Consider the following 72,089-nt stretch of genomic DNA (forward strand, 5'->3'; position numbering starts at 1 on the left):
ACTACAAAGCGAAAAGACAGAACATTTTGTTTCCTTCAGCTTTTTAAAATGCAGCTCTTAATAGCATCCATGTCAACTTGAAAAAAAATCACTCGTACTTACTTGCAGGCAACTTAGTCGTTAGAGTTAGAATGCCAAGGTCCTGGTCTGTGCTGCAGGATGGATGTGGACCCTGCGTGCCCTGGGAGCTCTCCGAGGCTCTCAGCCCAAAGTGGCTCGCTCCTGCTTAAAACTCAGAGAGAGAGAAAAATGTTTTCTTAAAAAAAAAGGATCAAATGGTCACATCTCAAAAAACATTAAGCAGAGTATGATTGTGAAGTCTTTATATCCTGCCTGCTTTTCACAAATCTTCCTCTTCTTCTTTGAGCCCCGTTTTCTTCTTTCTGCAGTCAATTGATGAAAACTTCACTTGAGTCTTTTCAATCCGAATCTGTTTGACTTCTTTCAACAGCATTTCACATTTTGACCAAAAGGTTAGGGATATGTTTTCCTGGAAAAACTTGTGAACTGTCTTGCTGCTTCATTTTTCCCTTTTTTTTTCTTTTGCCTCCCTGGTAGTAGGTTTTAGTGAGTCTTCAAAGAATTTAGTACTAAAGAATACAAGATAAGGCGCTCTCTATCAAAGTTTGAACATCCCTCTATTCATATATTTCTTTCTGACAGGCAACATAACAATCTCTGGATGTTTGCTGTCACCTTCCATATGCTTTGAATTACAAGTCCTCTAAATCATTTGCTTAATCTAAATTATTATCAACAAGAGTGTCTTTTTTGCTCTAAATAGCAACAGTGCATGAAGGCGTGGGGCCTTATAAACATTACTAGGGTCAGCACCCCACATCCACCAGTAGAAGTGAAATAACAGTATATGTTTTACCTTCTCCTTGCAACGCCTGCCTCCCGCATGTCCCCAGGTTGGAGCAGGCTGTGGGAGAGCAGCAGTGCAGGACAAACCCGGGGGAGCTGCAGGGTTCCATAACCATAGCAGACAGAGGCCACATGGGGTAGCCATGTTTTCCAGAATGCTTGTCTGTGACTGACTGATTAGTCACCAAGTCTACTTCTTTGCTCACCTGGTATGAATGGAAGGCTGCATTGACTTCCCATGAGCTGTGGTACAAGTTGCTAAGATGAATTTTAGAGGTAGCGACAAGGTCTTCACTGTGCACTTACCGTGGTCAGGTCCTGCTCCAGGACAGCAGTCCCCAGTGGTTGCCACAGCACATGCAGTAAATGGCAACAGGAAGACCTGCCTTCACTCCGAGCTGCTGTCCTCCCTGCAGCCCACTCTGCCATCCTTCTCACAAACCTTACGGGAAACTTGGTTGTCATGGCTGGCAGAAGTACCAAGCAAGACGCCTCAGTGAAGCAGGGAGAGGCAGAGCAAAGCACGTTAGGAATAGTCATACATACTTACATTAATCTCCATTATCTCATATTGGAAAAACGTGTTTCTGAAATTCTTGTGTCTCACTGCCCATTCAATCCCCTTCAATCTCCCTTCACTATACCAACTTACCCAAGCTCCTCGGCTGGCAACAGGGCCAGGCCACTCATTTTCAGGCTTTCTCGTAGGGTGATGAATGCTCGAGGTGATAACAGTAATTTCACCACAGATTCCTCTTAGACGTGACGCAAGTTGTAACAACCTGTTTCTGGAGCTGAATACATGAGACTTCAGCTTTCCACTTAAAAAGATGCATTGAAGTTGGGGAGAAAGCTTCGAAAAATGACCAGAGAGAGAACAGTAGGCTCAGACAAGATACAGAAAACTAGAACACTTTTTTATTTTGGTCTAAGCAAAGACCAAAGTTCCTAACATGTCTTCACTACATCCCCAGGATGTCACACCAGAGATGATGCCGAGCAGTGCCTGTTTCATTGTCCGGCATCTGTTCCCAGTAGCGGGGAGAGCGTCACCCCTTCCCCAAACTGTCACAGAGATGGAGGGTAGCTCCTGCAGGTGCTCTGAGCCGCAGCCTGGCCAGGCCATTGCGGCACTGGATGGGACCGAACGCTCAGCACAGCCCCTCGCAGAGCCGCAGCACCCACCGCTTCATGGGGCTCTCACTTCTCCAGATGAACTCAACATCCTGTTTAGCACTTCATTTTGTGCATAGCTGATTGGTTTTTCACTGAGGAAATATATAAGCTCTCCCTGTTCAGCATGACACGTGCATAAATATGTACACACATACACACAGGTGCCTGCACACACCCAGAACTCAGTCATTTAAAGCCCTGTGGGTGTCTTCTTTCATGTTTCTACCCTGTGGCTTGAGGAAGCCAGGAAATGTAAAAAGCAGTCAAAATGTTAGAGGAAAAAAAACAGATAGAAATGCCTTTTCCACAGAAGAAGTGGAGTAGCTCCCAGGCTGACTGGCCCAGGCCTGCCAGCTTACTTTGTGCCTTACTTCCTCCTCCTCCTCTGTAGCTTCTCAGGGGTTTCCATACCACAAGCGCCAGCCAGGCACTTTGCTGAATCAGACCCATTGCTGCCAAAGACGCTTTCTCCCCATAAATTTAGACTTTTGCCAGTGCTTATTACAGCTATTAAATTCACTTATTGTAGTATCACACCTCTCTGATTAAGATGTTAATCAGCATTTCCATTGGAAAGCCTTACTCTCAAAGAGTTATAAAACTGCCTGTATAAAGTTGATTACTGCTGAAATCTAGAATCCAGCTTCTTGGCTCGCGGTTATGTTTCTTTCTTGCTTACTTGATCTCTGTTTGCAAAAGCTGATGTAAATTGGTTTGGCAAGTTTGTTTGATTCCAGAGATAAACAATTCCTGACTTAAGAGGCATTTTTTTTCCGGTGCATGGAAAGTGACGGAATGAAATTATCCTAAGTTACCTGCCTACAACATTAAAGAATTACCCTGATTTTTTTTTTTCCTTTTAAATGTTGGTATTTTTTACCTAGGGATGCAACTAAAGAATTTAACCGTTCACATCATTTTTAAACACTGAGTATTTTTGGAGCAGTATACAGTGCTTAACGGTAAGGCAATCACAGGAGGTTAAAGACTTTTAAAATACATACCAGCACCTCAGTGCCAACAACCCATATCACTTCAACGAACTGTGCAGTATGTGTTGGCATGATTTATGTAGCAATTTTAAAAGAATCTGTAGTGTTTGTTTATTACCACAGCATGATTGATGGGTTCCTAACTGCACAGCGACACAATCAGCTGAGCTATTACGGCTGGTAGTTTGATAATTTGTGAGTTACAGCCGTTACAGCGTGTCATTTCAGTCCATTGCCAGAAGTCGTTAGGGTGTCCGTGACCTCAGAGAAACCGCAGTGAGACGAGATCCATTGCCAATGGCGTCACCATCTCTCCTGCATAGTCACACAGGCTATGAGCATTTCTGCCCAGCTTCCTTGGCCCTCCTGCTCTCCTCGGACCCTCCTTGGTACAGCCCAGTAAGAAAAACCACCATTTAGCCCGATGAGTAATTCCTTCAGGTTCTGCTCTCATCCTCACCCTTCCAAATGTTAGAAGGCTGGTACCGATGTGACTCAAACTACAGAGGAAGAAAGGCTGCTCAAGCCCTGTCTTCTAATGGTCACTTGCTTTGCGACAGGCAACTGTTTAGAGAAAGCCACCACATACCCCTAGAAACACCCCCCTCACCAGGAGCCACTGGAAATACCTCAGTTCCTTCCTGGAAAAAATATCCCAGGCTTAAGTTTACATACAATACATTATGCCTAAGTTTTCACTGGAAGAAGGCATTTATTTGCAACGCAAAAAATCGAGCATGAAAGAAATCATATTAATCTTTTATTTTTTTTTTACAAAAATAAACAATTTGAGAAACAAAAGCACATTTTTTTTCCTGACTGTACAAACTACAAAACAGTATGACATTGGTCACTTTAACATTTACTTTATTGCTTTCACTGAAAGCAAATTCTCTAGACACACCATGCCTGTAAAATGCATTTTATATAGAATTAAGGCTAGCATTCATCTGCAATTATTAAGGTCATTTTCTTCATCCACTCTAAGAATTAGCAAGCAGTGCCTTAGGAAACCAAGGATTTGATGATCAAGAATACGAATAACTGCAAGATAGTTATTAAGCTAGCACTGTTCTGCCAGCTGGATTGCTTTGCCAGTCTGTCAAAGATGTGGCTTCCTGAACAATTCAAACTCCATTCAACAAAAGTCTTAAGCACAGGCTTAATTGTAAGCATATGCTTAGGCCTATCCCTATTCAGCAAAGCACTCGGCACTTGGGTAAGTCCCTACCCTTTCAGCGGGACTATTCATATGCTTATGTGATTGGCTAGACCTACAAAATGGCTCTTTTAAATTAAAAATGAAACTTTATGATAACATTGGAAGCAAAAATGAAAATTAGCTACAGTCTTGCAATTCTAAACATAACCAGTCCCTTCCTTTTGACAAATATGCCGGCATTGCATATTTGATAGCTTTAACACAAATGCTGATTGTCTTCAGAAACGTTTGCTATTCAGCTTACAACCTGATATGCTTCAGTTAGTCTGTTGTGATTGTACGTGCCCAAATAAGTATCAGCGCGGAGGATACAGACTTCCCATAGAAATGATCAACTTTCATCCCTGTGCACACATGCACAGGTCAGAAACATTATGCTAACCTTGGTTAGAAAAGCCAGAGCTGCCAGCTGATTTATACCCAAAATTATATCCTAGTAGTGTATCATACTTGTACTTTGCTTTTTTTTTAAAAAAAAAGTCACATTTTCAAAATGTTGTTTTATTGCACATCCATCCTGGTCATGCAGGTTATTTCTTTAAAGTTTTGTTTAGCACTCTATAGATTAGAATGAGTAATAGTGCAATTATCTCTCCGGCCACAGCCACCTTATACCTAACAGCTGCCTATATTTATACACAAACAGCTCTTGTCACTCACGAGTCAGACTGAGCCACTTTAGCTGTCAGTCTGTCACCTTCACATATGTTATCTTGTCAGGATCAGGCACGATGTGATTTGAGGCCATCTTGAAGAAGACAAGCTGTCGACCTGCACCAAGTAGGAAAAGGCAAGAAAATAAAAATGATTAGAAGCGATAAGCAAAAGGTTGCAAACTTTCAAATACTGACATTTCGTATTCTTCTTCAACCTATGCATTCTTCACCCAACCCGAGACTGAACTCTTTCTTAACTTCACCTGGTCTGAAACTGAAAAGCTTTTGTCTAAAATGACATTGATTCTCCCCTGCTGTGAGAGTTATATGCTATAAGACTATGTTTACTCTTATCTAATTATGGTCAAGATACGGCTGCACACAGTAAATGTGTTAGGAAGGAGAGGTCTGAAAATTTTAATATAAATTTCACATGATCTTTAAAAAACGTACTTAAACACTCTCCCACTGACAAAAACAGGCTTGGGTTCAGGGCATTCATTCGATGGTACAGGAGCATCATCATCTTTGCGTGCTTGAATCTTTGCAAAACCGATCAGCGCAATGCATGTGAAACGCGACTTTCTCTGAAATAGCTCCAGCCGATCGCTGCGCAGCTCTGGGTTTTAAACAAGCGGGAACACGGTTGCGACTCCTCACACAAAAAGCCGCAGCAAGCACTCAGCGCCTGGGCAGCGTCAGGCACCTGCCATGCAGACAGCCAAGGCCACCGGGGGCTCAGTTTGGTGAGGTGTCGCTCCGCGGTGCTCGTGGGAGCCGCGGCACGGCTCTTGTATCTCCCCACGCTTACTGCCCGGGCCTGACGCGCATCCCCGCCTCTCGGTGGGTACCCGCCATCCCACGGACCCGCACTCTCGCTGCCTCTCCTTGGAGCAGAGGCCACACAGAGATCTTCCACAGCTACTCAACCTCTGCCTTCCCTCTCGCTGAACTTCAGAAAGCCAAAGGCTCTTTACTCCCAGCCTGCCTCTCTAGGGGGCTCCCATAGCGCTGTTTTCTTCAAAGGTATCACACAGCAAACGGGATGCCTCCACTATGGAGCAAGCCTCCACGCTGCAGATTCCAGGGACTCAAGCGCTTGTGCATCAGGAATGACACAGTATAGGAAATTATAAATAAGACTAGAAATATTGCTGTTATGTCTCATTTGCTTTTAATATTATAACCTGAGACAGGAGCTGCTCTAAACTTCCTATGAATTTCCCGCTGCCATAATAATTACTTTTTTAGTATATTAATTAACTCCAGTAGTCTATCTATAAATAGTCTGACACAATGACCTGGCAGTCACTTGTTAGCCACAGGCAAGGTTAATACAAAATACTTTTTTCTAGGTTCCATGGGAGTCTCTCTTCACACCTCCCAGAAGATCAAGAAATGCAGAAAGCCATAGCACTACAGTGCCTAAAACACTCTGAAACACATGAACTGTCTGAAGTTTCTACTAGTTTGTGATCCTTTCAGGGCCGGGGACCTGTCCTGAGAAATAGGCATGTATATGAGCCCGGCTTTGGGGTATGTTTATGTTGCTCAGCTAAGCACAGCTAAAGCACGCAACTGCACACAGGGTAAATTTTGACTTTAAGGTTAAGGCATGTTGTGATCGCAGACGTACAGACAGAAAGCTGAGCCTCAGAGCCTAAATAATTTGCCACACCAAAGCCTGTGGCAGTGCAACAACTTCCATCAGCCTTCCCAAGGTGCGGCTGGCATCAGCCACCCTTCCTCTCAAGGACAGGAGCCGGAGAGCCAACCTGGCCCTCACAGAAAATGGCAGTCACAGGCAGGGAAACCGCCCTACGTGTGTGGGGACAACACATGGCAGAAAAAAACTCACCCTGACTTCAGTGGGGGTTTTACCTTGGGGGAAGAGTATGAAAGAACATGGATTTGGTGCACTGCACCTTACAGACAGAAACATGTCTTTTTTAATCTGTCCTTCAGGGAGTGCCGTGTGCCCGGGGGAACACTGCCAGCCGAGCCGTCCGTGGCCAGGCGCAGGGGCACGTCCTGGGCACGCAGCAAAGGCTGCAGCACTCGGCTCTTTGAACTCCCCAGCCACTCCAGAGCTGCTGCTACCAGAGATTTTTATCAGAGATGTGTAACATTTTTGTTTCTCATACTGCTCTGGAATTGCCTGAAATAGGCAGGAGTCTGGTGCAGAAGCAGCGAGCCAGGGCCAATTCTCCGCTTGATGTCAATCGGCACCGACTGCCTGCCTGCAGGGGAACCACACTGGGACTGCCAGGCCCGCAGACCTTTTGGAAAACATATTTCTCTTTTCAACGAGTGTATTCTGTCAGACAAGAAAATGAGTTGCGGTAGCAAATGGGATTTTCCCCTGGAAGTTCTACTTCTAATTCTATCTGGTTTTAAACCCTCCCTCCTCGCTGTCCTTTCGCCAAAGCCCTGCTGCTAGAAGCAGAGCGTGCCGCCCACCAGCGGCAGGGCACCTCTGACAGCAGCCAGGAAGTCCCAGCTAGATGCACGGGAGAACCTGTTTGGTTTTGTGTCAAACCACAACAACCACATGGATTGAAAAGATTTATTTCAATCCAGATGTTGGACCCCGTCCTGCACACTTAACTGCAGAAACAGGTCATGGGCTTTTGTTGTTGTTTCTGCTGCTGTGTTTTAAAATAAAATTTCAGACCCCACGGTTTGGAGACCCATGGTGCACATGGCTGCAGCCCTGTAGTGCCAGCTCCTCTGAGTCCACCTGCAGGTTCCTGCTCCCCTGACAACAGGCAAAGTGAAGCCCCACCAAAAATCAAACCACCTCAGCCGGAGCTTCGGAAACTTACAGCTGCTGGTGGTGGGTCCCACAGCCCAGCACAGCACACCCCCCAGACTGTATTAAAACACCTAAAGCAGCCAGTATACCTGACTCGGATGCTGTTTCTGCTCCACAGCATCCGCGACCTACCTGTCCAAGTCGTCTGGTTAGTTAAGACGAAAGCTTTGCACTGGGAGTAGCTGTCACAGATCTCAATGGCTTCGCTGATGTCAAACACGGAGAGGAGGCAGGCCTTATGGTGGTAAGATGGCCAGCATCTGTAGTTCTCATCAGGAATAAAAGCTTCAGGCACCCGCCTGTACTCTGCAAATAACCACAGCAAAGCATTCGTTTTGAAAGCTCTAGCAAACAGCTTGTTTTTAACAGGCAAGGTTTATTCTAACAGCTTAGGAGCAGGATATATGACGGAAAAGGTGACGGGCTAGACTGTACCAGTCCTGGTTTACTCCCAAATGTGTTTATAGCTCTGCACCTTACTTTCCTTTTCCTTTCCTCCTTTCTTCTTCTCAGCTTTTTTTCCAGAAAGCGTCTGTAAATAAACAGTCTGTGCACAAAACCCTTTCCCCTTCCCCACTGCGTAGGCGAGGCTTTGGTTTTATTAGGAGTTTTACAGGAAGAATGTCCCATTGAATAAACAGCATCCACTTGAATGAACTGACTCACTGTCCTACTTCTTCACAGTGAGCGGGATTGTCGGGGTGAGACCCGACCAGGCGTTCCCAGCCCTCCCTCTACCTCAGAAGAGCGTGCTATTTTCCTCTGGCTGCTTTAGAGAAGGAAGAAAAGACAGGCTTTTAATTAAGCAAACTTTTTTTGCTTGCTTGGGTTAGCACAAAAGGGGAGTCGCTTGATGGGCCTCCGAAGAGAAGGGGAAAAAAAAAAAGTAGCGGGAGCATGTCAGCGTGGTCCTCGCCCAGCACCTCCGCGCTGCCCTGCCGATTACTCCTCTCCCTTGGCTGCCGTTCAGTCTCACTTGCCTTTATGAGCTGCCTCTTGTTCTCTGTTCACAGCTCCTCTCACTTTCCCAGCCACTGACGGGGATTTCTCTAATGAGTGCATCAGCAAACCCAACTAATCATTTATAAACATTTCTATTTAGCCTCCAGACGCACAAATTGATGGTTCCCCCGTCTCTCCCCCCCATGTCCTATTCAAAAAATAAATACTTTCTATATTTCTTCTAATTGTATCTATTATAGAAACCAGAGCTGCCTGCCCTGACTCACAGCCTATTCTTAAGTCACTTCAGTTCAGGCATTTTCTGCCTGACATTGCAGATTCAGCCTCCCAGTATTTCAGACAGCACATTGTACGAACACCACCGAGTCAAAGGCAAGTGTGTCTACTACTCCAAACTGCCAGTATTTCAGCTGGGAAGAGAAGTACACATCCACAAGTGCTTGTTCACACCACACAGTCTGATTTTTTTTTTTTAAGCCTGGCTCATTAAAAGCATTGCATGAAACATTCACAAACAAGAAGCAAAATCAGAGTTGATCATGTCCCACTTAAATCAAAAGCAAAAAGGTTTCAATTAATTAAAAAAAATGCAGACTCACACAGACGAAGGAAAAAAAAACAAAATAAAAATGCAGTTTTACATTACAAAAGATCACGTCTCCATCAAAAATATGTATGCTTTTCTTCTGAAGACAAGTCAGAGCATAAATCAAACTGCTACTGGCTGGATAGGTAAAGCCCCTCTTTTTTTTTTAAATTTCTGTATAAACTGTACTGTACAGTGTAACAATTGAATGTAACAGAATAGTATTGTCTTATCTCTGTAGGGTAACTGCCAAGTACCGATTTGTACCTCACAGCCAAGGTCAGTAAAATGGTATGTGCAAATAAAATTAAAAAAAAAAAAAAAAAAAAAAATCAATTCACCATTGTCAGCACCCTACACATCTATCTGTATCAGTGTGCGTGCCACGTTGACCGGATATAAAATGTGACTATTCACAACTTTTTTTTGCACGGCTACAGAAGTGCTGCCTAACACTGCACTGTGCCAAAGCCCACGCCACAGAGGACATTCGCAGAATGACAGCACTTGCTGCAGCAGAAGATGATGAAGCATCTGCCTGGTTCTCCGTGTCAGCAGGGAGCACGCTCCGACCCTTCCATGCTGGGGCTGGGAGCGAGCTGCAGCATCCGTCGGCACGCCATTAGGGCTATAAGCAGAACAGCCCCACATCACATTTTTCTCCATGCAAGGCAGGAGCTCATCTGGAAGACCCTTATTTTGACTTATCGTTCAATTTTTAAACTCTCCTGCGTGCAGATATGACTCTTAATACGCCCATAACACTTACTTTCTTCTCAATACTGTTCACGGTACAGCTGTCAAGGGTTTGGCGCTCAGCTGACGTCAACAGATTTCAAAAGAGCAGCAGTGATTTACGTGACCTGAAGCTCAGTCAGGGGTAGGAGACAAAGTTCTTCCTTTCCATTGGCTTTTTCAAGGTGACTGAGCATGGTAAATCATTTGGGCAGCTTGGACACATTAATCAGCAGAGTTGGGCCAGCAACAACTGCAATGGTGATGGGGAGGTCCTGGCTTGAAGGTGGCAGAGAGGATGGAAACCTCCAAGCTGGCACTTAGGGAGGTCTCACCATGCAGCAGAGCCCTGGGGCTGTTCCTACTTTCCCTGCTGCTCCCCGCCAGTACCTACATAAGGGAAGCCACCACCATCAGCAACAACTCATGGGAACAGGGTAGCGTAACAGGTACACAGCAGTACGACCCACAGGCAAAGATAATTTTCCTTGGCTGGGAAGTCATCAAGCACCAGACGGGTGAAAATGAAGCCACTGGAGTCTAAGTGAGAGCAGAGTCACACGGATGCCACAAAGGCAGCTTCTGGCAGGTCCCCCGAACTGGCACAGACTGCTGAACGCCTGCAGTTTGGGGATCTGAGCCTCCTGCCTACGCTGCCCACGGGGAGAGGAGCGGGATGCAGCGAGGGGGAAACACAGGAAGGCAGCCCCTCTCTACACCTGCATGGCAGGCAGCGGGGACAGCTGCCCAGAAGCACCTTTCCCCAGAAGCATCCTGATGGGAAGGAAGGCAGCCACACAGAGCAGAAAGCGGGACACGCAATGGCCCCATAACCTGGCTCATGCTCCCAAATCAGCCATACGCTCCCACCACCCTGGGAAGCCAGCACAGGATCTTCTCTCAAACCATTACAGTCAGAACTCACCAGAAACTCACTGTAACACCAGCTGAGTGCTAGTCTGAGGAAGCCACATTTTTCTCCAAAACTCACTTTATCTCAAGCAGAGCAAGGTAGCTGCCTTCCCCGTTTGCACAGCAAAGGCAAATATCGCTGGAATCTCTTGTTTACACAGTGACAAATTAGGGAGCTGACCCCTTAGCCCTTATTTATACGCGTTGTGAAGAAACACACTCCGCTGACATGAACTGGAAGGACGCCCCTCCATTGAGAGGTGCCCTGGCAATGACATTAGCCCCAGCTCGCAGGAGAGCTTGGCTTTCCCTGCACCTTTAAATGATCATCTTAGTCACTACAGTGCAGTCACTTGCTCAATTTAGCAAAACTCCACTGGTTTAAAGACAGCTCCAGCTCAGGTTTTTGTCCTGCCAAGACCTGAAACTTGCTTAAATGGAGTCCGTGGAATTTGAAGGCTCACAGCAGTAAATCACATCATAAAAAGGTCAAAGTTCTGGTCGATTTCCAGACTAATGGTGTTTAAAACCAATAAATACTTGCCTAATACTATAAATGCAGCCATAAATTTACACTTTTGCATACATACTCATAGCTTGACACAGAGTACACAAAGTCTATCAAGGTAATGGCAAGGAATAGGTCAAAGAAATGCAAGACGCTCCTATCGCTATCACCACAGAAAAAGAATGCTTTTCTCCACCTACTGATTTTGTGAGGATTGAAGCAAATAAATGTAATACAGTAAGCTTGATCTTCTTGTCACTTATGACAGATTTAGTCCAGCTTAACATACAGGAGCTGATTCGCTGCTCACAGTTATACAAACAAATCCTACTAGGAAACATTTTTCCTGTCCCATAAACATTTTGAAACTTCAAAACAGCTTGCCATGCTGAACCTGGGCAACCCTCAGAATTTTTTTTTGTGATATTTTTAACAGTGTTGAAATATTTTTACAAGTTTGCTCTGGTCAATCAAAACACGGTGTTCTAATCAGGCCAAAATCTTCTTAGAAGTTTCTCACAGCACAAGCCAGCCCCCACAGCAATTTTCCGAACCGGCACCTTCTCATGACAGGTAAGAGAGGCATCTTTAAAAGCAACCTGCAGCATCACTGACCAGGACAAGAGCTGTAAAAGAAAGCCAATGCTTTAAAATCTTGCTGTAAATTTTTTCCATCAGAAATTACCTGGTTGTCCCAAAGCCAACTACAATCTATAAACATATTCATTTTCTCTGTACCAGACTGAATCATATAAATAACTCCACAAGTATATAATAAACTATGTGAAACCGCCTGTGGTTTCCCCTTTTTAGCTTGTTTGAATCACCCTAAATCTGACTTTAATCAGTCCTAATGACCATTTATTTCAGCCACAGCAGTCAGATTGCATTTTTACTACCAGCTACAGCTACTCGTTGGAAATTTGCCCAGTTCTCTTTTCTAGTTATCACCTGCCAATACACCATGGGTCAATGACACAGATGCAGTAATGTTCATCCTTGAGAGCGAAATCATATTGCTCCTTTTTCTCCACTCTCGAGAGGAACACTGGCAGTCGACTCTGGATTTGCTTTTAATTGCTTTGCTTACAAATAAGCAGAAAGAGTCTGATCTTGCCAATCTCAGCAAAAAGTAGTATTGAGCAGTGTTTTGCTCTACAAACAGTCCCCTCCAATTCCCAGGGAGCTTATGGAAAACAGAATCAGATCCTAAATAGACAATAATACACTTACATTCTTAGTACGCTTCATTTTATGCTGAAACTTTCCTCATGCTTCAATACCTCACATTTAAACATGCTTTTGACAATAAGCCTCCCAAAGCCATATGCGCAGTTGCACTACGGAAAGCTATTTTTTGGTAGGTCTGAGTAAATGACATGCTAGGCATATCCCACGTGTCTCTGCTTTCAATCATTTCTGACTAATTCCAACTGTTTGGAAGGACAGACAGGCCTGGAAGGACAGGGGTTTGCCGTCAGACTGGGAGATAGCCCTGCTTCTCTGGCGAATATTTTTGTCCTTTGGCTGTTTCCCGCGCACAGACTGGAAGCGGAGTAAGGCTTGCCTCTTTTTGTACGCTTCTATTGTGCTTACAGCAGAGCCATATTTAAATCGGTACGCAGGCCGTCACCAAAACTCAAATAATTAGGAGAAGAACGACATGTTCCCTTACATCTTATTCTGCTTAACGTGACGCAGCTGGAGCTGTTTTCCTGCCCGCCCCATGTCCCAGGGCCACTCACCAGGCTGCGGAGCTGCTCTGCCCCCACAGCCCCGTCTGCGGGGTACACCGATCCACTGATGGCAACCAGCCCACACTAGTGCCACAGACACCCGCAAGCTGCATCTCGCCCTTGCGCTCATAAAAACAACAATGCTGATGATGGACAAGCCAAAAGTTGTCTAGGGTCACAGGTGCAGGGTATTTAAGATTAAAGACAGGTGCTCACAAGATTTTTAAAAGACACTCTTTAGTGTTTGTTTTTGAAAGGAGCTGAGGACCTAACACACCAGCAGAATGCATTTGCTGTATGCTGCCAAGTTGGACCTAGAGTTTAGCGACAGCAGAATGTTTCAGTCCAGAAAGCCAACTGTATCCCGGGCTGCATCAAAAGTAGTGTGGCCAGCAGGGCGAGAGAGGTGATTCTGCCCCTCTGCTCCACTCTGGTCAGACCCCACCTGGAGTCCTGTATCCAGCTCTGGAGCCCTCAGCACAGGAAAGACATGGACCTGTTGGAGCGGGGCCAGACGATGCCAGGAAGATGATCCGAGGGATGGAGCACCTCTCCTACGAGGAAAGGCTGAGAGAGCTGGGGCTATTCAGTTTGATCTCAGCCTGAAGAAAAGGCTCTGGGGAGACCTTATTGCAGCCTCTCAGTACTTACAGGGGGCCTAGAGGAAAGATGAGGATGGACTTTTTAGCAGGGCCTGATGTGACAGGACAAAGAGTAGTGGTTTTCAACTAAAGGAGGGTAGATTTAGACTGGGTATAAGGAAGAAATTTTTTACAACGAGGGTGGTGAAACACTGGCGCAGGTTGTCCAGAGAAGTGGTAGATCCCCCATCCCTGGGAACATTCAAGGTCAGGTTGGACGGGGCTCTGAGCAACCTGATCTAGTTGAAGATGTCCCTACTTATTGCAGGGGGGTTGGACCAGATGGCCTTTAAATGTCCCTTCCCGCCAAAACTATTCTGATTCTATGACTTTGCTCAGTGAATAGGGCATATAGTTTGCACGCTGGTAGAGATACGTGTCAGCAACAACCATCTGGTCACTACACAGCTATACAGCCCCACCGTATTTCCAGTGCCGTATGGGTGCAAAGGAACCTGCTCCTGCATTCCTCTGCGTGCCAGGATTGCCTGCCTGCTGATGCAAAAGCCCCCTGTGCAAGGCAGGGTGCACAGGGAGACCTTCTGCCAGTGCTTGCAGCCCCAAGCGCCTTTTCCCCTCAGCTGGCCAGCAAGCAGCCTCGGCGTCCCTGGGAAAGAAACTCCAGACGCCCCAGTGACAGATAAAGCTGGAATCTGGGCTGCAGGGAGTGGGCTGCAGTGTGTTCCCGGCCAAGCCCTCAAGCGCCTGCAGAGTACTTCTTGCCTTAGCGTTGTGGCCTGCCGCAGGATATACAAACTGCCTGAAACAATATTCAAGCAACCTTGCAAAATATCTCTCGCACACACACATGTGCACAAACACATCCCTGATTTCAATAATTCTTGGATGGATTTACAATTTCCTAAGCAGGTTGCTATAGTGACCCTGCAGAATATTTTTTCAAAACACTGTTGTACTGTAAATGTTTACATACAGCATAATCCTGCCAAATTGTCTTAAGACAAAAGAAAACATGAAGTGTCTTTGCTTTATGTCCAGCCTTCCAGCTTTTTTAATATTTAGAATGTCCTTTCAACTAAGAGCAGCAGCTAATTATGCCTTTCTGTGGGCTTGCACACCCTCATGCCTAATAATGGGTCATCTATTAGCTTAAATGAATAACAAAGCTATCGGATTTACTAGTGTTAGCTGATTTCACGCATTTCTGAGTAAATTCAGAGTTAACTGAAAGGCTGGGGCTTAGCTCAAGGGCCAAACACCCACTTGGTACAAATGAGTGTCATTTGGTTAAAGTAATAAAAATGTTGATACTGGGGCAGGATTTTACTGACGAACATCAGCAGGGTTTTTTTATAGTTGTCTTAATCTGGATAACTAATGGAATGATTTAATCATTTTTAGATAACATGTCAGAAGTAGTACATGGTTCCTGTTTTAACTCACATTCTTCTGGATTCCAGCAAGAGACCAACAGGCAATGGAATATAAAAGTATTTGTTCATTGTGTCGTTTTAAACACTGTAATGTTCCTATATCAGCATTAACAGTAGTGTGATTTATGATTACAGAACACATACATAGCTATCGAATGTGTCCCACGCCTCTACTCTGTTTCTAAGATACTAAAGCAAAGTCCAGAGCATAATATAATTTACAGCACTATAAAATCTTTTACAACTGAAGCACAGTGAAAGCTTAATATCCAAGACCTCCTGTAATATAACTATGTCATCTTGTTAAACTTTATTTATGGGAACACTAGGGTTGACAAGACCTTTCTTCGTGTCACTTCCCGTCACTTCCCTACTGATTATCAACATCACCTTTCTCACTTCATGGTGTTCATAGGAGGAGGTCTTCCTTTCAAAAACATAGGTTCAGACAGATAACAGACTGTTTCCTCAAAGTTTATGTTCTAGTTACGGCCTTAGATCACTTGCCCAAGATCACGATCTCTTCTTTCCTGGTATGAATTTACAATGCTCTATCCAAGACAGTGGGTAATTCAAAGCATTTAGACCTACGAAATTCTGAAGCACCATTACCTAAGCTTCTGTGGTTTGTTTTCAAAAAAAAAAAAAAAAAAAAAAAAAAAAAACAAAAAAAAAACCACTCAACACCAAAATCTTGCAGTTCTTGGATTTGAAATCTCCAGTTATGCTTCTAAGATTTCAAAAAAGTTCATACACCAGAAAGGCCTTCTTTTGTCACAACCATTTAGATGCCAGAGGAGACTGATATCATTAATTCTTGTCACTTCTACTGTTCGCAAAAATCTTGGGAGCCAAGTCACCTTGTGAGATTTCCATAATCTAGAGCAAAACTGATGCAAACTTGTGCCTGCCCGATCTTGGCACACCAGTGTAGGAATGCAAAGCTCTGATTAACTCCAGTCTGGCCTGAGAACCAAACCATCATCCCTAGTTTTAACTCAACCTAGCACTAAATTGGAAAACACTCTCTTTGAACTTTCATTATGCTGTAAGGCAAGGCAGAAAACGTTTTAAAAAATCCCACAATCTTAAAAATATGTTTTCTTTGCTTTCAGAGTAACATGGTGTCCTCCTAGACCCCAAACAGGAGGAACACATGACCTCAGCTGACATCTTGGGAAAGTATCGCAGTTGTCTCTTTTTACCCGTCTCCTTCTCCACCACCCACCAAGAGTTACACAAAATATCTGACTTGCTGAGCTGTTCAGCTCTGGTTTCGGTGGCCAGGATGCCAGCTCAGCTGGGAACGTCCTGCCAGTGGGAAGAGGTTGATCACCTGGAGGCTGGTCCCTTCCAGCACCACTGTCACCTTCTCCTGCAACTTCACGGTACCTCAGAAGAATTGCCCATTCCATAATCTTTGGATAATTCCTAATTAATAATTTCTAATTCCATAATCTCTGGACTGAGAATATTAAAAAGTAATTGTAGCATGGTATTACTAGTCAAACACTGGTTGAGGAAGGGAAGTGTTCAGAAAAAAAGCGATACGAATGAGTACGTAGGCATATTTTCACCCTCACGATATAACTTCTTCATACTTTGCTGGCAAGGAAAGGGAACCTTAAAATAGAAATAAATTACAACCCCTTTTCTGTTTGGTTAAAGTAGCCTTAGAACAAACAAGAAACAGGCCTGCACATCTTAAAAGGCATGGCAGCTAAGTCTGAAAACACATCTCATCTAAGCATAATTCCCGCTACGATATCGGATTCCTCAGGCTTGCCATTGGTTGAGAACTTTTTTCCTATCAAAGAATTCAGTATTACACTCACAGTCTTTAACGCAGACTAGCCAAATATGTCACACAAAGCATCTATGGATTTTCAACATCTTTGTTCATGCTGTAGAGTGCCTAAGTCCATGAGCAGTGTCCTGAAAATAAAAAAAGGCTACGTGCACAGAAGGGCATTACTAACCGTGAACATGGGTAGCAGATTCTGTGTTACATTATCGAGGGCTCTACAGAATTCAACTAACACAAAAATGTGTAATTATTGCAGTAGCCAAATATACAGGGAGCTCTGCTCCATATTAGTAGAAACCTGCACTGTTACATTTACTACTGCTGTCCTAAGCTTCTCTCCCCGAGATTCTTTATAAATATGACAGCCCTCTAAAATTCAAAACTTCTTGTCCTGATACAGCAGTTAAATCTGGAATCAACCAGCATCACAGAAAAACTTCAGCCCTCCTGGCACTTCTTCAACAAAGGACGTGTTTGTACTATTGATTGTACTGCTGAAAATAATTTTGCTGTGTTGACAGGCATCACTCAGCACAGATTGTGATGAAAAGCTGAAAATTATAAAGTTAAATGAACACCTGCAACAATTTTCCTGCCAATTTTACAACAAAATAAATATTGAATTATTCTGATAAGTGGGTCAAATTCATCCCTGGTGTCATGGCCCTTTGAGGTTAACAGTGCTACGACAGGAATGAATTTGGCTCCTGTGTCTCTTTCACAGACCAAATGCTTCACTGAACTTTTCAAACCCCCTGTGCCAACGTTCATCTTCATTTAGAACCCATCTTTCCCTATTTAATGAGCTTTTGCAACAAAGCTATAATTTTCCTATCAACTTGCAGTCAATTATGTTGACAGTTTGACATGAATATTGTACATACACAAAAATAATTTGCAAACTAGCTATTTCAGTTGTTAGACTTTACAGTCATTTCCATCATACATAATCTTCTTTAACGTATGTAATTCCACAAGCTATCCTTCCGGGAAGAACGTGCATCCCTCCATACCATAGCTGCTTGAATAGCATTTTTCATACCTGTGGTGCTGCAGAGATCTTATGAAAAAGCTACTATTACACAGCTTCGTTTTCATCCTGTCCTTTTTTTTTTCCTTCTCTTTAATTCTATTGCTAGAAGTCAGCTGAGGGACCCCTTATTTTTCTCGTGCAAAGCAAGCAAAAACTTTATTCCTCCAATCTACAAGTGCTTATGTAGCAAGAAATTCCTGCAAGTCCCAGGAAATCCAGGGAAGGTTACAGCATCTTGATTAGATTCCCCCCCAACTCACGTTTGGGCAGGTTCTGATACTCCAACAGCAGAGAAGTGTGTGGATATGATGAAACACATTTTCCACAAATCTGCTGTGGAGAGCAATACTCCTTATCCCTATTACAGCCTGCTCACACCTATGGATGCGCACCTAAGTCATTTAGTGAGAAGGCCTTCAGAAGGCACCCAGGAAGTAAAAAGCAGACAACAGATTATCGTGTGCATGATTTCAAGGGCCACTGATCCTCGTTTTCTGCACATTTGCCCTTTTAAACCTCAAAATAAAGACGAAGTCTCTGATTTTATGTTTTGAGAAAGACCACTTTACCAGCTTTGGGCATCCGGGTCGTGTTCTGTAGGTACTCTCCACTCTTATACAAATTCAAAACTCTCTCTAGCTGAGCAGCCGTCTCATCTATTCCCCAGTGAAGTTCTCCTTTAAAAGCACAGAAAAAGGGTGAGTTAGATGAGGAGCAACCTGCACAGGATGCAAGAGATGTTACATTCGAATAAAGCCCTAACCATCAAAGCCCAGTGGTGCCCCACTCTACAACGGCATTGCGATGTGGACATGAAGCCCGTGACTTACTACAAATCAGGTTTCATACCTGACAGGAGCCAGGCATGTCAAAAGCTGGCTCATCCAGCTGGGAACCCCAGGCCTATGGCCAGAAAATACTGCAGTGAGCTCCCCACAAGGGACAAACTTTAGCCAATATAGGGAACTCCAAAGGCTTTGCTTGTTAATTAGCTATAGCCCAGCATCATCAAAGTCTCTTTTGAATACACACAGCACAAGGTATAAAACCCCTTGCACAGTGCACCAAAAACCCTCAAATCATATTTACAGGCACAAGCAACTACTCTTGTCCCAAAGGCATCACTTTGGTAATTAGTAAAGATCTATGGTAATGTCACTTGCCTGGCTTCTGAGGTATAAAAGGACCACTGCTACCACTGGCAATGGGGAAGTATGCTGGTTTTATCATTAAAATTCCCCTTGCCTGAAATAGGGGTTCCTCCAGATCCCGCAAGGAATTGCATTCTGATGCGGTTCACCCCAGTGCTGAGGTATGAGTAGGAAGCAAATACCTCTGTGAAGCCTAGATAAAACCTCAAAACAGGATTTCTCTGGTCTAAGGGGCCATTCTTGCTTTCTCTGCATGGGGGAAATTTTATCCTCTATAGCAGAACAATCTGATTCTATTGCAGTGAACATAAAAGCAGCATCCCTCCCATCCCAGACATGATAGTCACATTAAGAAAGGAAATACTTGGCTTCACCATGTTTATTGCAATTACCTGTTGCATTGAGTATCTTATCCAGTAATGGTCTCAATGAGGATGGAGCACTGTGTGGAAGAAGATATGTAAAAAAAAACCTGCAATGGAGAAGTAAACCACATTGAAAAATTTTTAAAAGTGTTTACAAATGTCTCGTAACTACTGAAAAACATAAGGAATAAAATTCCTATAGCTCATAAGCCACTGACGTATTCAAGAAATATAATCATGTTCTATAGTCAAACAAATATATAGCTGAGACTATTCACACAGCTGTCTGGCGTACCTAGACCACGCTGTTACACACAAGGCTGCCCTGTAACTATGTGTAAATGTCCCATTAATACAGAAAAGCCCCGTGGACTGTGACTATTTGCAAATCTATATGTACTTTAACAACCTAAAAAGATGCCATCAACCTCAGAAGTCTTGGGTTTGTTGTTTGTTTTTTTTTTTTTCCAAACCTTGAAAGTGCATAAATGAAATTTCTGCTCATTTCAAATAATTGACTATTATTTTCTTTTCTACAGTTTTCTTCTTACTATTATCATTCTTTCAAATGAACTGACAGGACAACGCTGCCTTCTATTGTTTTAATGCCACTGCAATTCAGAATGTCTTCTCTGTTCTCCTCATTTATCTAAATTCAAGATGCATTCACGTAGATATTCATTGATGGATACATATTGCGCATTTGAATATTTTTAATTACAAAATTAAAAAAACAATATGCCTTTAACATCACTTAGTTTTCACATTGTTCCTTTAAATTTCTATTACTCTGCCAATATTATTGCTCACTGCAAACCCAGTGTCATAACAACCTAAGATGGGGATAGACAGTTCAGGATTTGACAATATAAACAGAACTCTCAGACATAAATATTAGATAATGAGCAGAACAGAAAAACAATAGGGAAAATGCCCTGCTTCACATCTAACCTGCAAAGCAAACATTTTTTCATGTACAGAGACCACGTTGTCAAAAAAAAACCCTACAGTGACTCATGCTCAGGACAGAGACTAGCAGATGTCTTACATAAGCACAAATTAAAAATTAAGTTACTGATAACAAAAATCTGTCACAGACACAGGTACTATTGAGCTGACATATTTCACTTAGACAATGAATATTTCCTTGAGATTATAACTCCCTTTTTCATCCCTTACAGAAATAGTATTTATGATTTTCCCAAGTGGGAATATACCCAGGTAGGTTTTCTTAGCAATGAGTATGAAACAGTCAGTACAAATACATACAGAAATCTAAAGAGCAGCAAAACATTTGTAATTAATAATCTGTCTGGTAAATTTTACCTCACTTTTTTTGCTTAGAGATTATCCATAAACAGAGTCCGACTGACTGAATAGTTCTTTGCAAATATTCAGTAGCTGTCATTTATTTTGCTAAGCGCCGGATGGATGCAAGTCACAGAGGTTATTGTTTTTCCATGGCTATAAAAATACACAACTTGTTCTAATGCAAACACCCACATGTGAAATTCTGGTGTGTAGCGACACTGGCGCCTGCACAACTTAATTGCAGGAACATTTGTTATTCATCGATTCCAGGGCCAGTGGCATCCCTTGTGATCTGCATAACACAGATTGTCAGATCCTTTTACGTTTGTTCCTACAGGCTTTTTTTCCTTTCTTTTTTCTTTTTGAGAACTATCTGATCTTAATTTAAGAATCGTCAGTGATGGAGAATTCATCTCAGTCATTGGTTAATAGTTCAAAATATTAATTATCCTTATCTTAAAACTGCCCAGTGCTTTGAAAATTGTTCCTCCTAACATCTGGAGGAAAACCCATAGTGACACATTTATGACAGAAGGTAACCATCTTAAAGTCAAGACGGGCCAGTTCTTGCATAGTAGAGTTTTTTCCAGAATGTTTTCTCTCCTTTAATTATTTACCTCATAAAGAAACCAGCTGGATAGGCTAATAACACTTTCAAGGTTAGGGCCTGCTATATTTTAAGCTTATAAGGGGCTTATGCACTGTTTGACACATTGCTGCTTTTGACTTCTACCTAACAGCACCAGCAACCCTTTCCTGAGAGCTGTCTCTAACCCTACAGCAACAAAGTGCATCCATGAAAACATGAGATTTAGTAGCCTACACCCAATGAACTGAAGATTTAGCCTTCCAAGACAAGTGCACAGGGTTTGTTGCTAACACCCTAGCAGGGGTGGTAGCAGCCTGCTGTAGCATGCATCTGCTGTTGAACAAAAAAACACCATCTTCATCAAATTAAGCAAAAGCATAGGCTGAAAACACTGGGGCACTGTGCGTGTGCTACACACTAGTGCCTGGTTCACAGGCAATATTAAGAACTGTAATAGTAAAGACTGCTTCCTCCAGCGAGACCAGTAACCTGCCGCAAGCCCCACCACACCGCAGACATAGCCCCACTTCGACCGAGATGGATGAGTGCCTATTAAAGGTTTCTTAGCCAGACCAGTAAAACGGTCTCAACCAAAAGCTAGCAAGCTAAGCAGGATCTTTAAGCCAAGCAAATGGAAACAGAAAATTCTGCAGGACACACTAAAAACTGCGCTGCACAACTGCAGATGGCTGTCATGTGGTGCAGCCCATTTCAGTGTGGTCAGCTAATGCAACACACATGCTGGTGAGCGCCCCGGGACCAAAGCAGAAGACTCTCTTCGGATCTGCCTCTCCTCGCTGTGGTCTGGCAGGCAGTGAATGGCATGAGACTTGAAAGGGAAGTCTAAGAAATGAGCACACCATTATGGCATTGCTTTGAGATCCTCCGTCCTCCTATCTGGATCAAACAAGGCAGCTGCCTGCCCCAGCAGCGCCCATCAGCGGGAGCGATGGCGGCAGGAGGAGCACAACAGGGAGCATCGGCTACCGGCTCCCCAGAAAGCCACGAGATCTCCCTCAGCATCCCGGCCCAGGCCTCCAAGGGGAATGATGGCCGACGGGGGAGACCCAAGACCACAAACACAAAGCCATCACCCAGGAGGACTCCACTGTAAATCCAGAGAAACTCTTAATATCTTATTTGAAAGATGGACGCGTCAGCTGAACGCTTTCTTCCGTGTGGCCAGCTGGTCACAGGGATGGCATTGCCACGGACTGGGAGCAGCACCGGGAGCCAGTCCCCCAGCCCCTGCCCGTGCAGACACGGGGGCTGTGGGCAGGGCGGAGGAGAGCAAAAGCCCTCACTTCAAAGGGTTTGGGATCACGCCCCAGACCATCAGCAACTGAGGGTGCTCTCTGTGGCTGCAGGAGGGACTGTTATAACCCTACCGAAGCAGGCTCCAGTGAGGCGGGGAGCATCGAGCCGGAGCGCAGGGTGAGAGCTGAGCTCTGGCTGCCTCTGAAGCCAGTCCTTTTGTCAGCCAGTGGTGGAAGACACGTGATGACCCTTATCAGCTCACACTGAAGAAGAACCGTCTCACCACAAGAGCCAACGGACCCCCACCTCCACAGGCCACTCTGTTGTTTCACTCCTATGGAAACCACTGCTTGTGTGAAGAATTCAGTGGGATTCAACCAACGCAAAATTAGACTGAGTGGTGAATCACACACAAAGTATGCAAAACACTTACAAAGTTATATATGCTACATATTTTCACCAACGAAACAATTATTCATGGCTTCACATACTCGGGTAACAGTTCCGAGACAACACGTACTCATTGATGTGAATAACTATACAGGATGCCGGAGACTTTTTCCCCACGTTCAATTCTCTTTCACCTTATGCAATCACGTACCTGTAGGCATTGTAGAGATTCCTCTTTTCGTTCATGTTCTGACATCGTCCCTCAACCGAACAGGGCAGGGTGAAGTTCCTCGCTGGGAATTCCATAAAGCAGTCGCTGTTGCTGGTGCAAGAGTTCTCCTCGATGCTGGCATCATCCAGATCCGTCACCTTCAGTTCCCCATCCACGATCACAAACTGCCGAGGGCGAAAATCCAGTAATGTCACAGAGCCAAGAGGAGAGTGAGCCAAATAATGCAGAAGCCGAACTAAGCTGAGACATATCTGAAATGCAAAAACGTGGGTACCTTGCGTTATTTGCTCAGTACAAAGTATATAAGTGAAACTACTTTAGCTGAAGATATATTCATAAATATATGACTTAACATAGCATCGTAACTTCTCCTCAAAACTGAATGTCGCAACTAAGGTATTTTTCATAGGATTAACATGGTTGATTGTAAAACCCTTCGAGACCTGAAACAAAAATAAGCTTCTTTACCAGTGCTTTCCCACACTACTCTTGAAGCAGGGCTCATTGCTGCTGTTCTTAGTTTTAATAGAAATAAAAGCATTAACTTTTAATAACACATTACGCACAGGCCTCGACCATGCAGCCTGGTTCTGCTTTTTTACAGACTCCAGGTCTGGAAGTTTTGGCCAGACTGCCCTGTGCCCATGCCTGGAGCTCCAACTGCAGACAGTGTCTGTATTGCCTCCGTACTGATCCCGCCTTTTGACTGCTTTTATAATTTTTTTCCACTGGTTCCTCTCCGTTTGCCTTTTTCCAGGGGAGAAGGAAGCAAATTCCCAGAAAGAGGAGCTCCACATCTTCTCTGTAACTCTTCACCGTACCTCAGGTTAAGCACACATGTCCGTCTACCTTGGTGGGCCCCTCATGCGCCGCTTTGAGACTGGGGTGGGAGCTCTGTGCTGATGCTGCACTTTTCAATTGCACGTTAGAAACCTGAGTAACTATTACTAGACAGCAAATTCGACGAACGTTGGACTCGGTCCCCTTACCAAAGTACTGTTTTCAACTCATGCATTCCTTTAGAGTCCACTATGTAATGTATTAATGCAGACGTAGCATTAATATGAATTCAGTTAAATACTGGAATTTTTATTCTATGTGTTAAATTAGTAACAGGTCTTATTCAGTCTAGCAAGCTTTTTATTGTTTATATATATAATCTTTGTTTTCTGTTAAAATACCCTGTTAAGGCCACGTGCATCGAAGTAGCCAAATCCAAATTCAATCTCAGGGCACAAACGGTATACTCAGGGGAGCACCTAAATGCATCCTTCACCAGAAAGCTGAGCATGTCTGAAGTGATCCCTCAGAGACCCTTCCTTCACCTGTAGGACATTAGGACTTTCTCCTGCTTGACCAGACTAGGACAGTTTTATCCTGCTTACAGGATACCACAGCTCACATGGAGATGCCTGCAGGTGTAGATGAACACAGGCCTGGTTATGGGACGCCAGACTTGACCACCCTTGCCTCCCCCTCTGGAAGGACACACGATTCACGTATGTGCCATCCTGCAATACACTCTATATAAAAGGCACATCCAACTCAAATTAACCTGTAACACACACACCTTCAACTGCCAATCAGCCCAGAATTTAGCTTGAATAAAACCACAGGTTGTCATCTGAAATTACCGCCTTTCCTCAACCGTTACAAAGCCCCAGCTCCTGCACTGGCAGCCTCTGTGAGCGGGCTGAGCCCCGATGGGCTGCTGCCCCGTGTTCCTGCTGCCAAGCTGGGCTGAAAACGACCCTGCACAGCAAGCTTTAAGCACACAGACGAGGGCTTTGCTCAGTGTCACACATCTCTGAGCACAGAGGTGATGATCTGGGGACAAAGCTTACCACCACGTTCTTCAACACAAGGAAATTTATTGTAGGAATAAGGTCAAATATTTATGCAGCCATTTTCAGGACTGTACCACAAAAAAGTCTCATGTATCAAGAAGATACGGTTTTATTTCCTCCTTCTTCTCTGGATTAGTTGCATTCTAGACAAACTAATGAGAATGACATTACCTAAGACTTCATAGCAGTGGTCACAGGAATGTTTCATCTGTAATTCTACCTCCGTGAATCAGCTCAGCACCTTCATCTAATTCTCCTTCATCTCCCTTTGCAATCGTGCGCTCAGAAATATCCACGCTAGAAGGAAACTTCCCTGAGCTGAAGGCATGTCCTGTATTTCGGGAGCCATGACGAGTACCTCTACCACTTACTAAGACTGTACTTCTTCCAGGAAAAGAGAGCTGAAGCTTAGCACAGGGAACACACTTGCTCCATCTATGTTTGTAAAATAAATTCTGCCAGGGAACATTCCTGGGCACGGAAACCTAATCCCGCACGCACACTTGCTAGCATGGTCTCTGGCCAGGGTCTGAGCGGGGCCAGGGCTGCCCTCCTGCGCAGTCCCCAGGCACGATCCCGACGGCAGCACGGCCCAGGGACCGCTCCCGACGGGTGCCCTGCGTGCAGCCACCCAGCCTGCTGCGAGCATGAGAGTGCAGCAGTACCGGCATGGGCCGAACCTTGCTGGGCCGTCCCCGAGATCAGTCAGGCACACTTTTAATTTTCTGGTACAGATGTGGCCATGCAATCCAAAGTGTTTTAGATGAAGACTGCTGCTGCCTCGCAGCGTCTTGGGGAGCTAACCTCAGCCGATGACACATCCCAATATACACTGAGCGAGACAGCGCTGTCTTGATCAAAGCATTGCTGCAGTCTGGCTTCATTTTGGACAAATTAAGTGTGACCTTCGTGCTCCTGGTAAATCGCCAACGCGGTGGACAACCCGGCTTTAAGATGTGTGTACATTTATTTCACTCTTCCCCCAGTAAAAGATGAACAGAGCAGGAAGCAGTAGAAAACAATTGTAAAACCAACATGTGATAAGGATCAGGAGAGAAATATAACATCGTTCTATTGTTTAAATACTAGTTGCAGAGCACAATGCTCAATGCCAAAAATTCTGGGCCTCGAGCTTTAACAAGTAAGAAATGTCTGAAGATACCAAGTAAAAGGCATAGAATAGCTACAACTACATAACACCAACAGACAAAATAGCACAGTATCTTAAAAGCTGCAGAAAGGGAGTGCTAAATGATGTTTCTAAACAAAGATGTAATCATATGCAAAGCAAACACTTAATCTATGTGAACTGCACTGTATAGTACATAACCACTGCTTCACGCTTGATATTATTTTGTATTCATCGCTCTCTTAAAAGTCCTTTTAAAAAACAGTTGTTACTCACTCGAAATCTGTCTTCCCAGGAAGTCTGTAAAAGCTGAATCATCTCTAAAGGTGAGCCTAGTTCAGTGATGGTCGTCAGTGTGTCTGGGATGTCATTGCTATCTTGGTAACAATAGCCATAGAGCTGGAAAAAAAAAAAAAAATCACAACCAGGCAATATCAGTGTAACATCTCTTGGTATGCTTTTACGTTTCTTTGTGGATGAGGTACAAAGTGACCATTTCTTACGACGCTCTGAGCTCTACACATTGTATTGCCTTAAAGTTCCCCCCTCAACAGCTCGCATTTGAGTGATGCTCTCTTGAAATTCTCAAATGAAGCTCTCAAATTAGCTAGCAGAATCTCTTGTAGGCACCATACAGCATGAGGCCAGTTAAGTGCCCCCTGCATACCCCTCCATACAGGGTCTTACCTCAACGAATGTTTAAGAAAAAAAATATATATATATATAATTTAAACCATCCATGGATGCAGAAACAGAATTCTATCTGAGAAAAATTAGTTTAGCCTATGCAAATCCTGGCTAAATAAGACTGATTTTCTGCTTAAAAAACATCACAAAATAGCTTTTAGTGACATTTCCCATAGGACTACTGTTTGTGCACTGACTGGCAATGTGTATTTCAATGACAGGGTAGCTTGAAAAGCAATTGAAATGCCAAAACTTATCTTTTCCCAGCCAGAAATTGTCTCTCGCTATACTTGATGGATTTTTGTGTGCAGTATCATTAAAGAAGAGCAAATACTCCAAAATGTTATCTGGCAGTTCCTTCTTCAATTTAAAAGCATTTAAATAGCAATTTAGGCCATGCTCCAGCTCCTTCTTGTATTTATTTTCCAAGGACAATCGAATGATTAATTTTCACTTGCACAAATAATTGTACAAGAAGAATATTTAAAGACTATGGAGAAGAGATGTCTTGCTTTATATGGAGCGGGACAACGTCTGACAGTGCTGGGGGATAGGCTTTTACAAACTCCCTGCCAAGCCCTGGCAGAGAGGCAGTTAAATGGGCCTGATAAGCATCTGATTGCAACTTTCCAGCCAGAACAGCATGCACATGAAATAAAATTAAACATAATCTCTGCCCCAGTCAAATAAACCATACAGTAAAAAGGTCTGTGTGAAAACACAGCTTAAAAAAACCGTCCTGCTGCTATTCCTTTACTGCCTTGCCTTGAGTAATTTGACTTTTCAAACCTCTTAGTTTTAAAAAGATCAGGGAAGTCAATGAGGGTCTCTTCTGAGCTGAGGGAACTCGGATATGGCCCTGGAGAAGAAGCCAGGCTCATGCAGAGCAGCATGGGGACCGACCCTAATTCACTGGGAAAGCAGAGAGCCAGAGCAGCGAGTGCCATCGCTGGAGGGAGCGGGCTGAGGCTGCCCACAACCGCTGCAAGTAGATTCGAGCATCGAGCACAGTCTTATGCCTTCTGACCCTCCCAGGCAGGAAAGAAAAGACCAGGCTAAAGTCAGCAAATAGGGGATTTGTTATGAACTGTTCTGCTAGCTCTGACTATAGCTGTCTACATTTCAAGGAAAGAAGGGTGCCAAAAAATGTAAAAGAAGTAAGCAATTTTTCTTTTGGGGGTAAAAATGGCACTGTATTTCAAAACAGCTGCTTAAAAACAGACATTAACCTAAACAAAAAATAGAGCTAGAAGATTTTATTTTAAAACATGTCAAAAAAGACTTGGGCGTCGATGCACAAACAGAGAATTTGAGAGACATGCCGATATCAACATCTGAAATGGGAAAACAGACTTTTCTCTTTACTGCCACAACCACGACAAAGATCGTAACAGCAATCATTTCTTCACCTAGAGCAATTCAGACTGGACTTGGGTTTGTTCTTATCATCTGTGACACCATTTCAGTGCAGCTTCTTGACAGGAGTTAGACCTTCGTATGCTGCAAACTATCTTAGAGGATCACATCAGCACAATTCTGTTTAAGTCTTCTGAATTAACAAAAAATGACATTAAATTGAAATATTTGATACAATAAAGGTCTTTTCCTAGGGACGAGCTGGATTCTGCATTTCTTACTAGGCATTTCAGGCCTCTCTTGTGTGGGGGCAGACTAAGAAGGCAGGATGAGGCTTGGTAGGTTTGAAAACCCTCACTGGTCAGTGCCAAAATCTAACATCTGCTTCTGTATCATCTGCCGAGTTCAGTGCTTGTCTTCAGCCCAGTAATACTATCCACTGGGGAAAAAAAGCCGTCAGGGAAATGAGCAAGCAACACAGACTGGGAAATGCCAGCATCTCAGTAACTGTTGAGTCACAATAACACTGAATACAAAAAAAGATACCAGTTTTCATTAGAAATTCTTCACATCTGCAAAAACCATTCCAGTAATAGAAATATGGAAGACAAACATTAATTTGATCATAAAAACATCACTGTTGTGTAATACATACATATCTGTACACGTAAAATAGTGAGAAATTAGTCTTATTACCTATTTGTGTGCATATGAACACGTAAGTAGAAATTAATTACACTATCTGTTTGTATCTATTTTACCTCAATTCACAAATGCCAGTATTTATAATAGAGATTTAGATTTGTTCTCAGAGAGCTGGAACTTTGCTTTTAAGCTATTCTTTCATTTTAGTCTTCAGTTTGTACCTTGGCAAAAATCTTCACTGCCCGAGTATCCAAGTATTTGGTGTATGTTTTACTATATTAATGCCCATTTAATCACCTCAGTCATTGTGGAAGCTTAAATGTCCTGATCCAGTTTTGGTTTCATATTAAATTGCTCTTTATTCTCACAAGAAAGTTCTCGCACAAGTACTGCTGAACTTGATCAGTCTTACAAGCTGAAAAACCCAGTATTGAGCAAGTTAGTATGGGTCTAACTTCAAGAATATATAATGTAACCTGAGTGAAACCTCTGCAGATGCAGTGTTATTATGCAATTATACAGACTTCTAAAAGCACAGAAGTCTGAGATAGAAAGGATTTACTGGGCCACGTTTATACTGTTCTAAACGAACTCCTGAAACTAAATGCAAAAATGCACATGTAATTACACGGCTGTATTTGTATGTGCAATTACCATGATTACAAACTGGGCATGTCCCAACAGCCAGTTAAGCATCTAAAATGGTTACAGTCATCCCCTCCTGATGAACCACCACCCAGCATACAGATGTGACAAAATACAGAATACGTATAGATGCTAAATATTCCAAGACAGTAATTCTTAGGCCTTTCATTTAAGAAGCTGACTTACTAAGACACAGAAACAAGTACAGAGGTGCTACCCAAAATACTTCATTTTTTTCTTCCTTTTTGTTTTTGTCCAATCCATTTTAAGGTCTGAAATGAGACAAAATGGTTTGTATTCCCAGACGGTGAAGTAAGAAACAGATAGCTGGATGCATACAATAACAAGAAATATAACCACACGGGGAAACTGAATATAGCTGGAAGCAAAAGATGAGCCAAAATATCTCCTCTATCTGAAATTCTATTAGGTTGGACATCCTTCTCAGCGTTGCAAAGCTATACTTTAGATATATTTCAGAGTGATGGTTTTCGTACGCCTTTACAGCATGGTTCCAATTAAATGAATGGAAAGAAATACAATCCCACATCTTTTTGCTATCTCCAGTCACTGCATTTAAATGCCACCCCAATAGATTTTTGTGTGGAATCTAATAGCAAACAGTCACAATACTGGGATGCCTTTCTGTCTGTTTAGAAAAACGTATGCCAGATATGAAATGTTGACCTGTTCTCACATCGTTTGCCGTAATTCATTTCGAGTAGCCCTGTCTACCGAATCCTTCCCTCACTGTCTGGATTTTCTCAGTCATAAAGGCTCGGTCCTGCGTTCGTCGTTACGCACCCAAAACTCCCATCGACTTCAACACTTCTGAGGCACGCGGGGCACACGGGGTCAGCCCCTGCCAAAGTTACATTGCTTTGTAGCAGCCCGTGTCCCTACAGCCGGACATTTCACCTCCCTTTACAATTCCCTTTTACTACAAATTACGGGGACAGAGGTGCCCCTTTCAGAGGGGCTGGGCCGGTGGGGGAGGGCGCAAGCAGAGGTCAGCCCCTACACAAAAGCTGACAAGCTTACTGAATAAAAACACAAAATAAAGGAGCTTATTAAGCCATCAGCAGCAGGGTAAGTCTGTGCAAACAACAGGCCCCCCTGTATTAATGTAGGCACCCAAGCTGGATTTTCAGAAAAAGAAATGTCATGCCAGAACCTCTGCCAAACTATTACATTTTATTTACAGAGGTGGCTCAGCTGGGAAGGGTAGGACTGGCCGCCTTCCCCAGCCAGCACTGGGCTCTGCCCCGCTGCGGCAGAATGGCTGCCCGGCTACTGGGGGTCAGAACTCCCCCGTACAGACCACGCGACCCCCCTAAAAATTACAATGCATGGGGAGTCTTTCTCTTTGCCTTGCTAGGTTTTACCCTTCATGTTCACAATTTTTAGATTTTTCTCTGCAACGACAAAAGCTGAAAATGTCTCCCTTTTTCCTTTAATGAACATGAGATTGCCCTGACTCCAGGAACAGGAACCTTGAGAACACTATTTCCAGCCGCAATACATGACACACTCCACTGCACTACAGCAGAAGTAATTTCTAGAAACCTAATTCTCTTCTCTTTTAATTTTGACTTGCCCAAACTAACTGCAGTAAGGCCTAACTGCTGCAACTAAAAAAAAAAAAAAAAAAACCACCTCACTTTTATGAAGAGCAACAGTAGTCAACACTTGCCACAGCCTTTAATTTCACAAATACATGGACACAGCGTTACTTAATCAAAACTGGTTGTGTGAAGATTGTATTTTGTAGCAGCTCAGTGCCCAGGGGAAATAAAAAGCTCCCACTGACATTGCCATCTGATGAGCCGTTTGTTTGAGCTGCTACATGTCAAAAGCATAACAGCACATTTTAGAAGCTCTTGCTACTTTATTGCTACCAAAGTGAAAGTACTATTTTTTTTATGGGACCAGTCCTTGAATTCACCTTTCATTCCTGGAACACTGGGACAGTCCCTGCGAGAGCAGGAACATCCAGCACTGCCCGATACAGCTATGATTCACCAATACATGATTCGAGATGCTTATGTCACTTTCAAGATCTACTCATCCTTCAGGGTTTAAATATTTCCCTTCATTGCTGACAGTATACACATGTATAAATCTACACACAAGCACATATATAGGTATATATTACTGTATATATGACATATAATGCACATGTATTTCTACATATAATAGATACACATAATACTTGTAGATGTTTTATATATATACAAAAATACATATTAAAATATTTTTACACATTGCCACACCTACTCAGTCCAAAAAGCACCTGCAAACCTGTAACACTCATCTCCCTGGCAAAAGGATGAGTTCCCTGAAAGGCCTAAACTCAGTGAAGATCCAATCCAATGTCAGCCTTCCTGCTACTGGATACATAGAGACGGTGGATGAGAAGTGAATTGATCTTCCTCACTGAAATTCAGCAGTCAAGCCCTGCCAAGTCCTGCACCTCACTGGGAAAAAGACTTTCATGCAGGGCGTGCCCAGAACCACGCAGAACCTTTTCAGAGCAGGACCAAAACTGTGTGCTGAAAGCTGTGAGACAGGATTTCCTCTGCTGCTGCATACTGGAACCAAGAGCAAGCAAGTGGCCAATTCAAATATTAAGCTCTAAATTCACAGTTCTGCCTAGGCTTTTATTTATGAATGAATATCCATAAATACCTTCTGTTCTGACACATATTATGTTGGCTATATAATCTTGTGATTTAGTAACGTTATCTCCCTTTTACTCTGCTTTCCTTAGACTCTGAAGTGGAAAATTCTTCTACTAAAAACATTTACAACACTTCGAATTTGCATAGCACTGCACAAGCTCAAGGCCCAACCCTGCAAATATTTAGTCACACAAGTAGCCTACTCTGGTAAAGCCTTCCAGTGGAGACAAATAGATCACTCATACAACCATGATTTCAATGGAAAGGGGCTGGTATCACTGGAGGTGCAGTTCATTATCTTGTAAATAGCCAGACCAGAAGCTCCCCTGACCACCATCCACAGGACTGCACTCAGTTCCACCGCACCACCGGATTAACCCTTCATTATGATGTGACTTTGCACTACAGAACTATTAACCTCTGTGCATCGCATGGTCAGAAAAGCTTGACTTGGATTCATAGACCCATCTGTATCATCCTTCTTTGTCAGGTATCCGAGCCATATCACTACTGTGCACTTTATCATGGTGAACTTTAGAATAAACTTGGGAGTCTATCTGCAGCTACACAATTCAAGAAAAAAGCGATTCTTTCCAGACTGTGCTGTTCCAAATTTGGCCTAAAACAACACAAAATATCCATGTTTGGTGTCTACTATCTAAACTGAGTGGTTCAGCTGAGTGTGACAAAAAATAACAGCTCTTATAAAATTAGTCTAGAGTCAATATTAGTATTAGCATAGTGCCTGTGAGAACTAGTTCTTGTCAAGTTTTTCATGGCCATCACAGAAATGAAAAATTGCAGTGGGAGTTAGATGCCACAAGGCCCCGAACTGAACCATCAGATGACTGTGTCGGCACAAAAATCCAAGAAAAAGACCTTTAAAAAACCCAGCTGGTATATCCGACACAGGCACTTCATAAATCAGGGTTGCCACACTTCTCAGTGTGGGCCAGCTCACGCCTGAGTCCACCCATGCTCTCGGTGTCTGTGCAGCGAGCAGAGGGGCAGAGCCAGGGAGGCTAACCACCACAGCCCTACCAGCCCTTCCCAAAATGTGGCTGCAACAAGAAGACAGAGCATGTACAAAACGGTCACAACCATCATAGAATACAATAATTTCATTTGGAAGGGACCTACAATGATCATCTAGTCCAACTGCCTGACCACTTCATGGCTGATCAAAAGCTAAAGCATGTTATTAACAGCATTGTCTAAATGCCTTTTAAACACTGAAGGCTTGGGTCATTGACCACCTCTCTTAGGAAGCCTGTTCCAGGGTTTGACCACTCTTTCGGTAAAGAAATGCTTCCTAATGCCCAGTTTAAACCTCCCCCGGTGCAGCTTTGAACCATTCCCACGCATTCTATCACCAGGGAGAAGAGATTTTACCAAGCTACGCCACACTTGCAGGGGGAAGTGAAAAGAAACTCTAAAAAACATGTGCTTTCCCTTGCAATTCTGCCCTGGTCATAACTAATTTCCAGGCCAGGATTTTCACAGGGTGGAGTGGCCTTGTTCACTCATCGTCACTGTATGAAAAAAGGCAAGCAGCACAGCAGAACTTCATTGTACCCACAGCATCCCATGGTGACCGGTGACCTCTCTGAGCCACTGTGCAGAAGGAGCATTGCTGAGCTCCCCTGAGGGAAACTGGATGAGGTTGCAAGTCACCAGCTCCCATAAAGGAGGCAGAAATTCAAACCAGAGTCTTCTGGAATGATTTACATGGCACATAAAACTGAGAAGCAATCACAGAAATCATTCAACAAGTGATTGGGATTAGTTTTATGAAGGCTGCTTTCAAATGGACGGACGATGTAGCCTTTTTAACTTCTGTGATGGCACGTGCCTTCTGGAAAGCCATTCCTGCCAACAGCTTTGCAAGTTGAACACTCTCTGCCATTCCATGCAATTCAATGGGAAAAATCGTTACATGACAACCTCAGCATCAAGACGTACAGCTTGTCTTCCAGTGACACGAACAGTTAGAGCTGGTTTGCAATTGTATCAGCTCTGCGCTTCCAGCAGCTCTGGAGTTCTTGTTAACAGATCCTTTCTTCACTCTTAAGAGTGCAGGATAACATCTGGGCCTTCTGGGAAGCAGTCTCGCAATAAAGAAGCACTTTCTGTAATTCTTCTTTCCTCGCCAAACCGCATCTGTCTGCTCTCCCTGCCCTTCTCCACTCCACCCCGAGCTCCTTGGGGCTGTGAGGACATCTGTTAGCAGCAGAGAGCTGTCTCCACTGAGCCATCAGTAGGTGGCACTGCCTGCTTTTTTTCTCTCCACCCATGGAAATATCCAGTGCTGGCACCCTGTGTGGACCACCACCACCAATTCTGAAGGACGCTAAGGTGACTTAGACGCCTCGTGTCCTGCAAGGTGCACCTACAGCAATGTCAAGCAGCGGAGCGACTGGGACAAAGAAGCAGTTCCACCTCTGCTTGCCAGGCAGCGGTGGTGGCAGCTTTTCCAGAGGAATGAGGTGGCGAGCAAGCAGTGCGAACATCTCCTGCCACCTCACCAGGATTTGGCAGGCTCATCTGCCCAGACCTGAAGTTCCTCTGATCCTAACGCCAGTTAAACAGATGGTGTCAGCCTAGTCTTGCACCGTGTGTGGTGGCCTCATTAATCTTTAGCCAACCTGTCCCAACAGCAGTTCAACTGAGCTACTTTAGAAAAAAATCCCAGTCTAAACCGACGCTCCTGCTTGCAGCAAGCCCCTACGGATGACCGCATGTGGAGCGCATGGTCAGACCCCAGCCAGACCCAGCCCAGCCTGGAAGGTTAATTCTCATTCAGCGCTTGGTTTTGAAAGGTTTGCTCCCAGCAGCTGCGAACCTCTGCTGGCCCATCCAAAATTCAGAATGACCAATTCTCCATGTTGCCACCCACCGGCTGGTGTCAGCAGTCATGGCACTCTTCTCAGCCCAGCCGTTCCCAAAATTGCCACAGTCCAAGTCCAGCCAACTGCAGACCAAGGCTTGGTGCTGAGAATCCTGCACCATTCCCACCAGAGGGGACTCAGTGCCCACCCGCTGGCAACAGGGAAGAGGTCCCTGAGTAGCCGTTTCCACCTTGGCTTGATCTCCCCCTCCCCTCCCCCTTCCTGTGAAAACAACAGTGGATTCATGCAAGAAGGATGGGGAAGGACCAGACCTTCGAGAGCCCACACACTCCCTATGCAATAAGTATTTGCACTGGAAATTAATTGTATATTGACTTTCTCCACACTTGGGAAAGACTGTCTACTTCCACTTCGAATAAGCAAACTGTATAGAAAGCTTTAGTATTTTAATTCTCACATTAAAATTAAAACTGCCCTATCCTGCTGGCTATGCATATGTATAGGGAAACCATCAGGGTAAAATGTCCGATATTATCACATGTAAAGAAAAGAAAACCTTATTTAAAACCAGGTATTTAAAAATACCATGACCGGCTAGCACATCTTAAGTCTACTGAACTTGTCAACAGCAAGTGATGCATTATTTTCGGTACTATTTTATTCAATGAATTTTTTAAGTGAGAAATATTCTCGCTGTAATCACGACCACCTAAAACAAATCAATAAAAAATACACCAGAGCTAACTTCACCAATTCATACAGAAACCGCTTTGACATCTTAACTTGGACGGCGACTTTTTTAGTGCTGACGCCATCTCAGTATTTCATCTGCGTGTTTTAACTTTACACTAAAGCTAAACGAGCCAAATGAAACGGCCGTGCCTGGGCAGCCTGCAACCCACCAGTTCTGTTAGCAGCTGGTGTCTTCCACTGGCTTCAGACACTGACAACCCTTTTCCTGGAGCTTTTGTGTTTGTTTTTCAGAGAGCGGTAGCTCCTGCTTAAATGAATCACTGTGAACTCACACTAGAAGTGCTGATAAATAGCTGTCACAGAAATAAGCTTGCGCTTTTTCAAACGTCTGCAGTTTCAAACCTTCCCTCCCCTTTCTTCAGCAGTGAAAAGGAAGGAGAATTCCCCCAAAGAACCGCTTATGCCCATGAATGACAACACCCTTAGTTCTGATACTCCAGGGCTATAATTACATTATTACAGTAAATCAAACATTGCCTTTGTGCCTTTACAATCGCGCTCATTGTTTGAAATTAACTGCAAATGGTTTGATTTTCTTTTCTTCCTCAAACAGGGGCAGGGAGGAATTAAAGCTCGCTAAATCATCCTCATCGCCGAAGCGCAGGGAAAGCCAGGATTCAGGCAGCGGCATTTGAACTTTGCAAGAACAGAAACCCTGGCACAGCGGCAAGGGAAGGGATCAGGCACAGCACCCGACACAGAGCCACTGCGAAGCAGTTAGCGGGCCGCTAAGTCCTCTGCTGCAATAAATCCCAGTTCCCCCTCTTCCCCAGCGCCCCTCATTACAAAATGGGCTTTAATGAACCACCCCTCTCGCCCGCTCCAAGGCAAACCTTTCCCCGCTGCGGCCTGCACCTGCCCTCCACCCCGGCTGCGGGGCGAGGCGGGCGAAGGCCCAGCGTGCGGGCACGCTTGGGGACAGGCAGGGCACCTCAGTAAGAACAGGAGGGCCAGGTGCCCTCGCCTCAGCGTCGGCTGGTGCAAAACCACTCTTCCCCTTGCCGATTTTCCACCTTCCTTTTGATGGACTTGACTCACCACATCTGCTGGAGCCAACACATCTGGCTCCTTCCCCCGGCGGAGGGCACGGTGGGGATGTCAGCGTGCTGTCTGAAGGCAGTGGTACTTTCTCGAAAGAGCTCTTTTCCCCCTCTATCATATATTGTACAATAATCAAGTCTTTTAAAAGGATGGCTAACAAAAAAAAAAAAAAAGCTGATTTTGACAAGAGACAGGCCACAATGGGAACTGCTGAGACAGTAAAGAACAAGCCTGTTATCTTACAAGCTACACTTCAGGCTGTCAGCTGCCAGAGATTTACAGGAAAAAACCCTTTCCTAGAACTGCACCTACACGGAACTTCATTTCCAGCAACAGAAACCCGTGAGCGTGTTCACCCCGAACAGCCACCACCATGCCGTTCCCCTGCCCACGGTGGCCCGGCGACCCGCGTGGATGTGTCCCCGGGCCCCGGGGCTACTCCCCTCGGCGCGGCGTGGGGTTCAGGTGGGTACCGGCAGAGTGGCCGGGGGGGGGGGGGGGGGGGGCGGGGGCATGTTCCTCGGGCCACTGACAGCAGCCGGCTTCCATCTGGGTATGACAGGGGTTGCCAGGAGCAAAGAAATAGGTAAGGAGCAAAGGAGGCAGAAAAGCTCCCAGCCGTTGCTGGCGCAGGAGATGTTGTGCAGTGCCTGCGGCAGCTGTAGACAGTACGGGCCCTGCTGCTGCATTGGGACCCGAAGCGCCTGTCAAGAGCCAGGAGACAAGGGAGATGTCGGCTTCTGAACCGATTCCCCCTCCTTCGGCCACAAACCCTGGACAGTGATTTCTAAGCCCTCGGACGGCTTTCACTGAAAAGAAGCTAAAAAAAAAAAAAACCCAGTCTTGAGGGTGGCAGATCCTGTCCCCTTCGAGGTTTTAACAGAGACATAACCAATAAATATCACGTTGCTCACTGGTCCCCTTTTTCTGCACCAGTTTTATAGCTCCAGAGACCTGTCCCTGGCCCATGGGGCTGTCCCGACCGTGCCTAGATAAAGCCTGTCGGGTCCATTTTTATAGTCTCCTGTCAAGGTAACGTCTTACCAAACGTTTGGCCCTCGCTCACGCCGCGGTAACCTCGCCCCGCGTGTCCCCAGAATGTAAAATGTTCAACAAGCAGGAGGGTGATGTAGGGGGGCTCAGGGCTCCTCTGCTCTCCCTCCGCCAGGCAGCTCTGCCCCAGGGGGTGATGGAGCCGGAGGGCAGACAAAAGAAAACCCGACGACAAAATCGGAACGCAACCAAAGACATGTTTCTGATTTAAGCGTCATCTATTTTTAAATTGGGTGGCATGTAAATATGAAGCCCTAATTACCAGGCGGGATCTGTGCCCGTGAGAGCAGTTTCCCGGCACGGAGGGGCTGGGCGCGCTTCTTCCCCCGGCGCTCCCCACCCCCCCCCACCCCCGACCCCTCGCATCGCCCCTTCCCCCCCCCTCCCCCAACATCGAGGCGGGGGGGGCTGCGCTACCGCGGCTGCCCCAAGCTCTGCCGCATCTTCCCGCACAGGCGGGAACACCGCGGCGGCTGCCGGAGACCCTTCGCAGACAACGCGCCCCTCTTCCATTTTCTGAGGCCGGGGGGGGGGGGGTGATACCCGTAAATATCAGGGGCGAGCCGTTTACAAACGAATCTTCCCAGCGCAGAAAAATATACGCGAGTAACACGGGGAATGAACGCCAGTGCCTACCAAAGCGACCCGCGACTTCAAAAACCACACGCTTCACGCTCCACCTGGCCAGCTCGCTTCCCCTGAGCAAGGAAAACAATCTCGGGGGAAACCAAAAATCCCCTCCAGGCTTACAGCCGCGGGGTGCATTTCCTGCTGTCGGCTCAGCCGGTAACGACGGCTGCACCCACGGCTTTCCCAGCGAGAGCTCATCGCAGCGACGGAGGAGCAAGGAGCATCCTCACTGGGAGCGCAGCTCTTCGTATCTCGCTGGGTGTTGCTCTCCTGATGTATTATAGTTAGACCTGGCACCAGGGAGGAAAGAATATGGGAATAGGAAGGAAGGAAGGAAGGTTAATATCTATTTTCCCGTCGTGGATAAATCATGACTACCCTTTCTTTGCAGGGTGTATGAAACTCGAGAGCTTTGATCGCTGGGATCTGAAGTTCTCGTGGGGGAGCTGGTACTCCTGCTGCTGCCGCTGAAGAAACACAAAACTCCTTTACTCCATTCAGTTCAAAAAGCGCCTACTGCGAGACCGTCTGGTCTAACGTCCATCTTTTATTCTACCGCGGCGCTCACGCTACGCGCAGCGCAACGGGCATTTCCACACCAGCGCCTGCACCCGGGCGGGCCCGCCGAGCTCCCGCGGCTGAGCGGCAGCCCCACCGCCCGCACCCCCGGCGGGGCCGCGCTGGCCCGCGGGACCGGCCCTCGGGCTGCGCGTCCCCGGCACGGCCACAGCCCGCACCCCGCGCCTCGCCCCCGGGCCCGGGCCGAACCCCTGCCCGGCGGGGCCGCGCAAAGAGCCCGCGGACGCGCCCGCTGCCCGCCCCGGCGGGGCGGGGGGCGAGGAGCCGGCCTGCCCGCGGGGACCCCCGCGTCCGCGCCGCCGGGCCCACCCAGCGGGGCTGCGGGGCGGCGTGACAGACCCTCCGGGGCCCGGCCCGCTCCGGCTCGGGCCGGCAGCAGCGACAGGTTGCCCGCGGCGGGGCGGGGAGGGAGGGGGGGGGAGCCAAGCAAGCGGCGGCGAACCGGCGAGACCCCGGCGCGGCTCCGTACCTGCAGGACGTTGGCGTGTCGCAGCCGCTGCAGCAGCACCATCTCCTTGACGATCTTGTAGGCGGCCAGGCGGTAGCAGTCCCCCAGCGCGGAGAACCGCCGCACGCAGTGGGCGATGTCGTGCCCGCCGAAATCCACCGCCTTCAGCGCCACGGCCAGCGTCCGGTTGAGGACCGCCTTGTAGACCGCCTTGGTGTACCCCGAGCCCAAGTACTGCACGCCGCTGACGTCGCGGATGTCGCGACAGCCCAGCAGCGGCGGCTCCAGCCAGAGCTCGGCCCGCGGCCCCGCCGCTCGCCCCCGCGGCCGCTCCGCCGAGGTGCGCGGCGGGGCCAGGTCCATCAGGCGCCGCTCCCGCGGCCGCAGCGGCCGCCGCCCCGCCGCCGCCGCCCGGTGCCGCCGGTACCGCAGCACCTCCTCGTAGCGCTCGCGGATCTGCCGCGCCAGGGCGGCCCGGCCGCCGCCTTCCTCCTCCTCCGGCGGCGGCGGCGGGGAGCGAGGGGCGCCGGGCGGGGAGGGGGTGGCCCCGTCGCGGGGCGGCGGGGGGTGCTCGGAGCCGGGGACGAAGAGGACGTTGAGCAGGGTGCCCAGGAGGAAGGCGAGGCAGCAGCCGCCCGCCACCGCCGCCTTCCTGCGCCTCATCGCCACCTCGCTGCCGGCTCCTCCGGGCTCCTCTCCTCTCGCCCCTTCCCCGGGAACCAGCTCCGAGGCTGCCTTGGGTATCTTTATTTCACCCCCCGCTCCGGGCTGCGCCGGCGGCAGAGCGGACCCGGGCGCTCAGCCGGAGCTCGGCCCCTCACGGCGCGCCCGCATGACACTTGCTTCCCCGCCCGCCAGCCTCTGAAGCGCTTATTATTAGCGGGAGGCGGGGGGGGCATCCCCGGCTCGCTGCCCCCGCCGACGCGCACTGATTGACAGCCCGGCCCTTCCCGCGGCCCGGCCGAGCAGCAGGGGGGCCTGGGAAACGTAGTTCCCCCCGCCGAAGCCCCGCCGGCCTCCGGCGAGCCCCGGAGCCGGGACTACATCTCCCAGGCTGGGCCGAGACCCCGGCGGGGAAGGCGCGGCGCGGGGCGGGCTGGGGCGGGCGGACCCCTCCAACCCCCCCCCTGACGGGCGCCGCCGCCCCGGGGCTGGGGCCGCCGGGCAGGGCGGAGCCGGGCGCTGCCGCCGGAGGGGGCGGGAGCTGCGCGGCCGTGGCGCTTCCCACGCGTGTCCGCGCTGCGCGGTCCCGGCAACCAGGGGAGGGGTGGGGCCGGGACCTTTCTGCGGCACGACGGGGGCGCGGGGGAGAAGGGCTTGGGCAGGGGAGCGTGTGTCACCCACGGGAGACCACAGCCGCAAATCGCGGTCTCGGCATGGGGTAGCCCCTGCCCCGCTGGAAATGCGGATCGCGGGGCTGAGCGCTAATGACACGGTTATCCATCAAGCCCACATTACGACGCTGTTAGCAACTAATTAACGAACACAATCAGCCCGCGAAACTCCCACAAAGGGAAGCCCATCAGCAAGAGAAAAGCCGTGAAGAGCCAGGCGAGGCGAAGTTCACCACAATGGAAGAGGGAAATCATTTCCAGTAAGGGAGAGGGACGAGACGTTTAGGTAATACACATCGGACGTACCAAAAAAAAAAAAAAAAAAAAAAAGAGGGGGGAAAAAAAAAAAGAAAAAAGAGAGAAAAAAAAAGGAGGAAAAAAAAAAGAGAAGGAAAAAAAGAAAGAAGGAAAAAAAGAGAGGAAAAAAAACCAGAGGAAAAAAGAGTGGAAAAAAAGGAAAAAAACAGAGAAGGAAAAAAAGAGAGGAAAAAACAGGAAAAAAGAGAGAAAAAAAGAGGAAAAGAGAGAAAAAAAGAAACAGAAGGAGGAAAAGAGAGGAAAAAAGGAAAAAAACAGAGAAGGGAAAAAAAGAGAGAAAAAAATAGAGAAGGAAAAAAAAGAGAGGGAAAAAAAGAGAGAAATAAATAGAGAAGGAAAAAAGGAGAGGGGAAAAAAAAGAGAGAAAAAAAAAAGAAAAAGAAACGGGCGACGGCTGCCAGGAGCCGGCGCTGGCAGAAAGCGGAGCTCGGCGGGGCTCAGCCTCGGGGCCCGGCGGCTGCGGCGAGAGCGGGGGGCGGCGACGGATCCCGGAGGGGGGGGGTGGGGGGTGTCCCCCGGGGGTGGGGGGTGGGGGGGCTTCCGCCTTTCTCCCGCCGCCCTCCGAGAGCCCTCCGCCCGCACCGGCGGCACGGCGCGCCCGCGGTCCCGCACACGCTAGCGCTACGAGTGCCCGGTGCCCGGCACTAACCACCATATTAACATAACGGGGGGCGCGTAATCACCAATTAAAATAAAAATTACACGGGGGGGGGGAAGGGGGGTGTCTGTGCCACCTGCCCTCCCCGCCGCTGCTGAAGAGCCGGGCTTTTACGGTTGCTGTATCCCAAAGGGGCTTTTCTTTGGGGGGAGGGGGGGGTGTTGCGGATTTTGGGGTGGGTTACTTCCCCCTTTCCTCCCCCACAATCGTTTCTGTTCTTACCTCGCGGGAGGATCGCTTTCCCCCCGCAGGTTTGGGAGATCTGAATGTACCGGACACACACCCCCCCCCCCAACCCCCCCCCGGCAGGGCAGGGGGCTCCCGAGGAGGCACCGTGCGGTGCCACCCCGCCGGCCACCTCCGATCGCGCCTTGTGGGTCAGGTCACCCCGGGGGGGGGGGGGGGGAGGGTTTTTGCTGGTTTACAGGAGCACAACCGGGGTGCAAAACACGCAGAAGGGACGCTCCGGAGCCCGTTAAAGCGGGCCACCTGCTTTTCACTTCGAGCCGCATCTCAGAGCCGGTTTTCTTCCGCCAGATCCCTCCCGGCAGATCCCCATGAAATATGCCGCTCGTTTAGATACGGGAGCCGACCCCTGGAGGACCACTGGCGCGGGGCGCTTTGATGTCGGGAGGCAGATTTCAAAAGACAGAAAGCCCTTTCCATGTTTCTCATTACCCCGCGCCGGGGGCCTGCCACTGGTTGGGGGCAGGGCGGCCCTGCCCGGCTCGGCTCGGCCCGGCCTGGCCCGGCTGGGCGCGGAGGGGCTGCCAGCAGCCTCCCCCCTCCCCCCGACACGGGTCCTTCAACAGAGCTGCCGGCCCAAGTCAGCAGCGAGCAGCAAACAGCCCGCGCCGGCGTCAGAACGGGGCAAAAGCTGTTTCTGCATCCCCATCCCCGGCCCCCCCCTGCCGCTGAAGGAGGTTTGGGGGTGGACGGTGTCTGCCCCGCAGCCAAGGCTGCTCTGCGGGACGGTGCGGTGAGAGCCCGACGGACCTCGCCAACGCTTCTGCTCCCACCGAGCCTTTTATCTCGGCAGCGCGGCTGGAAAAGCTGAATCACCGCCGAGGAACTGAGGACCGAGGGGTGGTTTTTTCGTACGCAACGAGCTGCGCTCCATTTGATCTTTGCGGTCCCTATTTCTATCAATATTCCTAAAGCTGAGAGATCAAACATGGGAAAATTAAAACCATCCTACCATGCTAAAGAAGATTAAGATCGTGGCAATATATTGACTGCTCCTTGGGGAAATCATTTTGTTGCTGTAGAGCCGTGGCCATCCTGGAGGCAAAGCTTGTGTTTCAGGAACGGGAGAGGGGAAAGAAAGGTTTGGGGGTCTGCATCCAAACCCAGCCAAGGGCAATCTCAAGTGCCCATGCGCCTGTCCTCCCCTCTGTGCTCTCAGCCCAGCTGCATGGGCATCGCTGGTCTGTGGAGTCAAGGAACTTTGCCAAGCTAAGCTCGACTGTCCTTGTTTTCACGCCCCCACCCACAAGCAGGCATCTTCAACTGAGTCCCGCTGCTGGTCTCAAAGGTCCCAGAAATGAAGTCCTACGTTTTCAAGCATGAGTAGCTTCAAGATCTCAGTTAAAAATCACAACTGGAAACAGGTTTGTGGGAGCTGGGATCCTTCAGAGCTTCTTCTAGAAGTGTTCTGCGCTCACATCGCTCCCCTTTGGCACTTAGGAGTTAATTTTTTTTGGAAGGACTTCATAACCTTTTGAATTCCTGGCCACCTGTTCTGGCTGCTTATGTGGAAGCGGAGCTTTCTTTGGAAAGCCCAGCTTCAGCCACGAGGCCAGAAGTCCCTTGAAAACATGAGTCCACGTCCTGCATGCCTTTTCAGTGAGGGCTCCTCCATGTCCAAGCTCTCCGTCATTCCCTACTTCGCCAAAATCTTGTCAGCTTTCTGGGCAGGGTGGAAAGCCTCTCTTTCCTCAGGGACGTGGGGCCAGAGGTGGGCCCTTGCACGTGTATGTTTTGTAGCCTTTTAAAAGCTTTCTTACATGGCAAAATCTTTGTAGTGCTTTTTCCTTTAAACTGGATCTCTTTTTTTTTGATGTCGTTTCTTCCTTTGCTCTCAGGAAGCCCACTCCCTTGTATATATGAAGCAAGCTGAGATGCAGCCAATTGTATTAGTCCTGGCTGGAGCAAAAATGCAGAATGAAACACTGGATGTGTGGTGCGAGTCCAAAATAAATGGTCACTAGCAGAGCCAGCAAAAACCTGCAAGCACAGACAGTCTGCAAAAAAGGAAAAGCTTGGGCTCTACCTGAGGTGCTCTGCATTTTTCCAAAGGGAAAAATGAACTTGGGGTTTAGAGAGCTTGAGGAGAGACGCTGGGGCACTCTGCCTTTTTGATTACATTTGTGAACCGTGATGATCCTTGCATTTTTTTGTGAATACAGCATCTGTAAGTGGGAGAAGGTGTTTTATCTCCTAACCTGTATTCTCAAAGCGCAGCAGTTTGGTTTTTACGTGCCAGATGTCAGTGTGCCCCGATTCTTCAGGCAGCTGGGACTAAAGCTTCCCTGTATCAGGGAGGTGGTACAAGGATAACTCCATTAATGTGTGTGGAAGTCTGGTGCTGCAGTGATAAAGACTCTGTAAATATTTACACAGACAGGCAATCTCATGGAAATTTTACATTATTAGCTTAACTTCATTACAAGTTGAGATAGTCCGCGGTATATTACATTCACTTTTATTTTTAATTAAACATTGACAGCATATCTGGTGCTGCGTCAAGCCACAAGATTCAGAGAGTCACTGCTTTAAATATTTTACAATGTGCAGGGAAATATCAGGTCTCAAGCAAAGGAAAAACTAACATAGCTGCTGCAAGAATAAATCTTGCCAGCCAGACCTTTTACACTTTTAAGAGTTGATAAAATAGTGGGTAAAGAACAACCAGAGGATGTACTTTATTTGGACGTTCAAAACCCTATTGATAAACACCCATACAAGAAACTGTTAAGGAAACTTGGTAACCATAAAGTGAGAGGTAAAGTCCTGTCATGGATTAAAATCTGGTTATAAGTGATTATGGAATAAATGGACGATTCTAGTTGGGAAAGAGATTAATAATGAGGTGCCCTAGAGAGCAGGACTCAGACCAATATTTTTTAATGCTTTATTAATAACCTGGGGGTGAATAGTGAAGTGGCAAAAGTTGATGTCAATAGAAAAGTACTTAGCTTGGGTCAGGAGCAACTTCAGAAGAATTTAATAAAAAGGCAGGACCACGTGCAGAAGTATGAGGGCAGCTTGGAAAGTACCTTCAAATCCTACAGCAACCTCCCACCCCTCCTGGCACATGGGCCTGTCCCATGCCTCTGCAAAGGCGAGGGTAGGTAACCTGAGGACAGATGTTTCCAAGCATCTCAAGTACTTTTTCACTCCTCCCAGTTACTGCCAGGCTCCCCTAGTTCGTCATGGCAGGAGGAAAGACCGAGCTCCCACATGGCAGGCCCGTCTACCAGTCTGTGAATAATACTCCGTGAGCTCCTCCAGTAATTGTTTAGAAAAGCCGATGTGAATTCCCATGGCTGATCCTTCCCTGAGGACATGCCAAAGGCTCTAGGTCACCTCTCACAGGCATTTCAAAAATTACGTGTTTGGTCTGATGAGAGTGACATGGCAGCAAGCCTCAAGTCCGCTTAGCCTAAGAACATAAGCTCCTGGGTGCTGCCTGGCACCTGGAAAAACAAAACCTGCCAGCACAGCTGGGGTGCAAATGTCTATATGCAAATAGCGGTCCCATCATCTAGTGCGTAACGGGGTAAAGGCGCAGGCAGCTGCCTCAGCTTACTGCCACCGAGCGTCGGGGTGAGCTGTTCAGGTGAGTTGTCTGTGGCTTTGCCTTCCCACTGGTTTCACTCCTGCGGTGAGGCTGTGTCTTGCTGGGACGTGTTGACATGAACTGTAGCATCGTGACCTGGCGCAGGCCGGAATTCACATTGCAAGCTCTTTATTTGAGCCTGGTACGTGGGCAAATGTGCTTACCAGCAGTCTGGATGACAGTTGATGCTAACTTTGTGTAATCTCATTGCTGCCAGTCCTCCGTTTCGACTGTTCTGTCTCCTCCACAGCGCTACTCAAGCACAGTGCAGGCTCTCATGGCTTTTGAAGGTAATGATATTCATGGAAATTCAAATGGCTGTTTTTCACAGGGATTTATTATTGTTTTGTTTTTACCCAGTGGGTCATTTCCAAGGATACTATTCTGGAAAAGAAAGCAACTCATAAAGAAAGATTTTTAAAAATCCTCTTGATATGACTTGTAAAGTATTTTGAAGTACCAGTCACAAAAGAAATTGTTTTTAAATCCCCTCTTTCATTTGATGATTTATATTACATGAGACATGCCCCGCATCGCCAGCGCCAGGACCCCAGAGCAGTGGGTGGGGTGCCAGCGCTGCTCACACGGGGCTCTGTTCCCAAAGGGGGCTGGAGGGAGTCACACCCCGGGTGGGAAGTGGGAACCCCACACGCACGGGCAAGTGGCTTAGCTCCGATCCTGCAGCACCCGGGAGATGGCCCAGGGCTCCCCCCTCCCAGAGAATCACACCGCCTTGCCTTGTCCCCGCATTCATAGTTCAGTCCAAGCTCTTCACGGCTTGTGGGCACTCTTGGAATTCTTACTTCTTTTTTTTTTTCATAATCTGAAATGAAAAATCATACACACATGCACATAATATCAATTCAGCCTAATAAACAATAACCTAATACTTATGTGCAAGGCGATGGGCTCTGGGCGTGAATAGGCTTCATTTGTGGAGCTTTATGAATTGACATCAAATGAAAACCTGCTCAGAAGTGAAGGAACAGCTTCAACAGCATGGGGTCTGACTGCCCAGCACGTGTAACCAGGGGTTCTGCCAAGGATCAGGCTGGAAAGGAGCAGTTCTGCAGGCCAGGGATGCATGCTGTATTTGCTGTTGAGCCTGAGGCACAACTCTCTCTGGCCATGGTTCACAGAGTTATTATGGGAAGAAAAATGTTCAGGCAACATCACGGTAGCATTTGCAAGAAGTATGATCCTACATGAGCATAGTGCACAGTCATGCAAATGAAAAGGTCCCCGAACGGCTTGGGGTGTAGAGTTAGTAAATTTTACCATTAGCACCATCAATTTTCTCCGTAAGTACCATCCATACAAAACTTTGGGAGCTTGTTCTGAGGCATCAGGATAGGCTGGAGTCTGGGGCAACCCATGGCTCTGGGCAGCTGCAGCATTAAAGCAAGAAAGACCAAAACTCAAGCACTTGACTTCAAACTGCGGAGGCAGAGCCCCGGCGCAGTGGGAGGTACGGCTGCCTCCACTGTGTCTTCAGTGCTCGTCTCTCCGGGCTCCACTCACGGTCTTCTCCCATCTTCACTGCTGAGTCTGCTTCTCCCAGCACACCCCCTGTTCCCTCCAAGCAGCAAGCCTCTCCAGCCACCACTTCCCCTCCTTCCTCTGCCAGCGCAGAGAGCGGCACTTTCTCAACCCTGGCTTCCTCCTTGTCCTCCGGGCTTTTTGAGGGCTGCACTGACCGAGCCACTTCCAGCAGGGCAATGCTGATTCCTTCCCTCCTGGCTCCCAGAACAATTAGCAAAGGCTGGCATTTTGTTAATCCAGGCATAATTAATCACCACCAATGTATTTATTTTAGTTCCTCTTCTTCCGTACTCTTGAAGAGCTTTAGAAGCTGTGAGCTTTTATACATGGTTGTAGAAGACACAAATGCAGATGTTTTACCAGACCATAAAATCCTTTGCAGTGGTAGTAGTCTTTTAGGGAGCCTAAAATTAGGACAGAAATACAAGGGCCGGACTGGAGAGGTACAGGAGGTTGTTTTCTGAATCTTAGCTGTTCCAGCAGCATAGAGTAATGGAAAGGATTAGGAACAGAGTATTTTGTACTCAGAAGATTATTTCTTGCTATCTACCAGTTCACAAAGATATGGCAAAGAGGAAGACCCAGATCCTGTGCCTTTGGTACCTACCTCCCAGCATGCTGGCAGAATAATCTCAGTGGTAGATCTTAGAGATGGGAATGTGGTACTTCATACCCAAGGCTGCATTCTCAAAAGATGTCAGGCCGCTTTACAGCCTCTAATTTGAATAGATGAGACCTTTGAATTGTTTCTCAGAGTCACTTAAAAAAAAAGGCATGTGAAAATGTCAGAGAATTTCCTCTTTCCCTTTCCCACCCAAATACAAAATCAAATAAAAGCAAACACATGTGACAAATATAAGAGCAGCCCCCTCTGCACGTATTCGGTGATACACAGGCTGTTTCCAGATGTATGGATTAGACCTCATCCAACTACTGCTTAAAGCTCAGCCTTAGCATAGTATTTGAATACTCACCAAGTCGGAAACTTCTGGGAAAACTAATGCACTTGGTGGTCAGGCTCCCACCTCCTGTGGTGATACTGGTCGCTGCGTCTATTCTGTCACCCTGTTGCCATCTCTTCATTCCAGTTAGACCATTTTCAAGCCTGTTAAAGCAGGAGACCTACACACCTGACCAGATTTTGTCCCTTGAGCCTCACCTCTTACTGGAGTCCTCTGGCAGGAGAGTACAAGATGGGATTCCCTCCGTCATGACTACACACAATGGGCTGTGTATTAAAAACTCTTATAGATATTATTTTGTACTCTGGTGTTCTGTTTCAGCTTCTGTGTAAGAGAATTGAGAGTCAGTCCCTGGTTAAATGACGAACAGAAGCAGCAGAGACGCACAGCGCACACATTTCCAGCAGTTGGGGCACGTTTGTCTCTGAACAACACAAAAGGTGGATTTAAAGGCCAGTCTGCTGACGCCGGCTTTAGGAAAGTAAATGCCCTGACTCACAGACCTGGGGAGATGCCCGGCAGCACTGATGTACCGGCAGTCAAATGTGGTTACACTTTGCAGGCAGATTTTTATTCCCACCTTTCTCTTAGGCATAATTGATACCAACCAATAAAGTCAGCAGCATTGTTTTGCAAGTAGAAAGCTGTATGGCTGTGTAAAAAAAGCCCTTTGTTATTTATAAAATATTCTTTGATAATTTGGCTTTATTTATCCTGAGAATTTTAAAAAACCCAGTATGCTGTTATTCAGAAACACACCCCCTCCACCCTGCCCTGGAAAACTGTTGTACTCCTCAAATTTAAGTCAGAGACTGGAGCCACCTTTGAATGTAGCAAAACCACACTGATCTCAACTACTTTTCCAGAAATGCTGAGAATTTTATGTTCTTTGAGCACCCCAATGGGCTGAAAATATTCCTGAGAGATTAGTAGGCTCTCAGCTACTGCTCCAATTCATAGAAATTAAACCTTCCATCATCTGGTTTTTATATTTGGAAAATGTCAGCTATACTTCCTATCACGTATATTGTTGCTTCAATGCACTGAGCCTTCTGTGAATTTCCAAACACATAACTCAGCTCTCAAGCATTTCTTTTGTAAATATTGATAATGGTTTCAAGTTCTTTATTAAATAACTTTTTAATGAGTTTGAGGACAAAGAACTATTTTTTCACAGTCTCACGAAGATAAGAATCATAACATATCTTTCTGTACCGTGGAACACATGGCTCTCAATACCTCATTGTGCAGCATAGGTTTTCCTCACTTTTGAAAAGTTTACCTTAACAAAAAAAGCCCCACAATTATAAGAAATAGAATCTATGCAGGCCATACCGGAATGGCCGAAATTGCATGCAAATGCTATGCGACAGCTTTGTAGGTCTGTGTGTGCTGGCGTTTGGAGCAGCGTTGGAAAGCTCCCTTTACCCCTTTAGTCCAACAGCAAGAACAACTACAGAATGCCGCCATCACTCCATAAGAACGGTCAATGTATAGAGCTCTGCTTGCTCAGGATTATTTATTGCCTGCTTTTTTACCAGAAAGGATCCCTGCGTATACACTTAGGATCGAAGATAATAAAATATTACGGCGAGGTTCACCGGGGGAAGTTTCCAGGGAGAGGTTTTTTATCAGTTTACAGGCATGGTCAAAGTCCTGCAGGAGAGTCCCTCTTTGGAGCAGGCTGTAAACAATTTACATGGGGTAGGCAAGAGGAAGTCTTTAGGGTGCCTTGAAAAATATTAAGTTATAGAAGTTCTGACCTCTGTCTTCTGAACCTGGCCCAGAGGACTGATGTTTACTAGCAAGCATGTGGCTCTCTAGGAAACTGCATACTGTCAGTGGAAGTAGGGTTATTTTTTTTTAATACATTTCAATTAAAAGTTGGACTGGGTAGCAGTATACTAAATCAAATATGCTGTACAACTAATTTTCTCTATAAAACCCCAAATGTTTACCTTTGAACTTAAAAATGTTGCCTTCAGGCATATAGTGTTCCAGCCAGCTGTAGTTTAAATGCACGGTGCAGGTTCTGTAGCTTGTGTCTTCATTCAACACTCAGAATCATTCATGTTTGCTAAGTGGAATTAAAAGCCGGCTAGGAACAGATTACTGGTCCCCTGATATTATAGCCTTTCTTCTCAGACATTCCCTCAAAGACTTTCAGGTCTAATAATAACATTTTCCTGTGCTGGTCCTATTGACAGCTTGAAACCTTAATGATGATCCATTTGAAATGTAAATACCTGGTCTTATTTGCAAGCTTATTCAAGGGGATTTGTATTGAATCATTTAGCTGCGACTGCAAACAGGGTTCAAGAGACAAACAAGGATGTTCAGGATATTTTAGATGGTGTTTTAGGCCTGGCCCACAGCTGGATGTGTTGCCAAAGCTGTGCTTTCTCAGGAGGCTGAGAGAGACATCTCGGCCTCTCCAGTCTCCACCTGCGCAGTTTTTCTTGTTAAAATTAAATACATGTGCCTGTATTGGCACTGCCTCTCCCCCCCCCTCCCCCGCCTGCACTCAGGATGGCAACAGAGCCCCGGAACACCTCTGTTAAACACGTAACCAAAAGAGAAGGGTTGGGAAAGGAGCTGTTGTTGATTACTGGCTCGCAGGTTCTTATTTGCATCTACTGTGCTCGCAGGTTCTTATTTGCATCTACTGTTTGAACGACGCTGAGACTTGGCTGCAGCGTTTAAGACATATTAGGGCACCGAGAGCATTCCAAAGGTATCTTTTCAGCCATTTCCAGTTAAGGAGTATATATTACGGAGTTGTGAATTAGAAGAACCATTCAATTTTCCATCTTTGTCATTGTGCCAACACACGGGAAATGACCTCGTCCTAAAAGCTGAGCACCTGCAACTCTCATTAAGCATCGTCTAATGTCACCCATTGCTTTTCAGACTCTTAAAAGGGCCTCTTAGAATCTACCTGCTTCAAATTCCCTGAGGATTTATTGGCTCGGAACACAGATTACTTGTCTTAGTATCAGGGATTTCCTTTCTTTTGAACAGGAACATAAAAACAGAAAGAAAGTCTAAACTCAGGTAATGTGAAAATATTGTGTGTGATTCCAACCCATATATTCAAAGTTACAGCTGAATGTCTGACTTTGACTGGAAATGCAATGCTTTGGCTCTGCATAAGATCCTACAGCATACAACATCTTTGGAAGCCTTCAAACAAACGTAAATGATCTTGGCTTTGGTTGCACTCTTATTATTATGCTTTTTTCAATGCATTTATAGTTGGCTCAATAGATCTTTACATTTATCAAGCTTGGGTATCAAGTTTCAGGACTCATGAAATCTATGCCATTACGGATTGTAACAGTACACTGCCAAGTCTGTTGTGCACTTTACAGATGATGTATCTTTAGGTGAGAGGATCCTCACACATAAACCACACACATATAGTCCAAAAGCTTGATCCAAATCTTCCTGAAACCTTCTAGTTTTATTTCAGTGACATGCAGCACTGAAATTTATTTCAGTGACATGTGGGACTGAAAATTTCTAACGCTGAGCTCTTCTTTCTTAAGAGGTGAGCAGTAAAGTACGGTAAAGTACAGGCATCTGCAATTTTACACTGGCCTGAGATTGCCCTACTTTTGCCCTTTGAAAAGCAGACAAAGCAGTAAAATTTAATGTATCTGTGCACTTACTGCATTAGAATTAATTGTTTCATTTCCAGACTGATTAGTGACCATGAGCTTAAATGAAATTAGTTGCCCTGCAAGATAGCTAGGTACTCTTGTAAGTGAATACTGTATTTTAGACACAGTAAAAATGCAATGTAGAGAGCAAAGAAAAATTTGTGCTCCACATGCTCAAATGCCTTAGTGATCTCAGGGGGTTTTTGATAGGTCCTGACAAGAAAAAATCTCTGAGCTCCATTCAACACCTAAGTGAAGTTTGAGTTAAAAGGAAAAAAAAAAATCAGTCATCTTGAAAGGTTTAAATGTAATCCCTTCTAATGAAGAATATTTTTTTCCATTGCTCTATGTTCACTTTTAATCCTATCAGAAGTCTTCTGTAAGAACACTTCAGCAACTTTATACATGGCTTATTTTAAAGCAGAAATCATCATAACTTCCTCAAGCATGTTCAGCAATGTTCTCCCAGGGGTGACTTCTGTATTGTGAGAGTAAAACTTTAAAGCACATAATTAATTCGCAGCCCAAGCTAGTTGCGTGTGAGTGGAAGTGAAGAGCTTGCAGTCAGACCTAATTAATATAGCCACATAGTTCACAGAGCCTGCAAGCGTATGGTTCCATTCAGCCAGATGCTGTGTGACTCCTGGGAGAAGACAGTCCCTATCCCACAAGCTCGTTATTTAACAGAAACCACTTGTCATTCTGTGAAGGTATCTTCAAGGATTTTAAGTGAGCCAAAATCTGATCCTGTCACCCATACAAGTACTGATCAGATTCACGGCAAGTGTATAAATCAAGGGGAACGAATGCGTGCTCAAGTAAGACACTGATCGATGAGAAAAGGTATCTGAACTAGGAAATAACTGGAAAACACAGTATCAAATAGCCTTGTACTGTAATTTCGTATAATTTCACATACTGTCATTTCATAACCTCTGAAATCAAAGCTAGTTCTGCGGAATGCTGTCTACAATCACAGTCCTGTTCAAAAGCTGGTAAAGTACTATTATCACAGCTAGTCATGGTGAAAGGTTAAACTATGATCACATTCTGTTTATATGTGGACTGTTTATTCCACTTGCAGCAATTTTTAATGCAATCTTTCCTCAGTTTTGCATTCATTAGGTGTGCCCATAACAGATGAGCGAAGTTGCAAAACATGAGTTGTGTACCAAACTTCACAGAAACGTCAAGAATATAGGGGCTCTCCCTACGCATCTTCTGTCTAACATGTTGATCAATGTACACGCAGGCTACGTACTTAGCAATCAACATCTAGCAGCCTTCTCAAGTTTAGCAATCAACATCTGGAAAGTTGGCAGAACCAAGCTCAGGATTTGCATTACAGCTTCTTTCACAAGGTGTGCAATTGTCCTGGGCATATAAAGCCCTTAAGCCCCATAAGGAGCTTTAGAGTATGCAATTACTTTAAAGGACAACCATTTAAAGGACACTGAAAGCCTCACAAAGTTTTACAGCCTATGTGGCAAGACCTTCTGGCTCTTAACTGCCACACTGAAACCAATGATACCAGTTTGTCCCACGAGGGAAAAAACACCCTGATGGTTGTTCCTAATACTGTACATAGTTCAGCACTTGGGGATCTCTAGATGGAAGAGTATCGGTATTTTTCTTTATTTCCTTCTGTCAGTTACCTGTCAGGGAAAAAAGGGTTGTGTAGGTAACCCAACATTCCCCTTCTTTTCTCCCTGAATATGAGCTCCACAGTGGTGCCAGAGAACAAAACAGTCTTTATATTGTGTTGCAACAATGGACCAAAGGACATATACCTGAACCTAATCATCGTATGCAAGAAAGGCAGCATTGTAGCTAGGACCCAGAAGGAAGAAGCCCTTTCGTAGGCTGTTTTCTTATGGAAAAGATTCAAAACCAGTGCTGCTGAGCAGCTACTGCCATATTTACTTTCCTGTTTTTGTTTTAACCCAGACTGCCTCACGTAAAAGGAGACTCCGACACACTCACCCAGCGCTTCTCGCCTGAGGCAATGACCCTAGCAATTTCATCTATCAGTCACACCAAACCCCAGCACACTTTTCTAAGCTTAGCTTGTTATTGTCTTTCAGGCTGCAGAATAACTCAGGGCAATGGAACAGTTACTGGCACTATAAATGTTTTCAGACACTGAAGCTAGTAATATGCAACCTTATTTGAATTAAATTACCTCTTAAAGAGAGTCTGAAACCGGATGACTTCATATAATTCATTATGTTTAAGACGGCGGTTTAGTATGGCAAATTAAAACCCATTAAATTGCTCTGTAGTTTTCTTGGCTGTGGTTGTTTTTCTTAAGTGAAAGTAATTAAACATAAATATTTACTAATATCCCAGGCTGTGAAATTCTATAGCCAGTAAGAGGAACAAGGAGAACCAACCCAGTGTTGGCTTCCTACATTAATACCCCACGCTGGCTGAAACGTGCTTGCTGACTTTCCCACAAGCAGGGCCGGCTGACGTGGAGTTCTGGTGGGGAAATCAGAAGCCGAGCAGTTGAATTTATTTAAACAAGGGGAGGAAAACGCTACTCAGATGTGATCTTTTTTTTTTTTTTATGGGCAGGATTAATGTGATGGGCCATAAGACAGCACAAGTAAATTGGCTTTTCTCCTACTGATCCTGTGCAAAGACCTGCTCTGAAAATCTGTTGGTGTGAATGGAAGAAGCCCCCCTGAGTTGTGTGGATCCTGCATCAAGTCCGTACTTTCACAAGTGCAGTCAATGAGCAGAGATGAGCCCAGCACAGAGGAGGCACTGCCTTCTCCTGACCTAGCCACCCGACCTTACTGCTGCTAAACCATCTCCCTCCAGCCAGCACGAGCATTGCTGTGGCCACGTGGAGAACCGATACCAGCAAATACCGACCAGGGTTGGTGCCGCCAGCTTACCTTAAGGTTTCTGTTGCTGTCAAGCAAGAGTTCCCCCTTGCCCGGCTACTGTAAAACTGGTGAGATGGCAGACACCGGTAGAGGCAGCAAACTGCGTTAGTCTAAATAATATAAACTCCCAATACGTATGTTCTTGAGGGGCCTGTTAGGACGCGAATGGGTCCAGACTGGCCCAATGTGCCCAGTGAACGTCTCAGGGTTAATACTCCAGCTGAGACCTCTTCAGAACCGATTTTCAGAGACAGGTATATGGGACTTATTCTTGAAATAGTACTCTCTACTCTCTATACTCCATTTGAAACTAAGGGGCTTCTTGTAACTCTTAAGGACTCAAAGATAATAGAATTAAGCAGAGCTATACGCTGTGGTGCTTTCCTAAGTTGACCTACGGACAGATTTTGCAATTTCTACATATACGATGTCCATTTCATGCTTATAGTATGACCTTTCTTCCCCAGCATCTGACAAAAGGACTCTCATAAAAGACGTAAGTCCTTTTACATTGTCAGAAACACGTGAATTTCCTTAGCTCAAAGAAGATATCAATGGCTGGCCCAGGGCACTACTCCCAGAGCGAGATACCATGGAAAAGAGCAACAAAACCTTGAAGCAGATGGCAATTAGGGATGGACATATGCCTGATCCTCTGCCTTCTCCACGTCTGCTTCTCTCCATCAGGCGTGTCTGGTGGGGTGCGAGGGCAGTCAGTGCCTCGCAGCATTGGGCTGGGGCAGCACAGCCCTTGGGGAGCTGGGGGTGCAGGAGGGTTTCCCAGCCCCAAGGGTGGGTGCTGAACCCTCTGCCCCAAACACAGCATTTCCATCACTGAAGCTGCCACGGGGCTCTCCGAGGCTGCAGCAGCCCCCCTCGACTGAGGAGCCTGTCAAACAACATTCTTAAAAATATCACGAAGCTCTAAACCCAAGGAGCTTGGGCCGGAACAGGTCTCAGGCAGGGAGAAAGCTTGACTTACTCAGATGGGGAGGTTTATTAGCAAACTCTTCCACTGAGATTTTACCCAGAGACCTTGTTGCTGCATGCTTAATACTGCTGATGTCGCTGTGCTTTTTTAAGGCAAACGAGGAACCCTAAGGCGTCGCATTAATATTTGCCATCCATATCCACCCAGAACAGACTGCAGAAGGTTTGTCTGACAGGGTGCTCAGCACACAGGCAGAGCAGAGGATTAGAACAAGAGTAATTAATGAGCAATTTTTGAGCAATTTTTTTTTTTCCTGTGAAGTAACAGCCCCATAAACAATCTCCCCTGTCCAGGGAGGGGACGCTGCATGAAGAGTGACGCTGCAGTCTTTCCTCCTCCCCACTGACCCCTCAGAAGACACACTACAAGGGTTCAAGTCACCCCTGGACCAACATTCCTTCGCATCTCCTGCCAAGCAGGGTGGCAGCTCACGCAAAGCATGCTGTTAAGACACATGGAGTATTTCAGTCATGGTTAAGTCCAAAACCTTTTGCCAAGAACGAGCTTGTTAAAAGTTGCTTTAGTCAGAAAGATAAAATGCTAAGCTGCCTACCTTTACAAAACAACATCTCATAGGAGCTGAAATTTAGACATTTTCCTCTGGAATAAGCTGGCTGGATCATTTCAGTCTTTTGGGGGTATAAAGCACAAAGAAACTGCCAAAACGATTTTACAAAAATGAGTTATATACATGGCTGGGAAGATATCTGTGAGTTCTGCTAGAAGAGGTTACCCCACGTGTGCTGCCAGTTGTGCCTGCCAGCTGCTACCCAGCTCCAGGTCTTCCTCCCCGCCGGGCTGCCCACAGTCCTTTCACCGACGAGCTGCTACGTTGGCTCATGACGGGCAAAGCCTCACTTAATGCAGGACCCCTGCTCTGTTTGGCAGTATTGTAGCGATGGGCTCATCTTTCTGCCAAAAAGCGTTGACCGTAAAAGAGGACATCTGACATTTGCTGAGGCTGTTGGGCATATAGGAAGAAAGGATAGGATTTTTCTGTGGGATTTGATCAGATTCATACCTGGAAGGCAAATGGCCAACAAAAATTCAGGTCTGAAAGTGATCATTCAGTAGATGGCTTGTTTCTATCCGAGGCGATATCTAAGCGAATATGCAGAGCCAGGCTTAGTACTTTTAACTGAAATCTGGAAGGCAGCTTCCCATAGTCTGAGTATGTAGTCATCTCCTTTTGGCCTTCAGCACGAAGAGGACTTGGAGTCCAAGATGCTTCATTTAAGAGCCTGCTCAGATTTTAACCCTTCCTATTCGTACAGGAGACGGATACAAATGGAGCAACGTCTGGCCGGTTCTCAGACACAGGGAGAGAGCCTGCAGTTGTCCCAAAGCTGTCAGCGGCATGGGGACAGGGCTCAGCACCAGAGTTTCTGTGCCAGCACAGTATTGCTGAGTAAGCCCTGGCCTGCTGCAGGCTGGCTTGCAGGCAGCACTGGGAACCGGGGCCCAGCCACAGCCCCTACGAAATGCCGTGGACGGAACAGAGATAAAATCTCTGCTAAGTCTGAGAAAACTTTCATGGATGTATGTCCCAGGTGAATTTGGTTCCTAGTGCTGCCTAACAGAGAGTGAAGCTGCTCTTTTTTTTTTTTTGCTCGTTTTCTTGTCCAAAGGCTCTAACAAACCCTCGCTAAATGTTGCAGCAAAACTGATGCCAGCAAATTTGATAATTTCTGTATCTTTGGGGACTCTTCTACGATTTTATCCTTTTATTCTAATTGCTGTGGGTATTTCACTTCACAATGTAATCCAACCGAGCAAATCAAGAAGAAAGATGAAAAGGAGAGAAGTTTCTTTGCATTGCATTTAATTGGGAGTTTCCCCACAACCTGTGTGGCAGTAATAGGCTTAGAGTCTTATTTGTACAGTAATGCTTGATTTACTTGTTTCTCCCCTTCTTCCTTTCTCTTCCCATGGTGGCACATTATTGTTTCAAACCGCTGGTCTTTGCTGCGGTCTCTTGTTTCCCACAACTTGCATTGCTGGGATGTTTACTTCCTGGATTTAATTCTAATTTAGCTACTACACTAATCCTTAAATAAATCTTTTTCAGTTCAACTCTTTCCCTTAACCCTATACACCAATGTTTACACTAATTTAAATAGGCAGGATATTAGATTAAAGTTAATTGAGGGAGTCAACATACTAATCCAAGTTCCTACAGGTTTACACCCCTGAAGAAAATATTAAGAGCAGCCCTATAAATTCCGCTTTCTCATAGTCAGAAAGAGGGAGAATACGCTTGGAGAGTGGCCCACTATTAGATTTTGGAAACCCAAGCCATTTGTATCATATGTTTCTCAAATCGTCAAACATAATGTAAGACAACGCATGCAGCTAAGCTGAATTCTCTCTCTTTCCCATCTCCAGGTTGACAGCTCAGGAAAGCAGTCTGAACACAGCTGGAGAAACTACAGGTTTCCACGAGAGCAACTGACAACATATTATTGAAGTATAAGAATCCTAGTATTTCCAAACAGCACAACTGAAATAGAAAAAAACGCATTAAAACTGAACCATAACATCCAAACCATGTAACTTAAGAGGCAAAACTGAATTTTTAAAACAGCTAATCTAGTAGTCCAACTTCAGGCTCACAAATTATTTACACCAATATCTGATGGTGCAAGTTTTCACCTGTAATTATGTGCAAATATAATCTAAAGCATATAAGCATCTAAAAACAAATTCAATGCAATCTACACGATAAAAAACATAATCAGATTTAATATAGATCTAAATCACCAAAACATCCACCCAACACTAAAAAAAATCTGCTCCATAGGGTTTTTTTTTGGACTAAAAATAAGTTTACCCATCTTCTGGGTGTGCTGCAAGTTCTAGTTATTTTCTTGCATTGCGAGGGAATGGAAGGCTGTGATAGGAACATTTTTGCTGGTTATTATTTTTTTATGATTTAGCATTGATATTGAGATAGCGACTTGTGTGCTGTATTGCACAGGCACGTAAAAAAAAGGCTTATGAGTATTACTGCAGCTGTGTATTTTGTTTCTGCCTTTAAAAGACTTACAAAAATGCCTAGCAAAGGAGAGGATGCAGAGCTACATGTGAAATAAACATAGTTAATTCTACTCTACAAATCAATACTTATGAAATGTCTCCTTTTGAAAAATCAGAATCCACTTTTGACTACGACGGTCTGGAGTTTCCAGAGCTGAAAACCACACAGAGTCATATCCCTCTCCTTTTAAACTGCAAACGCCTACCTCTTTCTTTCATGTCCCCTTGTAATGAGTTGGGTGCTGACTTGCACCAATTAATAACGTGACCCAGGGTGAAAATCAGCAGCGAATGGCAGCAAATCAAATACTGGACCCCTCCTGTCAATCCATAGCCCAAGCACATATTTATGTAATAAATTCACTCACTGTACTATGCCGAATCCTGCTAAACCCTGAACGCTCTGGGGCAGAAGTTGTAGCTTTTCCCTGCCAGGTAGGTGTTTACGAGCCTGGTAGCACCAGAAGCGTTTCTGGAGCCCACAAACATAATTTAGCTGCAGTAATGTGAAATTACTGAGCCGGTCTCATGCCGAGATGTGTTACATGCAATTGTAAAAAGGAAAAAAAAGTTTAACAGCTTAGCCACAAAGGAATGTTTATATCTGATTACACTAACTGCTAATTTAATGGTAGTTAATCAGTGGCATGTAATACAAGCCGAGCAGCCCAGTGGATTTATTGATGAATGGCATTTAAAGTTGTTGTTAGAAAACCAGTGCAGTTGCTACATTAAACAAGCAGGCGCAGAGCCCTATCAAACAGTAGCGCGTTGGCTAAGGGCAGATTTCTGCCTCAGATTACAGCGCTTCAGATCCTGAGTTGCCCCAAATTTACGCTGACCCAACAGCCCAGTGTGTGAGCTGCGGGCCCAGTCCTGCACAGCACAGAATAGATCCCCTGAGGTCGACACCAGTAAGAGCCACATTGCTGGGACGGGCTCTGAATATCAGAGGAAAGCGGGTACCCTCCTGGAGCCTGCGTGCTGCTCCTACCTGCCTTCAGCCACTGGAACAGCAGTTACCAGGGCTGCAGCTTGAGGCTTAAATACTGGAGTGGGATTTTTATTCTTCCTCTTTCAGGCGTGCCTGGGCCACTCCACACCACTTGCAGGTATGTATAAACTGCAAGGGGCACATTTCTTCCCCTCTGAACAGAGCAGGGACTGAGGAATGGATGCAGCCCCTGCACAAATGCAGCACTGCCAGCTGCACAACTGCATCACTTCCCAGCGTGGGAGCCTGCCTACGCCTGGGCTGAGGGGGGCTGATTTAGAGGAGACAGAAGGAAAGGTACAGCCACCTTGTCCCCTCTGGTGAGTATTGATTTGGCTGGATGGTCACTCTGCACCTCCCACACCCGACCCATACAGCTGCCACATACCACGCAGCTTGTTTTCCTTAGCACGAAATATGAGCAAAGGGAGTTGCGAAGCAGCGCTGGAAGCAGATTCCCCCAGAGTACATCCATGCCTGAGATTAAAAAGAAGAGAAAATATTTTTAAAAAAGATCAGACTGAACCTTTTTACTCAGGAAGGCTTCTCCGAGTGGCCACTGCTCCCTGTTTCCCCCCGGAGTGCTGCAGCATCCAGCTATCCAGCCTCAGCCTCCCGACCCTTCGGCCAGCTGAAGTCATCGGGAGTTTCACTACTCCTGACTTGGCTGGGAAGAGGCCAGCTGCCAAGTGAGAGGCATCTGTAACGGAGTAAAATGTTGAAAATTATGTCAGTTATTTATTAATGGGAGACAGTTTACTGAATGCTGCCAAAATTTAAGAGCTTCTGTTTCTTTGTGAGCTTCAGTTCCTTCTTGTGTAACTGTCAGGAATGTGTCCGGCATTGCCTATTTCATGAACAATTTTCTTTACCATTTAACTGGAAGATTTCAAAGACACAAGACAGCGAGTTTTCAGGCTATTAGCAACAGCCACAAGAAGAGCAGGTAAAGCAAAATCACTCCATTTGCAGAGACCTGCCAAATGAGGTGCCTTGTGACCCAGCGTTACAACGATGGGGTGTTCAAGAAAGACTCACTTGAAACATAAAACCTGGTCAAAACCTTGATACAGTATTAAATTCACCCCGATCATATTATTGCAGGGAAAACAGAAAAACTAGTATGGCAGTAATTTCTTGTTCAGAATTAAGTGTAAGCCAACCCTTAGAGGAGGCAGTTCATTAAATCACCTCTCGGCTTAAGGGCAAGTGTGGGGAGCCCCAGTAGGTTTCAGTTCCTGATGGAAACAGTAAGCTATGCTAAACCAGTTGCTTATTAATAGAATCTGCCATTAACATTGTAACTCCTGTTTGATCCTGCATGACACAGGTATAGAAAAGCACATCTGAAAGTAGAAAACAAGGCAGGAGGCACACGGGAATTAAATCTGGCAGACACAGGAGTCTGGCTGTGGAGTTTCCAGATGACCCTCCCGTAGTGGCAGGACTGGGCACATGAAGTAGTTGGTGGGAAAGACTTGCAAATTCTGCATGCACCCTCACGAAACTCATTTGCTACTACCTTACTCGGCAGCCCCAGTGAGGCTGGTATACACAGACACCAGTGAAGGACTAGGAGAGGTGGGATGGGATTCCCCTACCTTCGCCTTAGTCGTTGAGAAATCACGTATCTAATGAAAACTACTCATCTAGGCTTCCTCTGTAATTAGCAGTCCATAGATGAGGTGGGATGAGTCACTGCCAGGGGCAGCATCCGCCTCAGATGCTTTTTGCCCATTTCTGTGTCAAATCGGAAGAATCGCCCTTGGGAGATGCCTCTTCTCTTCACCAGCTGTTAAGGGTGTGTAGCTGACTAGCTTCAGCTCGCTCAGCTGACTAGCAGTAGGCGAAACAATCCCCTTCTGGATGGGTATTGCTCAACCTTATGCCCTTTCTTATTGCACTCCTCACTAGGGTCACAGCTGGAAAAGCACACAGGCAGCTGCAGGCCCAGAATCGAAAGAAAGTCAAAATACCTTTGCAGTTAGAAGTCAAATACAAACAAAACTGGAGAGGTGTGCAAAAAATATATAGATCTGAAGGTTTAAGTGTCAAGTTGCATTTTGCAGAAACAGCAAGAGATTTCTTCTGTCCCAGGATCCATGCTTACCCAGCAAAGGGCTAAGCTCCTCTGCAGCACCAGGACGGTCAGCCCCTTTCTTCATGGTTTTGCTGGGATCAGCAAGATAAGAGAGTCAAAGACAGACTTTCTCCCTTGTCTTCTCTGCAACCGGCAGCATCTTTTCCTGGGAAAGTGCAAGAGCAGAGGAGGAACACTGTGGCAGCAGGTGGGTGGCTGTGGCCTAAGACAGGACCAGGCGCACCCACTACAACCTCCATTCTGGGATGAATCCCACAGGGATGAATGCTGGTGGCTCAGATTAGCAGGGAGATGCTCAGAACAGCAGGACAGAAACCCACCTCCCCACACAGCCTCGCAGGGACGCACTGATCTGTGGCCAAGAAGCTTTTTCGTAGCATTGCAAACGTTTACCCATGTTAAGAAGGATACAAATAGCATTGCTCAACCAGGGCCGGAGACCTGAGCTCTGTACGTAGCTCTGTCAGAGCAACCCATGAAGTCGTTTAGATGAGACACACTTGAATTAAACTACACATAGTCTTTGCATTTGTGGAGCTGGAATCAGCTACGCCATGAACCAAGTGCACTGCAAACCTGTGTTTGCAGCTGAAATAAGCACTTACAAATGGGTCTTCTGTGTTCCCTGTAGATGGAGACAAACATCAGCTCCGACCGTTCGCTGTCTTCCCAACTCATCCACATCATTTGCCATTCATGTTGTGCCAGGCTAATTCCCCGTGCTGTATATTTTCAAACAGGCCATTAAAAAATTGTGGTGCTGGTTACTTCTCAGGCAAGAGGGAATGCTCAGTACATAGGAGGGTTTGTTGCTTGTTTATTTCCAGAGCCAAATTTTTATTTCTTTCCAGCTCTGCAGATATAAAAGAGCAGCAGTGGTAGACACAAACTGCACTGTGGAATTTGTTGCTGGTCTGGTATAAACAGCCCGTCCTGTGTATTGACCTAATGTAAACAGCCAGTAGCCTATATAAACAACTAGCAGTTGAGCTTAGGCTAAATGAAGCCCCAAAGTATGTTTGAGCAGCAAGAAATCAAAAGTCGGTACATGTATTTCCAACTTGTATGCTGTTGTTTCTCTGCTTGCCAGAAAGAATTCTCTTTTTTGCAAATTTCTTGGAAGTTTGGAATCGCGTACTTTGCAGTTTCCCCAAAGAGCAGGGTGCCAGGGGAGGTTACTTCTGTCTCATGGCTCTCCCCGCACTCTGCACCTCCCAAAATCAGGCTGCCAAGGGAAGGAGGAGCCCAGCAGCAGGGGACAAAGGAGTCTCAAGGCGAGCAGATTCAGGCCCAGCATCCCAAAAGGGATTCTGCAAGTTCCAAAACTTCCCATTGGAAAAAATGAAGTCATGCTGATTTGTTAGACTACATTTGCATATACGATTATCCATATAGTCATCTTTAAGAACTGGACTGTCCTGAAAAGGTGTCTCATTTTTTAGAGGATTCTGCTTCATTTGGGGTAGAAGTCTATGAGAAAACAACAATCATTCAAAATTACGCCTTTTTTTCCCCTTTGAGATACAGCTCTCTGAAAATCCCAGCCATTCTTAACAAAATGTGTGAAATATTCTTTAAAATTCATTTCACAGATCAAGATTAATCTTTACTATTGATTTGACTATAAGGCTGTTTTGCAGCTTTACTCTGAGGCAAATACTGAATTGAGCTGGAATTAAACGGAAATGGTGGTAGAGAGCGGATGCGAAGGGAAAATGGACAGAAAAGAGGGTTAAAAGTGGGACACTCTTATAGCTATTCTTAGTAACAGCAGGGAAAGAAATAAATAGATGCAGTTATTTTGGGTGGCTGAGAGAAACTACAGAAAGAATACAAGCCTTTTATCTTGAAATAATCCATCTGACATCAGCCCACCTTGGCAGATAGCTGTTTGCTCTCTGAGGAGAAGAGAGCCAGATGGTTCTCATATTTCTAATGGCTATGTATCTACATGACAAACACCATCTCCAGGTTAGCAGTTACTGCTGGAAGCTTCATTGGCTTGGGGGGGCAAATGATTAAGAAAATATGAACATTTTCTTGTCTTTTTTCCTTATTATTTTTTCCTTCTTTTTTCCCCCCCTCCCCTAAGCCAGTCTCAGATGGGAAATGCCCTCCCAGCTTGGGCTGCATGTCAGACACCCAGGCTGCGTCTGCACCTTCACAGGCTGGGTGGAGGACTCTGATTTGCTGTCAGTTCTGCACTTTTCACTAACTGGATTCATTGCGAGGGTACAGAGATAGTCCAAAGCCAAGCTGTCTGGTGTAACCATGCCTCTTGCAAACCTGTTGACTTTCCACATCCATACCAAAAGTCAGACAGAATTCAGCCTGAGGTGAACCCTGCTGGGGCCTAATGCATTAGGTTTCTGTACCGCTGAACCATGTAATGAATCCCAGGGTTGGTGCTAATGCAAAACTAGTGGTGATGTGCTAAATGGTTTAACTGCTCATAAAATGGTGGCTAACCACCTGTCCAGTTGTTATCGGGCAGAGGCAGTTTAGCAGTAGTAATAAAACCATGCTATATTAAATTATAGTGGCTAGCAATAAACAAAAGGAGAAAATAAAATTAAAAGTTAATTAAAATAAAATGCACTGTTAAAATAAGCTTTCTTGAATATTAAATAATAACAGGAGGAAAAAAGAAAAAAAGACATGCCTTACCAAATATGAAACCTCACAGACAGAGTGGTTACTGCCTGAACAAGACTTAGAAATAATATGCTAAATTTGAATCTTTAGGACTGACTGAAAATTAATATAGAAACATTACGACTTCATATTGTTGACTATCCAGCACTTCCTGTATCAGCACCCAGTAAATGCACTCCCCCAGGTACTCAGAAAAAGAAAGTTGTGCATGGTTGTGAGATTCTGTTGTCTCCTGCATCACTCTAGATATACCACCTTACACTTATACTGTAAGAAATGTCATATGCTGAACTGCAAGATCATCAGTTATTAAAAGAATGCCACATAACTTCACTGCTTAATCCTTTACGCCCCTCCATATTGCCTAAACCGCAGATGAGGGCCACCAATAGTCAAAGGTACCCACAAAGGTTCAGAAGCATCTTAGAGATTATGTAAGGCTATGTTTCTCTAGAAGTACTAGTCACAATTAATACTCTTCATTATTATGAAATTTAAGAACAACAAAATAAATTTATATAAACTCTTACTGTCAACAGCTCAGTTCCTCAAGGTCAGAAAACTGAGAAATTCAGCTTTGCTACAAATACTTACACTAACTAACCAGGGCACAACCACTCATCTTTAACCACCAGTAAATCCCAGCTCCTTGAGGACTCTGCAATGGATGTATAAATTCAGATCTGTCAATTACAGCTGCTTCCTGTTTCCTTTTCAACTCTAAAGATAGCAAGATACTGGCAGACAGTAATGATGAGGGGCACCTCTGAGGAGGTGTGCTCCTAACAGGTCACACTATTTGCAAAAAAATCAACAACCGAACTCTGAAGAGAACCTGAAAACCTCCATGTTTTTCCTAATAATAATATTATCTGGGGTATGTGTGTATACACATATATAAAGATTATTCTATCTCCTTATATGATTTGTTGTGTAAAGAGTAATCAGCCTGGAATTATCTACTTTCACTGCTCACATGTTATAGAAAGCCAGCATGACGCTGCTTTTGAGTTTTAAACCACGGGCAGCCTTTGGGCGCTGTTCCAGGCTGCAGCAGAGCTTTCTAACACGCACAGGTGTCTTCTCACACAGGAGCAAAGCATCAGGATGGCTGGGGAAGGGCAGCCTGGCTCTGCGCTCAGTTCCCTGCTTGGTGAGGGCACATCTGAGGGTGCCTGCGTTGCCTGGGGAAAGGGGCTGGGGACTGAGCTCAGCCCTGCTCCTGGCTTGCCTGAACTGCCTCACTGCTGGCTCTTCTCTGGCTGCTTGGGGGGGCTCTGCCTGGCGTTCGCCCAGGCAGCCCAGCTGTAGAAAGGCAGCTCTGAGCTGGTGGGCACCACGCTTCCACAGGGCAGGGGTTTGACGCCCCCTTAGCAGCACAGGCATGGCTGTCTGGGGCCCCGACCAGGGCAGCATGTTAGCACACACAAGCAACTATCATGCGTAAAGATGATCTTACCATTGGCTGCTTCTAGGCTGGTGGGGTTTTGTGCGTGGGTTACTAAACCCCAGCACTCACCTCCAGAAGGTCAGTATTTTGGCATTGCCAGACAGAGATGCTAAGGCTTATAGAAACAGTCTGTCCAAGCTGCACTGCAGGCTGGAGTGGTGGCAGGTCTCAAGTGTCCTCGGGATCTAACAACACATGCACTGCCATACTCATAGTGTTAATACTCACTGTTTTAATAAATTCGCAAATTGAAAATATTGCAATGATTAAGGAATGCATTCTATTAGAAACCTAGGGGTTTGAAGATTTTCATCTCCATCCTTAGGCATCAGCTTTGTGTTGAGTTTGTGATTCCAGCGGTTTAGTATAATGGGTGTGCAGCAGAATGTCATTTAAAAGGAGAGGCTAAGTAGCATGAAATCAGGAATAACTGAAATTAAAGCTTGACTAGAAAAGCAAAACTTTCATAATTAAACTCATTTCAGTATGATGGATGTTTTTGATTTCATAGACAGCTCTGTGAGCATACATCTGGGTAATACCAAACTACTGTCCAGAAAACATGTCAGACGCTTTAGGTTAGGGATTATATTTTTAGTCTTTCCTTAGTTCCCTTGTTATACATATCATTTCAAGGCAGTTGATTTGCCAGCTGCCATAAACCCTGTTTAAATATTCTACATGTCCAACAGTATCACCAAACGAAAGCTGAGTACTGAAAATCACCCTGGTTCAGCGGGACCTTTTACCTCTGGAGAGCCTGTAAATGCTGCTGTCATGGCAGCAGCACCTGGCTCTGTAGCTGACTTTGCAGAACAGTTGTATTTCTAACAGTTCAGATGGTTCAGATCTGGTCATGTATGTATTGTTTCAGAGGCTTCAACGACAGATACAAATCTTGAAACTCTATACTGAACATGATGCTTATCACATGGCAAAGGAGTTGAGACTCTTGTTATTATTAATAGCAGCCCATATAAACACAAGCCAAGTCCATTCAGAGATGCTGCTCCCCACCCAGCATTGCTGTAGATTACATTTGCCTGCTGCTTTTTGCATTACCATTATTCATAGTCCTTCATTTTGCTCGGTTGTGAATGATGGACAGAAGCTGACAACGCGGGAGGGTTTGGAGTGTGGATTTTAAACCACGTGGGAAGAATAGAAATGATATATCTATGGATACTCCCTCAGAGGTCTCAGCTCTAACACCACGAAAGAGGGATGCTGAGCAGCATGTCCTTTCTGCCAAGGAGGCTGAGGGAGGAAGAGATTGGAGCACCTGGTTTACACTCTTAAGAGACTCGGCAGATTTTCACTTGGCAGATACTTGGGGCATTAATACAAGTCTGGCCAATGTTATCTGCCTGGCTGGTCTTCTGCCTTCAGTGCAAGGAAGTAAAGATATGTTTTGATCTAAAGATATACATGCATATGTGTTTATACATACACATACGTATGATTAATCCATAGTTTTCCTTGTATATAAAATGCTGTTTTTCAAGCCTAACTTGGCCCTTTTTACCAGGCCCTCTACTTCATCCTCTGAGGAGTCCGTGGTCTCCTCTGAAACATTTTTCTTCAAAGGACATCATCTGAATGTGTACATATTTACGTCTCTCAATATGCATATATATTTATATGTCTCTCTTTCTCTCCTCGTATATATATTTAAATGGTCTTAAGTACTTCTTGTCAGCTCTTTAGCTGATGTGCACCACCAGCACAGACAGTGGAAATAAATTCATATCTCCTAAAGATCAGACCATTACATATGTAGCTACAAATTCATCTTACCAAATTTTATTTTTATAGGCCACCTATCACCTAATGATGATGTATCTGAATAGATATAATGCTTTGAGATAATAAGGTTAAGCTACCACACTGAGGAATGTAGTATAAATCTAGATGGATAGATAAAATAGAATGGGATTAGTGATGTTTTACAGCTTGAGGAAGACAGGAAAATAAACATCAGTAACTTCTAAAAAAGTTGTACAAAGTTCCAGGTTCAAAACCTGGCATTTTTACTCAATTGCCCGTCTCCTTTCAGCCTTTCTATTTACAAATGTTCTTGTGTGTGTCTTCATTAGTCCCAATTGAGAATAATCTTTAAAGGGTCAGTGCATTCATATGATATTAATAAAGTATGTTTAAAAACATTTAATATTCAGCTACCCACAGGAATAGGTCATTCTGATGGGTAAACATTTCAAGAAAAGCAGGTAAATTGGATTTTGCTGAGCTGGCAAGATGCATCCAAGAATTGGATGTTTTGGGAGACAGGCTTAATGAAGATTTTGTACCTTAAAATTGCTTTTGTTTATAGGCTGTGATTTAATTATGCCGTCGGATACCAATTATTCCAGAAGTTAATGAGCTGTGTAATTTCCCATAAAACAACAGTCTCATGCAAAATATGTTTGTAAAGGAAACACTATAATAGGGGGGAAATGTTTTTTTCCTTTTTTTCCCATAAAATAAAAAAAGGAAATTATCTCAAAGCACTTTATTGAAATGATGTGTAGTTAATAATTAACTATGCAAAACTTCTCAGCATGAGGTAGATTCTGTAAGGAATGGTAGACTGAGGAGGAAAAAATCCTCAAAGTTAAACGGAGAGTGAATTACATCCAGCAAAAGCTGTGGCCCTGGCTCCAAGGACTCTCCCAGGAAGAGCAGGACACTGTGTAAAAATGCTTCCCATCTTCTCCCATGACCTTTTAAGCAGCAGGTCTCTAACAGCTGCAGCTCCTTCCTTCCTCTGAAAAGGAGCTACCGTCTTCCCTACGTGACAGATCCAGACTGGAGTCCATCTGGTTGCTGCAAGACGTGCTTTTGCTGTGGCCAAAGTGAAATAAAGTGCACCTGGGAGTAGATTTCCCCAGATTTTGTCTCACCACAGGCAGCTTTGCACCTGCTGCCTGGCACAGTGGAGTACGTACCATGAACGGTACCCGCACCCTGGCTCAGCAGCACTGGAAACAGACCATTCAGCATCTGTTCAGAATACCTTACTGTGCATGTGGACATTTTAAAGGTAGTAAATTATACCCATCATTGCCATAAAGAAAAATCACCAGCTTTCTTCTCCAGATAACTTATGGGAAGAGGCTTGAGTTGAAGATGCTCAGATGAATAGAATGCCTGGAGTAAAGATAATTTTTCCCATTCAAATGGCACAGACCAAAATATTGTCTCAAACACCTCATTATTCCTATTAAGGTAACATTTTGATTTGAAACATCTGTGGGTTCTGGAGACCTGACTGAACCTGACATTCTCATCCTCCGTCAACTGTATTACGCCTGGCATGTGTTTGTTCATACATGTGTCTTGCGGAGGAGGCAAGGACAGGCTGAACGTGTTCTGGTAAAGTGAGATCCCCCTCCAAATTCTTTCTGGATATAGGCTACCAGCACCATCCCAGTCCTTCTGTTTGTGAGCAGTCCTGGTGTCCACACTGAGTAGGACTTGGTCCACAGAGAGTTTGAAGAACCCATGTTACATGTCCAAAAGGATTTTCATAGAGATCATTTCTGCCATTCCACCCAAAAGGGGCTACTGCCTTCTTTTACCTCTGCTAGATGACAGATCCAGGCTGAAGCCCATCTGGCTGCTGCAAAATCGGATTCCCACATTTCCTACCCAAACGAAGCAGGTATCTTCTCTAAAAGCATCACCCTTCTTTGCAAGATAGTGAAGATTTTGACTACAAGCAGAAAAAATCTGAACCAAACCCAAACAAACAAAAAAGAATGAATTAACAGCAAAATAAAAAAAAAAAGAAAAAACTTCTTTCTAACACAGCAATAATTTAAAGCCCTACAAAATGGAGGCATTTCTGAATAACTAACTAGACTTGTCTCTGGTTAGCATAAAGGCATGCCTGCTGCTAGGTCTTTGTATAGAAATCCTTGAGGAGGAAAAGATATATTCTCGGCAAAATAAAATGTTGTCAGCTCTTTAAGCCTTAGTGGGAACTGAAAATGTCAAGCTTATACCTGTTAGGCATCATTTAAATTGAAATATAGACCTTCTTCAGTCTTCAAAGTAATGCACTTCAGGTGATAATGATGGATTAACGTTGAGAGAAAATGACCTAGCAGCCTGTTAGTTACTTTTTTCAATTGAGTGGGAGCACACCAAATTTTTCATCGATCTGCCAATTGGAGACAGCTGAGAAATGACGACTGCGCTTACTACAGGGTTCGTACATAAATATTCACTGATGAGCACATTAAAATATGGGAAAGCGGAGGAACAGTTTGTTCAAATTCTGCTGCATTTAGACTCATGTTCAAACAGCTATATATTTCTAAACAGTGAGGGTTTACAAGTTCAAAGAGTTGCCCCCTTCACAGTCAAGTTTCTTATAAGTTTCTTACAACATCACACAAATGCATTTTACAAGGCAGCTCCGTTACTCACAAGATTAATTCAGTGCCCTTTAAACTGTGGGAGTTGTATTCAAATGTGGTTTAGATTAAAGTGATTTAGCATTATTCCAACATCCAACAACATGAATGTATGTTTTCAATGGATGAATCTGAAATCAGCTGTTCTGCATTGTTAAGCCTCTTACAACAAGCTGTTTGGATTGCTGGCTGCTCAGCACCCCAAAGGGACAGATTAATCTCTGAACTCTGTGGCTGACTCCTACTTAGAGTTCTCAAGAGTCTGCTGTTCATCTGGGCAGCCCTCAGACAAATAAGACAATTTACAGGAATCAATAACAAGCAATTCCAGACTACGGTGAACTGGAGATAACTCTCGCCCTAGGCAGATGTAGGGATGATAGCTGCACCCTTTGCTGCATAAAACCCACCCTTGAGATTGGTGGGTGAATCCTCCCTGAGCAGGGAAGAGTCATCTGGAGCACCGAGGACACGCAGTCTCGCCAAAGTAATGAGGATTTTGCCTGAAACGTGGCATGTGCCGTGCAGCCCGAAGTGAAGCAGTGAAGAGCACGTTCGCTTGGGAGCGTAGCAAAATGCCCATGAATGCACACTGGGGTACAGCCCAGCAGCAGGAGCAAGAACAGAGACACAACAGCAAACCTTTCATAACGTCGTTAGTCCTAAGTAATAAAGTAGGAACAAAAGGGGGTTTCTTTCTGAAGGAACAGTTAGCTTTTCCACTTCAGAGACCAGAGAGAGATGACTTTTGTTACCTGGAGCACTGAAATGCGCAGGAAATGGGGCTCCGCGGATCACTCAGGCATTAAGCCTGTGAACCTGAGCTCTTTTCCAGAGAGACAAGTAAAAGGCACAAGAAAATAAACGTAATTCAATAACTGTTCAGAAGAGAAAAGCTTTGCCTCTACTCATCAGTGAAACCTAACAGTAATAGCAGGTGCATGAAAAGCAAATCCACCACACACATAAATGTGAAGCGGGGACAGCTTACTGACATATATATGAGAAGGAGCCCTTGAGATCAGTATTAAACAAATTCACCAATCTCTTGACAAATAAATAGTTTGAATTCAAGCTAGCTGTTTTTTCGGGGAGTGCTATTAGTTGCTAGCATCAGCTACTGAGATGAATTCCTAATTATTAGTGCAAATGTGATCCACACAGTTGCTTGCTGCAGTTCCTGTGGGTCGGCATGTACATTAGTTTGGGAATGGAGGATTTTGCCAGCAGGACCTTCCAGCACGGCACACATCACCTCCTGAGGGGTCCTGCCAGCATTTATGGTCCTCTAGGTGCCTCACTCACCTTTTTGAGGGCTCTGAAAGATGGAGGCGACAGATAAATCAGGAGATAAAACATAGACAGGAGATCAACGGTGGCTACAATAGCTCAAAGAACCACTGAAGTTACAGGGCAAATAAGCAGTCTTTCTTTTTCGAGTAGCTGTTAGCACAGATGACATGGAAGGTGACTGGTAAGAAACAGCTTTCCTGGATGCAAGAGTAGGGAGTTTCCAGTGGATAAGGCAGTGACTGCACTGCTTTTCTTC

At 45.5% G+C, this 72,089-nt stretch overlaps 1 protein-coding gene across 1 annotated transcript; it reads right to left on the reverse strand.

The window, feature by feature from the left end:
- Positions 1 to 3,807: 3,807 nt before the first annotated feature.
- On the reverse strand, positions 3,808 to 40,643 carry PKDCC (protein kinase domain containing, cytoplasmic). Its single transcript, XM_075412911.1, has 7 exons — positions 39,703 to 40,643; positions 26,591 to 26,713; positions 23,318 to 23,589; positions 19,587 to 19,666; positions 18,613 to 18,720; positions 7,861 to 8,034; positions 3,808 to 5,028 (listed from the first exon to the last, which is right to left on the reverse strand). The coding sequence occupies exons 1-7, from the start codon at positions 40,342 to 40,344 to the stop codon at positions 4,943 to 4,945; spliced, it is 1,485 nt and encodes a 494-aa protein (XP_075269026.1). The 5' UTR covers positions 40,345 to 40,643; the 3' UTR covers positions 3,808 to 4,942.
- Positions 40,644 to 72,089: the final 31,446 nt, after the last annotated feature.

Source organism: Opisthocomus hoazin, chromosome 2 (genome assembly GCF_030867145.1).
Source record: "Opisthocomus hoazin isolate bOpiHoa1 chromosome 2, bOpiHoa1.hap1, whole genome shotgun sequence".
Lineage (NCBI taxonomy): Eukaryota > Metazoa > Chordata > Aves > Opisthocomiformes > Opisthocomidae > Opisthocomus > Opisthocomus hoazin.

Coding starts and splice junctions, on each gene's coding strand:
- PKDCC (XM_075412911.1), bottom strand. CDS start 40,344: ATGAGGCGCAGGAAGGCGGCGGTGGCGGGCGGCTGCTGCCTCGCCTTC. Junction 23,590..26,590: donor CCTGGGAAGACAGATTTCGA/GTGAGTAACAAC, acceptor TTTGCATTTCAG/ATATGTCTCAGCTTAGTTCG. Junction 19,667..23,317: donor AATCTCTACAATGCCTACAG/GTACGTGATTGC, acceptor TCTCCATTGCAG/GTTTTTTTTTACATATCTTC.